This window comes from Camellia sinensis, chromosome 4, assembly GCF_055761805.1.
Source record: "Camellia sinensis isolate YWXY chromosome 4, ASM5576180v1, whole genome shotgun sequence".
NCBI classification, from domain to species: Eukaryota; Viridiplantae; Streptophyta; class Magnoliopsida; order Ericales; family Theaceae; genus Camellia; species Camellia sinensis.
Window position 1 is genome coordinate 144,607,909 of NC_138964.1, and position 60,948 is coordinate 144,668,856.

A 60,948-nucleotide genomic window follows, 5' to 3' on the forward strand; every position below is an offset into this window, starting at 1 on the left:
GTGATCTCAATGGCACCACATCGTATGGCACCAGCTGAATTGAGAGAGCTAAAGACACAGTTGCAAGAATTATTGGACAAGGAATTTATAAGGCCAAGCACGTTCCTGTGGAGAGCACCAGCCTTATTTGCTAAAAAGAAAGATGGGACACTTAGGTTGTGCATTGATTACCAACAACTCAATGGAATCACCATTAAGAATCGATATCCACTACCTAGGATTGATGACCTTTTCGATCAACTTAGAGAGGCAAAGTATTTCTCAAAGATAGACCTCAGGTTTGGGTATCACCAGTTGCGTGTTCGGGAAGAAGATATTCTTAAGACTGCATTGTGAACCCGTTACGGCCACTATGAATTCGTAGTGATGCCATTCGGCCTAACCAATGTACCAGGTGTGTTCATGAGCTTAATGAATAAAATATTCACACCTTACTTAGATCAATTTGTGGTAGTTTTCATAGATGATATTTTGGTATATTCCAAGTCTGAAGGAGACCATGAGCAACAATTGAGAGTAGTACGTCAAACTTTGAGAGAGGACTAACTGTATGCTAAGGCCAGTAAATGTGAGTTCTGGATGGAGGAAGTAAAGTTTTTGGGTCACGTGGTGTCTGAAAAGGGAATATCAGTAGACCCAACTAAAGTAGAAGCAGTGACAGAATGAAAGTAACCTAAGAATACATTTGAGATTCGTAGTTTCTTAGGATTGGCCGGTTACTATCGAAGATTCATTCAAGGCTTCTCAAAATTGGCCAAACCAATGACACATTTAACTCAAAAGGGGGTAAAGTTTGAATGGAACGAGTCTTGTGAAAATTCATTCCAAGAACTCAAGAAAAGATTGACGAGTGCCCCTATTCTCATAGTACCAGAACGTGACATTGGGTACAATGTGTATTGCGATGCTTCCAAAGAAGGTCTGGGGTGCGTATTGATGCAAAATGGCAAGGTGGTGGCATATGGATCAAGGCAATTAAAGAACCATGAGAAGAATTATCCCACTCATGACTTGGAGTTGGCAGCTATAGTTCACGCACTCAAGATTTGGAGACACTACTTGTATGGTGAAAAGTTTGAGATATTCACCGATCACAAATGCTTGAAGTATTTGTTCACCCAAAGGGACCTGAACATGCGCCAGAGACGTTGGATGGAGTATCTAAAGCATTATGAATTTACCCTTTCCTATCATCCCGACAAGGCTAACGTGGTGGCAGATGCGCTAAGCTACAAGAATAGAAGGATTGTTGCTAGTTTAGCACTTAGAGAATGGAATATGGTTGGAACACTCAATGAATTTGGGATACAAATGGAGGTTCAAGATGAAAAGGCTTACTTTGGTGCTCAGATTGTTACGCCTAAAATTTTGAGTGAGATATTAGAATCACAAAAGTACGATCAGGAGGTAGCATTCATCAAGGCACGAATGGAGTCTAGTGAAACCATGCCTAGTTGTGGAATTCACACAGGCGAAAGTTTGAAATATCAAGGTCGAATGTTCGTGCCAAGCGACAACTCACTAAGAGAAAAGGTACTTAAGAAATTCCACCATTCAGTATTCGCAGTACATCCAGGAGGTACTAAGATGTACCAAGACCTAAAATGCCAATATTGGTGGGGCAGAATGAAAAGGGATGTAGCAAAGTTTTTGTCACAGTGCTTGACATGTCAACAAGTAAAGGCTGAACACCAAAGACCGGCAGGGACACTTCAACCCTTACCAATCCCGGAGTGGAATTGGGAACACACAACCATGGATTTCGTGACAGGTTTTCCTCGATCACTACAGCATGATGGCGTATGGGTAGTGATAGATCGACTAACTAAGACAGCCCGATTCTTACCTGTCGGGTCATCAGATACGTTAGATTCACTTAGTAGATTGTTCATCAAAGAAGTGATCAGATTACACGGAGTACCAATTAGCATCGTGTCTGATCATGATTCTCGATTAACTTTTCAATTTTGGCAGAGCTTGCAGAAGGCAGTGGGAATGAACGTATGCTTTAGCACGGCATTTCACCCACAAATCGATGGGCAGTCTGAAAGAACAATACAAACCTTGGAGGATATGCTTCGAGCTTGCATTATGGATTTTAATAGAAGTTAGGAGAAACACTTACCTCTCGTTGAGATCGCTTATAACAATAGTTTCTAGGCCAGTATTGGAATGGCACCATATGAAGCACTTTATGGGCGACCTTTTCGATCACCAGCTTGTTGGACTGAAGTAGGAAAAGCAACCTTGTTAGGACCAGACTTGGTTCAGGAGACCACTGAGAAGATAAAATTGATCAGACAATGATTAATCACAGCCCAAATTCGACAAAAGAGCTATGCGGATCAAAGGAGACAACCCTTAACGTTTGAGGTAGGGGATCATGCCTTTCACAAAGTTCGACCTCATTGAGGTACTACATGATTCGGAAAGAAACAAAAACTTGCACCTCTTTATGTGGGACCCTTCGAAATTCTGAGCAAAGTAGGAGAAGTGACATACCGTTTAGCACTACCACCACAACTCGCAGTAGTGCACAATGTTTTTCACATCTCAATGTCATAGAAGTATGAGCCACACCCATCCCATGTTATCAATTTGGGAGATCTTGATCTCAATAAAGATGCAAACTTTGAGGAAATGCCTATAAAGATTATGGATCAACGAGAAAAGAACCTGAGAGGCAAAGTCAACCACTTGGTGCGAGTGTTGTGGAAGCACCGAGGAGTGGGGGAGTCTACCTGGGAAAGAGAGGATACAATACGAGCCAACTACCCTCAGTTGTTTGAAGATAAAGGCATGCGTTAAAATTTCGGGGACGAAATTATTTTAAGGGGGATAGGTTGTGAGAACCTGTATTTTTGCATATTAAATTATTTTGGTAATTATATTTAGCTACTTAAATTTTGTAATCAACATCCATAATCCAATTTCGTAATAACATTTTGTGACGAAATTCTATAATTAACTTTTAATTATTAGAATTATTATTGTTGTTGTTGTCGTCATCATCGTCGTCGTCGTCACTTTTATAACTACACAAATCTAATTCTTAATATATATTATTTTGTATAAAGTTTTGCATTAATAATTTGTGCACATGAAAATTAACCCATGGAGATTAATTGGTTCAATCTCATGTCTTTTAGTTACATAAAATAATATTATAATATTAAAGTGACTCAAAATCATATATATACACACACACAAAAAAAAGGAAATTGAGAGAATGGCTGGCCTCTTTCCAAGGTCTTTCCTTGGGCTTTGTTGTGCATGCATATGTAAGAGCATGCTTCTCCAACAACACACACAACCTCATCAAACGTGGACAAGCATGCCTTAACACTCTAAGCCTATGCATACCTTTACACTCTAAGCCTATGCTTGTAGATAATAATTAAGCCAAGAGGAAAAATAAAAAAATAAAATAAAAATAAAATAGGTCCTCAAACTCCTATAACTAAGAGCACTATTCAGCCGTTCCATTACATACACCTAGCTGAGCAAAAAAAAAAAAAAAAGACGAAAAAAAAAAAAAAAGGAGAAAAAGAAAGGAAAAAGAGAGGAAGATGGGAGGGTTGCTTGGCGGTTACCAATTCAAAACTAGTGTTGAGAATTGTTTATAAAAGCTCTTGAGATAAGAATACTCAACCTTTATCCTCCCTTATATTTTTTTGTTAGTAATGGGCGCCCATGTGGCATGACCATTTGAACATAATTTGGATCTTATCCAAATAGGTTTTGAATTAAATTCAAACCTATTTAGGATAACCACTCAGGATATAGATATTATCAGTTTTAACTGATATGAATAAATAATGATAATATAATATATATCTGATATATGGTTATGGGTAACCCAAGAGAGAAACAACGTAGGTTTTGTTTCAACCCATAAACTTACTCTCTCCCAAGAAACAACGATCAAGTCATTTTGCACTGTGGTTTGTGTGGGTGATATTCACCATTGTAATATCACCCCACTGCTGGGATTGATTGATTAGATTCTGGAAACACGTGATTTATCCATGAGGTTTTAGATCGAATCAGGTATGATCTAAACATTTTATTCCGCTGCAAGTTTTGTGAACTCTGATTTACATTGGTATCAGAGCCATTGATGGATATTTTCGTGCTTTCTTTTATCATGTGTATATTTATAAAAGATGTGGAGATCCAAAATATTTCATTTTTATGATCATTAATGTCTTTTTTAAGACCTTAAACGGTTTTATTTTGAAAAAAGGAGTCCGGCAGTATAAAAATCGGACCAGAAAACACCCGGGAAGGCGGCGCGTGTGATACACGCGTTGTATGACGCCTCCCAGCGGTGCCACGCGCCACCACGCGCAGCCACGCGCCACCACGCGCCGGATGCCCTGCTGACGCGCCTGCACGCGCCATCACGCGCGCGTCGGCGGCGTTGTCCACGCACGCGCGCCGTCCGCGCCTCGCACGCGCGCCGCGTGCTGGAGCCGAGCTCCGAGCCGCGCCGAGCTGCCCCTTAAGCCGACTCACGCCGAGTTGCGCTGAGCGGCGCCGAGCCGAGCCGAGCCATTTTTTCTGCCTGGCTTGGCTCTAAGGCTCTGTTTGTTTGTTTTTTAATTCTGAATTGCGTTAATTGGCCATAATTTATTCGTTATAGCTTTGTTTTAAGCATGGTTGGTACCCTGAGACTCAGAATTAATTTTTCTATATTCTGTAAAATTTTACGAAAATATTTAATATTTTTCCTGTGTTAATAATGTATTTTTTTTTTTTTGCTTTAAAATGATTCTGGTATTGCATAATTAATTTTCTGGGGTTGAAATTTTTATTGTGGACTTCTGAAATGTTTTACTATCTACTGGTAATATTGTTTCAGTTTATCAGTTTCTGGATTTTTTATTTCTAATTTTATGTGTGTTTATTAGTTATTTAAAATTCCAGAATATTTCAGAAAAATTCCAGAAAATTTTAAAATGATGTACACTTTAATTATGGCATAATCTGAATATTGAATACAGCATATTTTTTTTGGATTTGTAATATGTTGTAATTAGAAGAGCATGATTATTTATTTATTTATTAGAATTCCATTATTAAATAAATATAGCATGAGTTGTTTGTAGATTTGCATTAAAATGCTATTGTATGGAATTTATCATGCTTTGTATATGCCATAGTCAGTGGGAGGTTATTCGGTTGAGAGAAATCTTTGTAGATTAACTCCCGAAAACCAATATTTTGCGCATAAATTAAACTAAATTTTGGATAATTGTCACTTGTGGCGCAAGAGATAATTACGAGCATAGCGGATTTTCGATCTTGCGACTTGTGTAATATTGTCACTATTTAATTTAGATTTTTGCGGCAAAATTATGTTATGCTAATCAAATTAATCCCAATGCGAATTTCTCTCTAAATTGATTTAGCTTATGGAAGTTAATTTGGTTGACCTAGACTAGTAGAGATGTTCAAATGTGAACAAACTAATCCCATTCTTTAGATGAGCAAAAGTCTTGGAGACTTTAGGTCAAACCTTAATTGAACCAAAGTAAGGAAACATGACTCAAAGTCGCCGTGTTTTTGTTGCCTTGTTTGGCACAATAAAAACTAATGTGTGCGTTATAGTTAGCGGCACGCTACATAGTTTTGGTTGGCGAGTTTTGGAGTTATGAAATTAGTTAGCCCTCAATAGATCTGTATATGATCTTGACTAATGAGCTGCGCGGATTGACTTTGTAATTTGACTTGTAAATAATGTTACATCATTGGATGAAGTAACATTCAAGAGTCACGTCATCCAAGAAATGCGAGCTTAAATAAATTAGTCATTAAGTGTAAGACGAGTAGCCAGTACGAGCAGTGTTTTGCTCTCTACCCAATTATTGGGAGTGGATTGAGCGAAATTTCATGCACTATAATAGTGTGCGTTGAAATATCACGTGAAGTTAAAAGATTAGCGCTTAGAAGCTGCAAAATCTATTAACACTGAGTGAAAAGATTGGCGCTTAGTGGCTGCAAAATCTATTAGCATTGCCAACTTGTCTAAGTGTAGACACTTACTGTTTCCACACTTGAGTGTGAAACATGGATGAGGTGCTTCTTTGTGTGATTCCTTTACTAGGCTAACATTTTGAATAACATTTAGCACTAAGCGCAAACGTTGCAGCATAGTAATGAAAAGGTTAAGGCTGACAAGGTTGTTATGACTCTAAGAATTTAACGCATCGCTTGTAAGAGCATTGTGTTGAATTAGACTCTTTAGCCTAATTCGCGCTTAAGTTACTTCAGGAGCTATCATAGTTGATAGCTTATTCTCTCCTTCTTGTGGATAGTAGAATTAATTGCAAGTAACTATGAAGCGAGAAATAGAGATGGCAACAGGAGTATCGTCATCTTTCAACTAGATGTATTAAAGTGTATGGAAAATAAAATTGACTTGAAGGTGCAGGGGATTAGCACTTACTAGTTAAATTTGCGACTTAGGCGCAGTTGATATCTCCATGACATCCTTTTTATGATCTAGTGAATATGACTTAGTCGTGAGTCATTACCTAGTTGGGCCTAAACCTTTAAAACTTGTCTTCGAGAACTCACACATTAAGATGATTGGAATTAGTTTATGACATTGGTCATGAACCAGTGGCTTATTATACTTAATCACATTAATGAGATGATGACACGATGGTTTGAGTAGGCCTTCTCGGGCCCACTCGCTTATGACATCCTGCTCTCATGTGAATGTATAACTTTGTTCGCAATGGGTGCGCACAAGTAAGTAGGAAAGCCGCAGAAGGTCATTTGTTTTGGCGCATTTAGTCCACTATGATATTTTGTGACTAGATATGTGTGAGGGTATGATAGCTAAGCCTCAATCTCGACACATTTATAGATTACGATACGCATCTGAGTCAAGACTATTTGATCTCCCATAAGTCAAAAGTTTTGAGATGATTTTTGACATTGCACATATGAGGTCGAGATCAATTAGATAAGAGTTTTTTGTGCTTTTAGTTTTGACCAAGGTGGCGAGTATCTATTTGAGTTATTTTTTCAGAAAAACTCTGTGAAGAGAGATGGATGCTTAGAAAATTGATTATTCCTAGTACTCAACAACACACTGGTGTAGTAGAGATAAGGAATTAAATATTGTTAATGTTAGGTAGATAATGGCGCAAAATGTTTCCCAATTGGGAATTGCACTAGTTTTTTGCCTATATCCCTAACTAAGTGCCCTCCATATCAGATTTTACACTCCATTTTTGAGTAATGGGTTAGCAGAGAGCCATCTATGGACGATCTGTAACCATTAAGCAGCTTATCTTTATTCTACTTCTCATAAGATTGCGAAGTTAAGACCTAGGGTTCTATAGCGCATTATTGTATGCTGTCTTGTAAACACAAAGGGTCGTGTGGCGCATTATTGTATGCGGTCATGCAAACCCTCCGGGTCATGTGCATATAGGTAAGCAGCTTTGTGGTAGTGTAACTAAGTCACATAAAGTTTTATTAGTAAAGGTGACGTGAATAGAGTTTTCGGAACTCTATAAGATGGAGAATTCCAAGCATAGCGCTCTATGTAGCCTAGTTGAGAATGGAAAGAAATTTCCAATATCCTAGGGACAGTGGGAGCGATGTGTCTACTAATGGATTACTCCATTAGAGCAGAATACTCTACATTCTTAGTTGCGTGGTAGCAAATGTGAAAATTTTCCACGTCATCACTGGGTGATTGAGAGGGAAACATTCATGATTGCTCCGCAAGATGATAAAGAGCCTAGGATAATGCCAAAGGCTCTAGTCCCCTGTTTTTAGAAAGTGGATCAATGTTGCGCAGTTTAAGACAAAGTCTTTGAGGATTAACCATTTTTATAATTTGGTTGACTTTCCATTATGACGCAAAACTGTTATAAAGTTATGCATAATTTGGATAGTCATTGTTGAGGCATAAGGCTCGCTAGATACCGAATGGTCGCACCATTGAGGAAAGTGTAGACCATGAGAAGACTTCCTCCTGGGGAGTGAGGTTATTTTGACTTAGGCTATAATTGACATAAGTTCGGAACATTGATTTGTGGACATTGTGACCTGATTTCTCATTAGAGAATTGGATAAGTAGATCCGTAGGGATTTACCTTCTGCTTTTATGGTAAAAAGTTAGGAGCGCAAAAAGGTTGTTGGTTCCAATAAATCTTTTACAACCTAAAGCAGTTATCCAAACAGTGGTTCTTAGATTTCGTCAAGCCATGATAGGCCAACGATGATCAATGAAGACCACTGAGGCATGATCAATGGTCCAAAAGAAGTTTTTCCTTACTTAGTCATTATGAGCCAGGAATTTATAAGGTTGTCGCCACCTAGGGTGGGCAGTCCTCTATTTTAGATATGATGGACATGGGTGATGTAATTTATATGCTCGGATGTACGATCCTTAGGGATTGTTTTAGGAAAATTCTCGGTCTGTCTTCGATGACTTACATAGAGAATATCTTAGAATGATTCTAGATGCAAAATTGCAAATCCATTGACTTACTTATCGGTAAAAGCCAGAGCCTTAGCTATTGAGTGAATCCTCAGATTGTCTTTGGAAGAAACAGATGACCTATATTCCTTGATCTTTTCTTTGTTGTGGGAGCCTAAAGTACGCTATGTGGGCGTATTCGGCATGATAAGTGTTATCTTTGATAAATGGTTAACTGAGTTGTTCAGACTTTGACCTTGCTCATTAGACTGTGGATAAAATGCTTTATTAGAAGCATATTAATTTGCTCCTTGTAAAATTCAATGCGCTGGTTGGGCGCATCTGCGCTAGTTGGGCGCATTAAGAATGAACGCAAATTGGTCACCAAAAATATCTTTAGAGAGGTTATTGCGCAAGAGGTAGTGATCTTAAATCATTTCATGTGAGGCGCACATGGTGGATTCCGTTGTATATACTTATCGCAAGAGGTGCTGATAAGGCTTATGTTTGGAATCTATAATTGCGCAAGTTGTAGTCAATTTTTTTTTAAAATCGATCACTTATTTTGAGATGATGGGATGTTGACACTATTACGGTTTGTGTCATAATGATTAGCAAATGATGATGTCAGCAGGCAAGATTGGCTCACTCACACGAGCAATCGCCCTTGACGCTTGGGAGCGAGCAAGGATGAGACTGGTGGTTTATTTTATTTGGAGCCAAGAGAGGCTTAAATCATCCACTATGTATGTCGCCTTGGTTATAACCAAGATGAGGTCGTGTTAAGGACCAAACATGGATGTTAGTACCCACTTTCCATGTTGTGCCTGTTATGATTAGCCAGATACGAGATCTCATTTGGCGCCTAGAAGGCGAGCAAATAGAGAATTCAGGTTAGGCGCTAGAAAGCGACTAGACTAATATCTGTACGGTGTATCGAGTATGACATCACTCTTTATGGAAGAGTTACTCCACCGTAACATGTATTCATACTATATGTGCTTAGCGACCGAGTAATGAGGTGAGAGAATGGATCCCTGCTTCCTCACCGTGTGAGTCTTACGAGTCATTATTGATATGACTTTCATTTATGTACCCTTTTGTGACTTTTGACTATGTCATAAGGTAAGGGGTTGATGTTCTGCTACTTTGGTATGTTGCCTGCGGTCATGCATGATTCGGCCTTAAGGGACATCACTGGGAAAGCGGTCAATCCTAAACTAAATGGCATGAGTGCAAAGGGAAGATCATCTAGTATTACACCACTGTTGTATATTCACTGCCGGCAACTCACATCGCTCTGTATGAGAGGCGAATTGAGTGTGAATATATTGCAAGAATTGAGAGGGTTAAACATGCTCTTTTTGAGGGATTAGAGATGTTTTTTGGACCGGTGTAATTAGATGGGTCTGGGGTATATGAGACACTATTTCTGTTCTTTTTGGGTTGATGTCTCTATGCTGGCTCATTTTGAGTTTCTAGTATAGAGCTCCCACATGCAGGTGTTCTCAGCAGTCGCACGGTGCAGTGGCTAGTATGAGATTGTTTATTTTTTTGGGAGATTGAGACAGAGATGTGGCAGTGTCATGCCAACTCATGTGCGAGTGGGAAATGTTAGTAATGGGCGCCCATGTGGCATGACCATTTGAACATAATTTGGATCTTATCCAAATAGGTTTTGAATTAAATTCAAACCTATTTAGGATAACCACTCAGGATATAGATATTATCAGTTTTAACTGATATGAATAAATAATGATAATATAATATATATCTGATATATGGTTATGGGTAACCCAAGAGAGAAACAACGTAGGTTTTGTTTCAACCCATAAACTTACTCTCTCCCAAGAAACAACGATCAAGTCATTTTGCACTGTGGTTTGTGTGGGTGATATTCACCATTGTAATATCACCCCACTGCTGGGATTGATTGATTAGATTCTGGAAGCACGTGATTTATCCATGAGGTTTTAGATCGAATCAGGTATGATCTAAACATTTTATTCCGCTGCAAGTTTTGTGAACTCTGATTTACATTTTTTTTTACTGAATCTATATATTAAAAATATGCAAGAGTGTGCATTGTTAATACATATATGGCAAGAATAACTCAATGCATGTTTATATTTTGATAGAATGACAATCTTGTGATTATATGATTTCTATCCCTCTTGCAAGCATAGATTAAATGGTTTAGCTACTGATTTTATCTTCTTATGTGCTCAAATATTTTCTATTGTTTGAAATAATCTTGCATGGGGGTAAAATGAGATAGGGTTGGTTCATTTTTACTCAAAACATATATTTCCTTCACTGTTTCAGATTTTATCAGAGGAAAAATGCTTTAATAAATTGAAAATAACTTGTGTCAAAAATCTGTTGGTACTGGGAGTATATATAGGTGTTCTATACACGTGTAAATTTTTATAAAATCATTGGACACCATTTTCTTACCGAAATAAATATTTGTCCCAAGTGTTGTTCATAACACAGCAGAAACAGTGACTTCAAACTGGTCCCATTTTCTCTGCAAATGGTTTTTTTCTGTACGACCACTTGGGATAGTTAGATATAAGAGTTATCTTTCATTTGCGTCTGATTTCACAAAAAATGGATAAGTCTAAAAGGAGAAATTGTAGTTTTACTAAAATATGACAGAATCTGTCCAGTTTTCTTAGAAAAATTATTTGACCATCTTACATTGGTTTTCAGTCTTCAAACTCTTCTGGAAAAATGTTCTAAACTCAAATATCTAGAATTCCATTCTGACCATACCTCTTTTTGACACCGTTTAAGGCCCCTTTTTATTTTTCAAACACAAATCACCTGTGTTGGAAGTTATGTAACTCACTGTCCCAGAGAAACCAGTTTTCTTCCAAATTTTATTTCTCCATTTTAAAATCGTTTTTAGCCCTAGTATTCTTCTTGAAATATTTTCCTAACTTGATGAACTAGCACCAGTCAAAATATTGTAATGGTCGAACTTCGTTTTCTATGGGTTTCATATTTTTTTTTCTGACCATAGAGTGCTGAAAGAAGAAGCGTGTGAATTCCTAAGAAACTTGTGATGAGTCCTAAGACATTCTATCATATTTATTTTGGTTTCCATACATGATTGTGTTGTTCGTTCTATATAAACATTACGACACTGTGGTTTTCAAACTAAAACTCGCACATGCATCAAAATGTGAATTCGACGAAGTAAAGAAACACGAAATTGAATAGATGCATTAAAGTTTACAAGTGATGGGGTGAGCCCGGTTTAAAATCTTGTGCAAGTGAGTTGCAAACCCTAACATAGCACGGGAAGGTATTTGGGCTCTTATCGGTGTATGTGATATAAGGTTGGTAGTGTGGGTGTCACAACATAGACCGTTCCCTTGGGGCAGACCGTGATGTCACGACTCGGGTACGTAACCCTGGTGCGTGGGCATCATTGGTAGTTACAGTAACTAACATTTGAATATTTGACCAAGGGGGAGTCAGAATTTCCCATGGCCATTGCTTAGTAGTTGAGTGGAAATAGTGCTCCGCGAGAAGTTACTTAAATTTATCTGATAAACTAAATCTATGTGAATTTCAAAAGAAAAGTGGGCATTTTCCTTATGATGAAATACTGCTTCCATTTGCCATTTTATTTATTTATTTATCTATTGATATTATTTCAACTGTTGGCATTCCTATTATGCTTATTAAATGCTACTTGTTATTCTGTTACCATGCATTATTCATTTATTGTGAGTATTGTTATCAAGGTGGGTATTTTCGAGTTGTAGTATATTATTGAGCTCGTCGCTCATTGGCATTCTCGTTGCCCTGGTGTTTTATGCCAAGTACCGAAGAAACCGAAGGAAACACCGAGGTGTTGGAAGGCAACATTCAACCTTGGTTAGCTTGAAGCGTACCAAAATTCCATAAACCATTTTTTTTGAGTTTTCTAGTTTTTCTCTAGTTTTTTTTTTTTATATATATTTGTGTACTAAGACAAAGTTTTAAGTTTGATTGGAGTTATAATTTAAGAACTTTTAGTTTCCGTGTTGTTAATTAATGGATGATGGTAAATTTGGTGGCAACATTGACGAGGATTCTTAATTAAGAAAATTGATTTTAAGTTTTAAACCCTATCATGATGTCCTCAAATTTTGTGGCGTTACAATATGGTTTAATAACACCCATTTATAAAAGGCAATTTTCATGCACAACGAAACATTTTCATTCATTAAATGACTTGATTACATGGGTTGGTCAATTTACACATAAAAATGGCCCTAGTACAATATCTAACCAATAATAAAAATAAATAGATAAATCAAACAAAAAACAAACAAAACACAAAACTCAAAATAGTAGTGGACATCAAGATAGCAAGTCTGGCCCTCTATTCTCGGCCTTAGCATTATTCTAGGTTCGATTCCAAAGGCTCAATATTCTTCCGTTCAAATGGAATCAGCACATCCAATGACACTTGAGTAGCTATAATTGCCTTTAGCCAGCCATGTTTAAAGTCCCGATTTTCGAATTTCCACGCCTCGTCAGTGTATTTCTCGGTCTCCGCCTTCTCGCCCTTTTTGAAGGCTTTCGATGCAGTCGATTGCATCTCCTCTTTTTCCCTCTGGGCCTTCAGCGTCTCGGCCCTAAGTTTCTTCAGCTTCTCATCTTTCGTCTTAAAGGCTGCATCAGAAATGCTAGCCCTCTCTTCAACAGTGTGATGTAAGAGGTCGGGATGCTTGGTTTTTTTGCATTCGGCAGCAGCCTTCTATTGTTCTTCATCAGCTCTTTTTTTTCGGCCTCTGCCTTTCACGACGTAACCACAAGCTTAGCCATTGCCAATTTGGTCTTATTCTATTCGGTTGCCACTTCCACCTTGAGTTAGTTTATCAATTATACTGCATCATTGTGACGACAACCGATGTCCGCAATCCGTTCTACAACCTACAAAAACAGAAGCAGTTAGTAATGATACATTTTTATACCAATAAACACATTCAACAAAAAGCACCTACTAGAATGGCTAACCGAACGGTGAGAGTAATGGCCGAGGCATCCTCTTCGGCTCTAAATTTTGCTTTGTCTAGTAGAATTGTAATAGTCGTGGCCATGCTCAGGGCAACTTCTGGTTCTCTAAAGGCAGACGCAACGGTCGGAATCAACGCCCCCTTTATCTTAGGTTGAATAGGGAATGAAGTCATCAAGTCCAAAGTAGATAAGGTCCATGGTCTTTTATCAACGGGCTATTCGGCGGGTTGCTCAAACTTAGTGAGATGTTTGGAGCCCCATGGATCGGTTACATCAGTTTTCATTTTCGCAGGAACGGTCTCTATTTGTGCCAATTCTACCAAGATGGACCACTCGACAACCTCCATTTGGGTCGTCACTTCCCGAGGGGCCTCTCAGCTTGCACCGGTAGCTTCTGATTGCTTTCTTTTTGCAGCCAACCTCTCGGCATTCCTCTTCTTTGTAAATTGGACAAGTAAAAGGGTTTCACCAGCCATCTCTTCGGTTCTAAACCCAGGCAAATCGTCCAAGTCTAGAAATATATCAACGTCTTCTTGAGTGACCCCCAAATCCACTCGACTAGGAGACGGTTACTAGATCTAGATCTCGACGAGGGCTGTTTTCTTCGTCGATAATTTTGATAGCCAAATCAGAACCTATTTGTTCGGCGCCTTGGATGACAGTGCCTTTTTGAACTTGTTCAGTATCTTGATTATTGGCGCCTTGACTTATTTCTTTAGCGCTCCCTTCGTCGCTCTCTTCGTTGTTCTCATTATCTGTTACCTTAACCGTCCCTATATCTCTCAGGTTGACATAACTCTCAAACACTAAAGCAAGGAGCTATCGTTCTCCTTAAGGAATTGGAATATGATCGGTAGCAGCAAAAGTGGCATAAGATGGATCGTACTTTAGAAGAATGTGGCCAATACGGCCTTGTCCCTCAAGACTTCTTGGGCCAGTGTAATCAAGAGCAGTTTTGACTTGGGCTAGAATAGCTTCGTCTGCTGAGGTGATCGTCTTTTTAAGATCGTTACCTGCAAGGAAATATATTGTTAATACATCGGAAGATTTATGAATTACTCAGCCATCTGGTTTCCTGTTTTGCCTAGGAATTAGGTCTGAGCGGTCTTCCTCTGCATCAAATTCTCAATTTCCACTGACCAAGACCATGACATCATCAATCCTCTTTCTTAAGTTGGCAAATATGGTCACCAGTTGATGATTTGTGTCCTTGGCCCTAAGGAAGAATCGCCCTAGCCGACCAAATGTTTGACAAGGGCGTAGTAATGCCAAATAGTTAGGATGCCTAGGTTAACGTGCAATCAGCGGTTAAGTGCTACGATGTAATGACTATTTGGTAGAAATTCACATTCAGTTATGAGGGAATCAATCCCCAATAGCAAAGAACAGCTCGAAGAAACAGATGAAGAGGAAATCGTACTCCGCTTTCGGCAACAACTAATAGTAGAACCACTATGGTGCTAGTGTCTAATCTCTCCATGTCCATCACCGTATCTGTGATGAGCTCTATTTGAACGTCGTCGTGAATAGAATAATAGTGACAAAAAGCAGCGATCTTGCTCTCAGAGAGCAAAGCTTTCAGGTAATTTACCATGAAAGTGATAAAGGATAGGCAAACCAGAGGCAAAAGAGTGGACCAGAGGCGAAGCAAAGTTGAAAAAATAAAAAATAAAAACTCAACTAAAATGTAAAGAGAGATTCAGAAGACTTACAAGATAAAAACGAAAGATGTCTGAGCAAACGAAGGCTACGACAGTTGTAATGAAGTAGTAAAACTGAAGGGGTGTGGGGGCAAAGTCCTTTCAAAAGCGAAGGGAAAAAGGCAACAGGGTTTTTAAATCACAATAAATGAAAAGCTAAGAGAGAGTGAAGAGGCGGGACGCTTTACATATTTCCCATTGGATCCCATCCGTCATGTTAGGTGTGATAGCATGTCCATCACATGCCCGAATTTCTAGGCATGAAGTGTGATTAGTTTCAAACATCTGTATGAAGCCAGTCCGACAAGAGCCAAGCACGCAGCCCACTCGGCATATGAGTTAACCCGATGCTCGGGGGACAATTGTGGGAGCTGGGTAAAAATATACCTAAAACGGCAAACAAAGTACATCCAAACCCATCCAAGATGGGCCAAATGAGCCAACGCCTACTAGACTCAAAATCATTGTCGAATAGACACAAAAAAAAAAATAGAATGAGAAGTACACCAAGTTAAGGGTACCTGGGCCGCACGTCCAAGCTGAGTACATTGAATAAGTCGGCCAAACCACGTTAGGCGGATCCAGGTTGTCCCAACCCAAAGAGTACAGTAGGGAGATAGGCCCTGACAAAATAATGATGAGGACCTAAGCTACAAAAGAAAAGATCTAGAAGAATGACTCTATAAAAGGATGAGGAAGTCTGAGAAAAAGGTATGTTCTAAACAATTGGCACCTTAAGAAATCAAAAACTATTCTTTGAAGAGAAATTGACTTACTCGTCAGAGTGCTAATTCCAACACCACCGGCCGGAGCTTTTCTTCTGTTTCAAGTGACGATTGGAAGATTTTTCAAGTGTTTGTTTGGATTGAAGGAGTATTCTAAAACCACTTCCCCACATTTTTAATTCAAAATTAAAATTTATATTTTAAACGCACTCATTAGGTGAGCTCACATAATATATATATATATATATAAAAAACATCACTACTTCCTTATGACACCCATGGGGACATATTTTGTAATGACAGTACGTGGCCAAGGTGACGCCAAAATATCAGCCGAGATGCCACATGGCCTGGTTCTAACACTGAGGTAATTTCGACTAGGCCGAGGTTATCTGCGGAGATATCAGAATCCGGGATAAACGGATAAGGGATCAGAGTCCTAGAACAGGGGAGGATCTCAGTCAGGATAAAGATAAAGCTCTTAAGGAGTTTATCTCTATCTAGCTGGGAGTCCAAGATGAGCATTGAGCCAAAGTCCATTGAAGTTGGGCTTCTATAAGGATCAATTTAATGCTGGCTATAAAAGTAAGGCACCCTCGTGGGTCTAAAGTATGTTTTTTATGCTCTATCTAGTGAGTTAAGCACTATTGGCTATCTTTGAGAGATAAATACTAACTTGATCGTCGGAGTGCCCCCGAGTGGATGAACCACCGTCGAATTCTTATCTTTCTGTAACAGGTTGTTTGGGCTTAATCTATTCTGCTGGTGCTCCCCTGCTGAGTTTTCCTATTTGGTTGTGTGGTCAAAAATTAACACCCACAATTTGGCACCGTCTGTGGGAACGTAAGGAAAATAGATAGCCAACGACGGGCAGAAAGAAAAGGTCGGGGACAATATCCCTAGTGGGAGTGGAAAACACGTTGATCCTAATGTGGAGGAGTAGAACTATAATAAAGGACCTCGGGATCAAAATCCCGTGGAAAAGGATGTAAGCCAAAAGGGAGACACACCGAAGAAAGCATATCAAGGTGGATATTATAACGAAAGTGACCTCTAGGTATGGAATGATAGATGCCTGAGGAGGGACAGTGAGATAAAGGGAATGGCAAACAAGTTGGTAGACCTACAATCAGTTGTCAACTTCATGATGCAAAACAACATCATGCAGCCACCATTTCCATTGGAGAACACGCCGATTCCATCGGCCAAGAATGATGCCCAGAAAAAGGGCCAGAAAGCCATCCCAGCAGTCCCTCAACATAACAGGGTGAAGGAACGCTCACATCAACCTTCACGAGACGTCGGGCGAGTAGAGTTAATGAGGGGAGAGTCTTAGAGGACGCCTCGTACCAAAGGAACGTATGTCAAGGAACATCGGCATGTTTAAGGGAAAGAACTTTGTTTTGACACAATAAACGAAGAAAAGTCCAAAAGGACTCATAACAACACCGGGAGCAACGCATCGAAAAGGCTGAAGTCCATTGACAGTTGAGCTCCTAGCTGGACTAAGGAGGATTTGAGGGACTACCTCCAGAGAAAGTGGTAGAACGCCGAGGTATCCTCCCCGGTCAAGCCGCAAATGTCGTTCTCAGTAGAGTTGGATAAGTTTGAGGTCCCAAAAAGGTTCCATATGTCGAGGTTCCAGATATATGACGGTAAGTCCGATCCGAACTTTCACGTCGGCTTATATTTGAACTCAATGGCATTGTATACCGGGAACGAACCGTTGCTCTGCAAGGTGTTCCCTTCATCTTTTGGGGAAATCGCATTAGATTGGTTTCACAAGTTGCCAAAAGGAATTGTGAAAAGTTGGGAAGGCCTGGCTGAGATGTTTGTGGCTAGATTTGTTACAAACAAACTATAGCTGTTGAGGGTAGACTCCCTGATGGCTTTGAAAATCAACGAATGTGAGAGCCTTAGGGCTTATGCCAAAAGGTATTATGAGGTGTTCAACCGAATACCAGGGTGCAAGTAGGAGCTCGTGGTCGTATCTTTTAAGAACGGCCTAGAGGATAACTATATGCTTCGAAAATCACTAGCAAAGACTCTGTTGAAGAGCATGGAGGAGCTCATGGCCAGGATCGAAAAGTATGTGAGAGCAGAAAAGGATACACCAAGAACAAAGGCGTCAAAACAAGAGAAGATGAATGACTCGCCGAAGCGAGGCCGAGGTAATACAAATTTTAATAGACAAGAAATAAGACTGAGGGCTGCACAGGCAATCACCACAGTGTTCTGGATCCCGGTTTATAAAGTCCTGGAAAGGATCAGGAATCAGCCGTATTATAGAGCACTAGAGAAGATTCCTGGCAAATTTATGAGAAGAAGCCTTGGGAAGTGCTGTGCCTATCGCAATGAAGATGGACACCTAACGCAGGGTTGTCGAGCCCTGAATGCACATTTGGAAGATCTGGTCAGATAAGGTTACTTAAGGGACCTAGTAGATGAGGCCCGAACGAGGGAAGAACAGGCAAGGCTGCCCCAAGCACTAGCAGCACCACCTCTACCAGCACCACAACCAGATGGACCTCGAGTGATCAATGTGATTCACTCGAGGATCAATGAGAACAAGGTATGTGGGGAGACTCAGAGGGTGAAACACTTACAACATGTGTATCAGGTCCAGCAAAAGAGGCCTAGGACAGACGAGTACCAGGGACCAATGGAGTCCTTTACTGAAGCCGACCAAGACATGGTGCAACATCCACACAACGATGCTCTAGTAGTATCCCTCAAGATTGGAGAATGCCAGGTAAGGCGCATTCTGATTGACCAAGGTAGCTCTTGTGACATCATGTATGTCAGATGTTATAAGGAACTCGACCTTCACCGAGATAATTTGGAGCAGTCCAACAGCCCGATGGTCGGGTTTAATGGAACGCCGACATGGCCCCTGGGAGCAATAAATTTGGAGGTGCAGGTAGGCACCAAGAATATAAGCACAGAGTTCACAGTAATTGACACCCTCTCCCCTTACAATGTTATCTTGGAAAGGCCATGGTTGCACGCAGTGAAGGTTGTTCCCTCAATGTTGCACCAGTTATTGTGCTACCCAACGGAGCATGGAATTGAGGAGTCAGAGGGGATCAGGTGCAAGCGAAAAATTTCTCTATGAAAGTAATGAAATCCACCTGCAATGTACAAGAGGTAGAAACAGTAGAGATCGAGGATGAGGACATAGAGGTCCTTGGGGACGTCGGCAAAAAATTGGCCGACAAAAACGAGGAAGTCTTGAAGAAAATTTTGGTCCAGCAAGGGGATGAAGAGCGCTTCTTCCTTCTCAGCTCAGGCTTGGCCGAGGAGGAGGAAAGGGAGTTAGAAGCATTCTTGCTAGCAAACATAGAGGTGTTTGCCTGGACGCCCTATGAGATGCCTGGCATTGACCCCAAGGTCACATACCACAAACTAAATGTAGACAGGTTGGCTAAACCTGTCATTTAGAGAGTAAGGAGGCCAATGTTGGCTCATGTGGAGGCAGTAGAGAAGGAAATGGACAAATTACTGGAAGCCAAGGCCATTCGGGAAGTAAACTATCCAACTTGGCTGTCAAACGCAGTTGTTATGAAAAAGAAGAATAGGAAGTGGAGGGTATGCGTGGATTCAGGGCATGGAAGGATGAGCTTCCTGGACGCTTGCAGGGGGTACCATCAGATAGCAATGTACCCTCTTGATGAGGAGAAGACTGTATTTATCACCCTAAAAGGGCTGTATTGCTATAGAATGATGCTCTTCGGGTTGAAAAATGCATGAGCAACCTACCAGAGGTTAGTGGCCAAGATGTTTAGACATCTGATTGGCAAAATGGTGAAAGTATACATTGATGACATGGTTGTGAAGACCAAAGAACCTGAGAATCACCTGGCCGACTTAAAAGCAGTTTTTGATATCTTGAGGACATATCGGCTCCGACTCAATGCTTCGAAGTGCGCATTTGGAGTTGGGTCTGGTAAGTTGCTAGGATACTTGGTTACTAGAAGGGGCATTGAGGCAAGTCCAGATCAAATCAAGGCCGTCCTTGACTTAGAGAGCCCAACATCGGCAAAACAAGTACAGATGCTGACAGAAAGGGCCATAGCCCTAAATAGGTTTATAAGCAAAAGTTCAGATGAGTGTAAACCATTTTTCAGTTTATTGAAGAAGGTCATAGATTTTTTGTGGACAGAGGAGTACGAAGTCGCCTTAGCCAACTTAAAGAAATACTTGACTACAACTCTAGCTCTGTCAAATCCAGTACCTAGAGAGGAGCTATTTTTATACTTAGCCGTTTCAGAGTACGCAGTAAGTGCACTGATAATCAAAGAAGAGAAAGGAGAACAAAGGGCAGTGTACTATGTGAGTAAAACCTTAGCAAATACAGAGACCAGGTACTTACCCCTGGAAAAGTTAACACTAGCCTTGGTGATGGTTTCAAAAAAACTGAATCATTACTTCTAAGCTCATAAGATTGTGGTGTTGACTGAGCACCCATTGAAGTCCCTGCTCCAACAAGGAGATCTGACAGGCAGGGTAGCCATATGGGCAGTAGTGTTGGGCCAATATGACTTAGAGTTTAGGACCAGAACGACAATCAAAGACCAGGTTCTAGCCGACTTTGTGGCCAAGTTCACACCCCAGTTCCCTCTAATCCCAGCCCTGCACCGGGAAAAGATCAGAAAGCCAAGGCAGCACCTACCGATCCTTTTTCGAGTACATCCAGTACAGGTCCACAGACTTTGAAGTATCTGCCCCGAGGGCGCAGGGCTTTTCATGCCCTCTACGTGCCTTTGTCCAAGGCCCTTCAAGTCCTCACGAAAAAAGGTCATCTCAAACCTCTTGAGCCTCGGCCTCTCTTCAGTCATCTTCCAGCGGGCCATGATGCTACTCAATACTGCGCGTATCATCAGCAGACCGGTCACAGCACCGACAACTGTTTTCGTCTCCGCCACGAAGTGCAAGATTTGATTGACAATGAAGTCATCCTTCTGCCAAGCTCGACAAAGTCTGTCACTGCCGGGTTGTTGGATTTCGAGGATAGCACGAGTATGTGATCAGGGGTTGGACCACCTGCGGGCGGCGCTCGGCTTATTTCAAATATGGCGTTTGGCACGCACTGTTTTAAGCGTTTTGCAAATGATGACTGTTGTACACTCTGACTTGGGTATTGAGTCAGTTCTGTGGTTTTGTTTTGAATCTGTCTCTTTGTTTTGAGTCAGTCTTTTTGCTTAAAGGTCTGTCTTGTTGTATCGAGTCAGTCCCATTGTATAGAATGTCAGGTGATTCCGGGGTTGTGGCCTCGAACACCGTTTTTTGTTTTGTAATTATCTTTTTTGTTTTCTTTTGAGTCTGTCTCTGCTGTGAAGCCAGTTGCAACCAGGAAATCTGAATGAAACAGCTGTGGCTGTCATGTTTTTTGTGCTTATTGCTACTTCAAGCCTGTTGTGCCAGCAAGTTTAGATTGAAACAGCAGTACATCTCACCTGCTCTTCTGCACCTTGAAGTCGTTGTAATGACCTAAGTTTTTCTGCACCTTGAAGTCATTCTGCACCTTGAAGTCACTGTGACTTAGGCGCACTAATGCACATGCAATGCAAAGAAACACAAAAGTGTAGTCAAAACAAGATATCATGAGTTCGAGTCAAGTTCTCTAACTCCCCAGCAGAGTCGCCAGAAACTATGGACGCGCCCTCGGGCCCTGTGCTCTTCCACAATTTGGACTCGTTTTGTGTCGGTTCTTAATCTGATCTTGCAAAGTGCAATGTAAGACTGATAAATCACCAAAGAGTCTAAATCCGACAAATCGTTTTGGAAAACTGATTTTTAGAAAGAAATGCCAAACATGGACTGCTTTGCCAGATATAGAGTCGCCACCTAAATATTTTTTATGGGAAAATTTAGGAAACTCTGACTCGTTTGCCTAAGGCCACATGTCCATCATCACCGGAGTTGCCTCGGCTCGGGAACTTAGGTATGATTGGGGAAGGTCAGCTATGAGCACCCCCGCTCGCCCGATCAAAGATCGGCCTCTACTAACCATGATATCAAGTTTTGAAAATTTTATGTGTTCTTATTCCGGTTATTAGCCTAGAATTACTATGTGACGCGCACAACACAAAAGTATAGACTAGATTGCCTAATTTGAAACAAAGCATCGCATATCCATTGTTTGAAAATGATTTGAGGTTTGCTACTCGCAAGTAGGCTAAAATACAGATTTCGATGAATTATTCCAATTCAAACGATCCAACCTTCACCCACAAGCATTCAGACAGTAAATCAACTAAGCGGTTAGCCTCATGGCAAGCATACTTTCATGTTAATATTTACATTCATGCGAGATGCTAAAGCATAAATACCCACCTAGTACTCCAAGCCAAATCAAAGAACATGTTAGTAATCAAATGTATGATCCAAGTCCATGTTAAGATGGCTAATGCATCGCAGGCAAAATGCAGCTAGAATAGGCTTGGCTAATCTATGGATGGCATGTGAAATGCAACAGATAACATGTATTCAAGTTAGATTTGAAATACTATGCATTTAGTATGATACGCCGAGCCCGGTGCATGCAGTACTGATGAGTGAATGCACACATGCATAGCATAAGGATGCTAATTAAAATATGCCTTAACACAAACCATCAAAGCAGGTAAGTAAAAAGGAGAAAGAAGTGGGGGTTGGAAGACATGCATCACACACACGCACGCTTATTACACAATTCGCCCTCTCTCGAAGAGACCAAAAGAATAATACAAATTTAACTAACTAACAAGCTAATTAAATAGTTACAGACCACTTAACCAGTTAAGCAAATTAACTAAGCTAATAAAGCGGTAAAATAGCCTCGGGAAGAGGGTCCAATGCATGCGTGCTTGGCTTCGCTCGGAAATCCACCACTATGCACAAGCTGCCTCTGTTTACCCTGTTCTGCTCCTCTGAAAATTGTGCAAGTCTCAATGATCACTGTGGAAGGTCACCGACCAAGAGGAAACACCACCGGCCAGGGGAAACTGGTCATCGACCATTGGTATGGCTCTCGGCCAAATATGTTTAGTCGGCCGACACTCAATATGGTCGGTCGACCATATATTCCTGCAGAATCCTGTTTTGACAGCAACAAAGGGCAAACTAGGCATGGCAATGCATTTTCAAGCAAATGTTTGCACTACCACCCTTCCTATCATGTTATGAACTCAAGGGAGTTTGGTCCTCGACTCTCGGACTACCAATCGCGCATTTCAATGCATGATGGTCCGAGGTGTCAAGTTTGCATTTTGATGTCAAATGAAATGCACACAAACACCTAAGGGGCCCAACCTCTATCATGGTGATTCAAGAGGCAAGGCATGCATGCCAAATGTAACCTAAGCATGCAAGCTAAGCATGCAATATGAACATGAGGGCAAACATGCACACATGCAAGCATGTAACAACATATCAATGGCAAAACATGCAACAACATGTTGGGCAACTAAAAGAAAGAATGCATGCCAAATGCATTACAACCTAAGCATGCAACAACATGCCATATAGCTCAAGCAATGTAACAAAATGCAATATAGCTAAGCATGTATCAATAATGCAAGCAATGAGCATAAAAAACACTATGCAACCAAAACATGCAAGCATGAAGCAATGTAACAATATTTGAACAACATGCAAGTGGTGGACTTAAACTAATATGGACAAGCTTCAGTCATGTCTAAATAAGTAGCCAAAATGCTATGGAAATGAAGGCAAATTTACATACAAACATGCATGCAAACATGGTCCAACACTTAAGCACAAAGATGGGACTTTTAAGCACACTTAAAAGGGATGAACATGGACATATGGCAAGCATAGCAAGCTCTGAAATCATGTTAGAAAATGTGTCAAACCAATTAAACAAGGCAAGCATAGCATGCAACCAAGCCCAAGGCCTAAGGCTAATCTAAGGAATCAAACCATGGCTATGCAAGGCGAGTCCCAAAGGGTCGAGGGGACTCAAAACAGTCTCAATGTAGGTTGAGACAAGGCCCAAAACACACTTAGATGACATCTAAATGGCCTAAGTCTAAAAGCATGCATAAAGGTCCAAACATGAAGCATAAAACATAAACCTTTTGAAGCATCAAAGGAGCCATAAATGCAAGTATACAAGCATGCTATATGGACTGAAATGACATGATAAGTGGTTCCAAACCACTGAAATAGTGCAAGTAAAACATGCTAGAGGATCCAATACTCAAAGCCTACAAGCTAGGTTGCATGGTAGCTATACAGAGCAAGTCGTGGACGACCCAAATAACCAAAATCAGACCTCAAGCACATCAAAGCATGCATAAAAGCTTCACAAAGCTAAGCCAAAATCATGCTAGAAACAAGGCTCAAAGCACAAAGCATGTTAGGGCAATTTCATGGCATTACAAGACAAGTATGCCAAGCATGCATGGTGTGTCTAAACCAACTTGAAACAGTGCTATATCATGACAAAATAAGCACAAATACCAACTAAGACATGGCCAACATGAACTTAAGAAAGGTGCTCACACATGAGGCTAAAATGACAAGTTTTGAAGACAACAAGGAGAGGGGATGGCCCTCTCCTTCTTAGGACCTCAAAACACCATCCTCACCACTGAAATTCAGGATTTCAGTGGTGAGGAGGCCAATACAAGGTGGTCCCGGAGCACACCAAAAATAGCACAAAAAGGAGGCCAAACAAGGCCTAAGGGCAGGTAAACAACCCCAAACACCAAAGCAACCTTAAACAACTATTTTAAGCGAGTAAAATCAGAAATTTTATCAGTTATAGACTAAGCTCAAAAACAGATGAAAGATAGGCAGAAGGCTTATGCAAAAATGGGGAATAAAGAGCAAGAATCTCACCCTTGTAAACCACCTTCAAGAACAAGGGTCCAGCAGCCTTTCCAAGCTTAAATCCACTCAAAACTTCAAGAACAACCCTTTGGCACCTCAGCAACCAAGGTAAGGTGTGATACAAGGTGTCCTAGTGCAAAACTAAGAACAAATACACCTTATACACACACAAGAGTGAAATAGAGGGAGATATAGAGATAGAGAGATACAAATCCTAAACCCTAATCTCAGACCCTCTCTGGAACTTTTTTGGAACCCTTGAGGAGGGAGGAAAAGCCCTCCCTTTATAGAGATTCACTCTTGCAAAGCTTACAAAACAAGCTAAGCAAGAGGGAAATCCCTCCATACACGTGTATGGAGGGGGTACATTGTGGATGTCAGCTATCACAACTAGCATAAAATATCTGCCAAAAGGAGATGAACAGTGATCGGCCAGCCAAAAATGACAAATTGACCAAAACAATGGTCGGCCGACCATAAAGAGTGCCGGTCGGCCATTACCAATGGCCGGTGGAAACAAAACAAGGCCGGTGGCCTCAAGCCATGGCCGGTGAGGTGTGGGGATGGCCAATAAGCCATTCCCTGCCCTCAAAAGCAAAACAACAAGTGTTTGGTGCAAAACCAAACACAAAACAGGCAAGTCGAGAGGTCTTGAGGCAAGGCGCGTGGCCGAGACCTCCGAGAACTCAGGACGAACACAAACATGGATGATCACCGAGTGTTCAAACGGTGACGTCCAAGTCTTGAGGACGGTCAAAAATGGGGTGTCTACAGGTGCCATCGCACGTCGAGCTCCGGTGAGCAGCGGCTTAGGGTGTTTAGGGAAACAAGAAGAGACCCAGCTGGGAATGAAAAACCCCACAGTAGAGCAGAAGAAAGAAGAGAAACCCAAGCCCTGCGATATTTATATCAGCGGCTCCTTCTGCCTGTTTGTTGATAGAAGTTCAAACCGTCAAGGAGCAGGGGCAGGAGTGGTGTTGGTATCACCAAATGGGTGAATGTTAGAGTAGTCTATTTGTTTGAGGTTCAAAGCCTCAAACAATGAAGCAAAATATGACAGTAATCACAAGGTTAAAGTTAGCAGCAGCAATGGAAGCTGACAAGGTGGTAGTCTTTTGTGACTCCCAACTTATTGTAAACCAGGCAACAAGCGAGTATGCAGCCCAAGATGAAAGAATGATAGTCTATGTCAAAGAGGTTATTAGACTGCTAGCCTTGTTTCAGGATTGCCGACTACAATAGGTCAACGGAGATGACAACAGCTATGCCGACGCCTTGGCTAACCTAGCTAGTGCAATGAAATCAGGAGAGGCAAAAACAATAATGGTTAATTATTTATCAGGCCCAAGTGTGGAACCACTAATCACAGAGTATGAAGCAATGTGTGTGGAGATGGATCACAGTTGGATGGATGCAATAGTGATGTTTCTTAGGGACGAAAAACTGCCAGATGATCGCAAAGATACGCATAAAACTAGAATGAAGTCAGCAAGGTTTAGCCTAACAGCAGAAGGACATCTCTACATAAGGTCTTTTACTGGTCTCCTTTTGAGGTGTGTGCATCCCTCCCAGGTTGAAGACTTCTTATATGAAATACATGAAGAGGTACATGAAAGTCATGCTGGGGGTAGATCACTTGCTCATAGGGCCATTACTCAAGGGTACTGGTGGCCCTACATGTAGAAGGATGCTAAAGCCTACGTCAGAAAGTGCGAGAAGTGTTGGTTTGCACCCTTAATACATCAACCAGCAGCAGATTTGAACCCAGTATCTAGCCCTTGGCCATTTGCCCAGTGAGGCATGGATCTTGTTGGACAACTACCCCAAGCAACTGGGCAAAGAAAGTTTCTGCTGGTAGCAACTGATTACTTCACAAAGTGGGTAGAAGCTAAACCCCTTGCAAAGATTCGAGATATTGATGTGAAGAACTTCATATGGAACAACATCATCACCAGGTTTGGGATTCCAAGAGCAATAATAGCAGACAATAGCACTTAGTTTGACAATAAGTTAATCAAAAGCTTCTGTGCAAAGTACAAAATCAAGAACTATTACTCTACTCCAAGTTTCCCCCAGAGTAATGGTCAGCCAGAAGTATCCAGTAAGACTATCTTGGATGGGATCAAAAATAGGCTGGAAGCAGCAAAGGGAAAGTGGGTGGAGGAGTTACCCAATGTACTCTGGGCATATCAGACTACGGGAAGAAGATCAACTGGGGAGTCTCTATTTGCCATGTCTTATGGCACTGAAGCAGTTATCCCACTGGAAGTCGACATTCCACGGATTGGAACCCAGGGAGTAGAAAATGGTACTAATGAGGCATTTATAGCCCGAGATCTAGACCTACTGGAGAGAAAAAAAAAAGAAGAGAGCAGCAATTCGACTACGGCATACAAGCAACAACTTGCTAGAGCTTACAACAAGAAAGTTAACCCAAGAGAGTTCAAAGTGGGGGACCTTGTGCTGAGGAAAGTGGTCGATAACAAGAAGGATCCTAGGGAGGGCAGGCTAGGCCCAAATTGGGAGGGGCCTTATAGAATCATCTCGGTCGCCGGCAATGGGACATATCGGCTTGAGGACAATGATGGCAAAGAGTTGCCAAGACCTTGAAATGCTTGCAACTTGAAGTTTTTCTATCATTAGATTTTTTGTTTTTTTGAAGTTTATGTCATAATTTTATTAGCCGAGGTAATAATAAAATTTTAGTTTGATGAATCTAAAATTTGTGTGATAGGACTGACCAGTCTTGTAGAGATGTTTCTGAATGAAACATGACAAATAAATTAGGCTTATTATATGGCAGAGTTGAATTATACTTGCATATAATAGAATTGAACTAAGTTGGCAATGTTTCTAAATAAAACATAACGAATAACTTAGACTTATTATATGGCAGAGTTGAATTATATTTGCATATAATAGAGTTGAACTAAGTTGGCAATGTTTTTGAGTGAAACATGATGAATAACTTAGATTCATTATATGGCAGCGTTGAATTATACTTGCATGTAATGGAGTTGAGCTAACCTGGATGTGCCATGTCGGCAGAGTCAAACTCAGAATAGAACTTAGTGCATTTCACTTAGATTAACAGAAAAACTAAGGTTGATAACCTTGGCTAATCTTTGTTTGAATATGACTTCGGCGAAAGACAATAGACACGTGCTTAATGTGAACTTAAGTGAAAGTTAGGTTCACATTAGAAGGCAGAGAGCTGGAGAATGATGAATAAACTTAAAAGTTTAAAGTGCTTGGGACTTGTTGAAATTTTATAAACAAAATTTACAAGTTAGAATAGGCTTAACACTTGTTGAAATTTCGGAGAAATTTACAAGTTGAAGTTAGCCGAGGTAATTATGAAAAAAGTATCCAAGATACATATTACCCAAGTTAACCAACCAGGTTGTCCAAACTTGGAAAGGGTGAAGTCTTAGAAGATATGAAGGTAAAAAGTGATACTGAATAACACTTGTAAAAATATTTTGATATTTTTAAAGTGTTAGTCGAGGTATGCCGATGTTTGACCAAGGAAAACATTCAAGGTTTATATCCGAGGTATTATATCCCGGAGTTATTATACAATTAAGGTATACTTTCAAAGAAATACAAAAATATTTTAAGTATGGAAGCATGAAAGGCATGAAAGAAAACAGCAAGCATGCATAGAAGAAAGAAAGGCATATATTCAAACACTTGGAAGAAAATATAAGACTTGCATTCAGGAAAAGACAACTTGTTCAAGTACATAAGCAAGCATATCGGCCCGAGAAAAACAAACATTGTTCAAAACAAAAGAAAAAGTACAAAGAAAAGATTCTAAACAGACTGCTCTGCATCGATGGTTGGCTGTTTTTCGACCTTAGCAGACAGCCGAGACAGCTTATCAGCAGCTTTCTCAGCCTCGATTTCGACGTCAATCTCTAGAAGAATCATGTTAAGGCTCTTCTCGGCGCTATCAACCTCGGCTTCAAGCATGCTCTTGGGGACCTCGTCCTCGTCGTCCTGAGTTAAATTCAGGACTTGCTCATTCAGAGTTGGAGACTTGGCCCCAGTAGCTTCAGTCTTCTCACCCTCATCCTTATTGGCCTCAACTTCTTTATCCCCCTCTACCTCATCCTCAGACTGGCTTGGAGCAAGAGGGAATAGCAAAACAAGTCGACTTTCGTCCCTAAGGGACGAGTCATCAGGAATAGCAAGCTCCTTCAAAGCAGCCATCCAACCAAGGGTGTAATCCATGTTGCATGCTTGTTTGACTTGTTTCTTGTATTCATCACGAACATCGGCTGCCCCCTCAGTGTAGGCCTTCTCGTCTGCCTCCTTGATTTCGGCTGCCTTTGTAGACAATATTGTTTGGAGCTCAGTTTGGGCCTAGGCCTCTTTCTCCTTGGCCTCTTTTGCCTCGGCCTGAGTAACCTCGGCATCATATTCTGCAGCCTCGGCGCTGTCCTCGGCACTTTTTAGGGCTAACTCAGTAGCCTTGGCCTGATCCAGAAGACCTCGGATGCGGGCCTTGGCTTTGTTTAGTGAAGTGAGGAGTTTGGCTATCTCTTTGGTTTTTTGGGTTAGTTCTTTCTTGAATTCATCGATCCTGACTACAAGGGAGTGACCCTGCTGGATAGCCTACAAGAGTGCAAAAGAAATTAGTTAAGTATGAAAACCAGAGTTAAAGTTAGATAAAAAATTACAAGTATTGAGACTTACCAAGACACAATATTGCATCATCATCGCATAATTTTCATACTCTAAAAGCTCGGCCATCCGATTGATGTCGGCTGGGAGTATAACGGCGGTGGAGATGGCGGCACCAACTTCCAAATTGTCGAGAGCACTATCCCCCACTAGAAGAGGTCGGTCTCCGATGTTGACAGACGGGGTCTAGAGAGCGTCGGTACGAAATCCAGAGGTCACAGAAGACCCACTGGACCTCGGCTTTTTTTATTGCAGTTGGTGGGGTGCCTCGGCCTCGGCAGGCATCTTCTCAGTAGACTTTTCCATTTCAGCCAATTTTGAAATTGGCATCGTGTCTTCTGATTCCACCTCGGTGGTGCTAGGTTTGGCCTTAGCCCTTTTAACCCTTTTTGCCTTGGGTTTCTGCTGAGATTCGAAAGGACTGGAGGAGTGAACTGACACTACGCCTAGGATGTCGTCAAGTAGGTCGTCCGGGATGATTTTTGCACAGCCCATTTCATCGGCAGTGGAAGCGACTGTTACTCTAGCACCGAAATGTATTGCTAGAAGTGTGATTGGAGGATTGGCTGGGTCGTAAGCCGATGCCTCAAAATCTTAGCGTTTGCAACTACGAGTTCTGCCGGCAGGAGCAGAAACTGGAGCTCATCGTGAGTGTTGGCGTTGGGATGGAGGAATGAGTTGAGGGACAAAAGTTATTGGCTGCTTAACTGGGTCAGAGGTGGAAGCCTAGTCTAGCCTTGGAGATGAAGCTGTTGGAGGAGTTGAAACAAATGGAGAAGTGTTGTTGCGCTAGGAACGTCGGGCAAAACTGACTTGTATGTGGGGATGTAATTAAGTAGCAAGGGCACTTTGTGGAGGTCAATGGGCAGGCCCAGCAACCTCTTCAAGTCTTTACTGGGGAAGAAGGATTGGCGGAAGTCCTTTGATGGTTGGGGAAGAGCTGTAAAAGGTAAAAAACAGACATTAGAACAAATAAAGGAAATAAAAGTGGTAAAGTCTTAAACAGAGAAGTTGACACTTAGTTCTTACCCTCATCCTCTTTAAACACCGATCGGCGTAGAGGGAAGAAATGAAGATCATCATCTAGAGCAAATTCCCAGTTACCCGAGACAATCAAGTAATTGTCTCCAGCACCCTTGTTGGAGTCTGGGAGGTTAGCTATGATTTTGTAGGCCGTGGATCTTGGTTTGAGGTAGTAAATGTATCATTTTTCAGACTTTAGGCCACACATGGTATAATAAAATTGGATGTCGGCTAGTGTTATCCTAGCATTTTCTTAGCGAGCTAGGGCAATTATACCATTAATGACCCTATAGGAGTTAATGGCTAGCTGCATAGGGTTAAGTTTGTAATAGTGGAGGATTTCCCTAAACAAGATGTCTAAAGGAAGCCGAAGTCCACACTCAATAAATACTACCACATGAAAGGGCATGGAGTCCCCAATTGGTATGATAGAGTCTTTTTCTCCAGCCAACCTAATCTGAACGTCGGCTGGAATAGAAAACTCTTGTCTAAAGTACTCCAGCTTGGCAGGGGTGTCAACTCTCCACCTAAACATTCCCATGATGTCGCCTTATGGTGGATTGGTGCAAAATTTCAAAAAAGAATATCCGGTATGGATTTGGAAACCTCAGCTAAACCCTAGACTAGCACTAGGGCAAGGGTTTTTCAAGATCTAGGAGAAATTTGTTTCAATTTTCCTAGAGATTGTGATTTCTACCAAATCCCAAAACCTAAATCTATACTGAATTAGGAGTCAAATGCAAGAATCTGAAGACAAAGCAAAAAGGAGTGCGAATCAGAATCAAGAAAGCAACATCCAAGAAGCATGGGCAGTACAAATTCATGAGCACTGAGTAAGTATGTAAGAGACAGTGTGCAAAAGTCACGACAAGAAAACATGATTGGTATCTTCAAAAGATTACACAGATTCAAGATTCAAGAGCAGGAAATTAATTCATAATCAAAGAAAAAAGCAGAGTGCAACCGTTCAATAGCAACAGAATAGGCAAATGGTAAAGAAAAAACATATTCAAAATCATGGAGAGCTGAAACTGAAAATTGAAAGAAACTAAGAACTTACCAGTTGGGTCTGATGTGGAGGACACCGGTTTGAGGTTCACCGAAGTCAGATGGAGACAATGAGTGGAGCAGAACAGTAAATGCCTTGCCGGAAGAAATGAATGGAGCATAGTTGCAGAGAGCTCGAAGACACAGTAATGGGGGTTGAGGAATTGTTAGAGAGAGAAAATCTTAAGCACGGAGAGCATGCGAGAATACGAAGTGAGAAGACGAAAAGAGAGAGAGGGAGTTTTGTTAAAACTCGAAAAGGCTGCAAAAGGAAATGAATATGCCTTGGACGACGTGTCTGTCAAGTGGCATGCACAAAAATGACGCGACCTGATGGCACATGTCAGGTACAAACAAATAAGAGAATGACACATGGCGAAAACGGTTGAGAAAATCGTGCGTGACAGCTCATGAGCAGATTAAACTCTTGGAGTTCTTGATATAATGAAACAAAAACCTTGGCTACAAGAACGATCTCAGTAAAGATACGTAAAGAATTTGGTTCTTGATCCCTGATAAAAATGGACAGTTAAGTACTAGGTACTTGAAGCCGACGAGTCATGATCTCGGTCGAAGGAAAGAATGAATTTCAGTCGACGTAGTAAATGAACTAGTGATGTAGGTTCCATCACCTCAAGTTGTCGAGGTAATAGAACCTAGGGGACAATTGTGGGGATATATTTTGTAATGACAACACGTGGCCAAGATGACCCCGAAATATCAGTCGAGGTGCCACGTGGCCTAGTTTTGACACCGAGGTAATCTCAACTAGACCGAGGTTATCTACAGAGATATCGGAATCCGGGATAAATAGATAAGGGACAAGAGTCCTAGAACAGGGGAGGATCTCAGTCAGGATAAAGATAAAGCTCTTATGGAGTTTATCTCTATCTAGTTGGGAGTCTAAGATGAGCATTGAGCCAAAATCCATTGAAGTTGGGCTTCTACAGGGATCAGGTTAATACTGGCTATAAAAGTAAGACACCCTCGTGGGTGGTCTAAGGTATGTTTTTTATACTCTATCTAGTGAATTAAGCACTATTGGCTATCTTTGAGAGATAAATACTGACTTGATCGTCGGAGTGCCCCTGAGTGGATGAACCACTACCAGATTCTTATCTTTCTGTAACAGGTTGTTCGGGCTTAATCTATTCTGCCAGTGCTCCTTGTAGCTTGGCTTTTCGTGCTCCCTTTTGGAAGAATGAATAGCTCGTATTGTTCGGACTCCACTTGTGGGTTCTGAATCTGATTCACAAGTGCAATGTGAAACAGTGGAAACACAAAAAGAGTCCAAATCCGGCAATTTCTTTTGAAAAATCGATGTTTTGAATCAAATGCCAAAAATGGATTGCTTTGCAAGATATTAGAGTCGCCACCTAAATATTTATTTTGGAAAATTTAGGAAACCCGTGACTCCTGCCAAAGGCCATTAGTCCGTCGTTACCAAAGTGTCTTGGTTCAGGAACTTAGGTATGAGAGGGGAAGGTCATTAATTGAGCACCCCACTCACCCGATCAAAGATCGGCCTCTACTAATCATGATGTGATTATTATGTATAGTATATGTTTTTATTTTTTTTTTAACATACAAGTATAGACTAATTTCACTAGAAGTTAGAACGTTTGATTTCATGTTTGTTTTGAAAAAGTGTTTTGAATATGTACCACTTGAAAAAGTGATCTCATATATATACATTAATCAAAGTATCCCAATTTCAATGAATAGCCTTCATCCACAAGCATTCAACCAGGTATATCAGTAAGTATTTAGCCTCATGGTAGTATGTTTGATATGGCAGCAATCGCACTCATGCAATATGCTAAAGCAAAAATGCGTACCTTATGTCCGAAGGCGAGTCAAAAGAAAGAAAATAGTTAGAAAAAATGCATGATCCTAATTAATGTAATATGACTAATGCAACACATACAACGTGCAAGTAATAAGCTCGGCTACTAGCATGGCATGCGAGTTAATTCAAGGCATGTGATAGCGCATGTATTCAAGTAAAGAGTTTGAATTTGACATTTAAATAATATGATGAGCCGAACTTTTATACATGCAAAACGAATGGATGCAAGTCATGGAAATGCTAATTTAAAAATATGATGTCCCTATACTAACCATCATAAGCAAATAAATAAAATGGGAGAAAAAATGGAGATTGGAAAACATACAACTTATTACATATTTGTCCTCACGAAAGTGGGTCCGAATGTCTAAGTGTCCGAATAAATAATTATTACAAATCCAAATGAATAATAACTAAAAAGGGCTGTCTAATTTATTACAACAAATATGCAATGATTGCGCGATGCTCCTCAGGAATTACTCTGTCAACCTTGTTGGGAACTGTTTTGTTTCACTCTATCATTGCTTTCAACCAAAAGTGTATTGTTTGCAATTTATTGGAGCCTTGCCGACCAGAATGCGACTCAGTCGAGCCCCAAATAAATCCAATCATACCTTGTTTTCTTGCAGAAATCTGTTTTTTGTGCCTGAGGTGAAACAGTGCAGACAGGTTATTTCTAGCCATGTTTGTCTCTTCTATCCTTCTCTATCATAGAAAATACTCAAGAGATGAGCGAACTCGGTTCCCAAACCATCTATGTTACAAGTTGATTTGCAAGATGATTTCAGACACGATAGGACAAAGATCAATAAATGTAATGCATAACAACCACCCCTCCCTCCTATCATGAAGTGAATTCAAGAAGGAAAGTAGAGACGTTTCAAGGTTCATCAAAATATCATGAATTGATGTAAGACAAGCCTTGACACAATAAACTCCAACATAACATCCGGCCGTAAAGACACTTCAAGATTCATCAAAACATCATGAATTGATGTAAGACAAGCCTTGACACAATAGACTCGGTGTAACGTCCAACCGAATCTAATATTAGTTCTTTATGTCAGTTGTAATCCAATTAATCAATTTTATTAGCCTTTTTTTATTACCTTTCCATTTCTTTATCTTTTCTCCTTTTTGTTCAAAAGTAATATTTACGTCCACTAAGTCCAAAACATAATAAAGAGAAACAAGCATCAATTTAACCCAAGAAAATAAACCTTATTTTCTTTGGGGGAAATTGCAAAGGAAGAGTCAGACTCATTTACAAGTGATAAAGGATTTCAAGTCAAACCCAAGATGTGTAACAAGGATTAGTCAAATTCAAAAGAGCGATAATGACTTAGGAAAAACCCAAAGTGAGCGATAATGACTTGAAATCCAAATTTGATAATAAGCTATAATGACACTTTCCTTAGTGATTTCCAAGGGTTTAACTAGAAAGTTAGTCCCTTAAAAGTAAATACATCGATGATAAAAAGAAATAAAAAATAAAAGATTGGCTTTAGTATAAGAAATATGTATGCCTTTGGTAATGAACCTCCAAAAAGATTAAACCATTAAGCATGAAAAAAAAAATTATGCCGTTAGTAATGAACCTCTGAAAAAGATTAAACCATTAAGCATAGAAAAATTTCTTTTTTATACTTGAATAACAATCTCAATTTTTCGCAACTTTTTAATCGAAATAAGCAAAGAATGGAGGGAGGTTGCAAAGATGATTATGTGAAGTTGATTAATTGGTAAATACAACACAAACCTAATATTAAAATAATAATTATTGATATAAATTAAACAGCCCCTAATAGCATAATTTAAGCTAGAAAAGGTCAATAAATTCAAACTAGTAAACAAGTTCAAGGAAGGGTGGCCAACCCCCCCCCCCCCCCCCCGCCCCCCTCCCCCACTTTTATAACTTCAAATCATATATTTTAGATATTGAAAAACAGTCCCAAATCAGCCCCAAAATAGTGGCAAAAATTAGAGAAAACGAGTGGGAAATACAAGGATAAAAGCTTGGAATAAGGTTCAAGCAAGTGTGATTAATCCCCCACCTTTGGATAGCTTTTAATCACAGGTTTCAGCCCGTAAAATAGTTCCAAAATAGCATGAAAACACAAGAAAAAGATGACCAAGGATTGAAATAAAACAAATGAAGTGTTACCTCTGTAGGGAAGGTGTTCTTGTTGTAAATCAAACTTGATTCCAAAGCGCCCTCAAGTTTGAGTTATGATCTTCAAGTCTCAAATCAAGTTCCAAGTTCAAGCTCTTGTATGGTATGTATGGATGATATGAGAGCTTCAAGGCTATGGGAGAACAAAGATGAACTCAACTTTTGTATAATTCTCACAACTCTTTGATATTTCTCTTGGATATTTCTATACTTGATATTATTTCTTCCTCTCTAACCAAATTCTATGTTGTTTTTCAACCCCTCCCATAGCAGTCTGAACCCTGCTATTTATAGGCCTCAAGCAAGTCTGATCAAAATATCAGTAAAATTGGGCAAATAGCAGAACACTGCTGAAACTGCCTGAAAAGTCAAGAGGTCCGGCCGGACCTTGGTGTCTCTGGCCGGATTTCACTGAGGTCCAGCCGGACTTCAGTGTGTTTCCACTATTTCTTACTTTCAAGTTCAATACAAGTTGGTACAAGGTGCAATATTGAAATTCTGGGGTAGAAATACAGTGGGTATGGCAGGTTGGAATTGTTTAGAGCTCGAACTCGTATTCCTTTATTGAGAATTCAAACCACTGACTCAAAGTAATCGTCATCATCGAGTGCTCGGAATAAAGTGCCTAAGTCTTACGAGCGGTCAAAATTAGGATGTCTACACTCCCCTGCTGAGTTTCCCTGTTTGGTTGTGTGGTCAAAAATCAACACCCACAACACCGTAACACTTTTCTAGCTGATTTTTTTTGTTTTGTTTATGTTATATATATTTTTTGTTTATGATCGTAAAATTGTAAGTGAAACGAAAAATAAGATTATTTATGAGAATAGAGATTCCGTCTAACTCTCTTATAGTCAATTTGGTAATAATTTGACAATGGCTCTTCAAATCAGCAATGTTCATATGCTCCTTGAGAAGCCAAACACAGATTCTCTATCTTTTTTTTCTTTTTTCCTTTTAACTTTTCAGGGAAAAAATAATTCTCCTCAAAGACAAAAAAGGCAAAAGAAACCTTAGTGTATATGCACTTTATAACCAAACCACCCCCCACCCCATTAATATTTGCATATTCATTATTGCAACTTTTGAATGTGGCATAATCTTCAATCTTTGTTGTCATATCTTCAAAAACATTCCCTCTTGGCACAAATGGTTTGCTAGTTTTAGAATATAAATAGAGACTTTTCATAACACTATTTCATAGTGCTATTCAAAAGCTAAAACCCTCTTTTCTTCCACCCCCAACCCCATTAAATTTGCATATTCATTATTGCAACTTTTGAATGTGGCATGATCTTCAATCTTTGTTGTCATATGCATGGATCCAAGGCTGCTTTTTGTATGCCAATCCATAGGCTTCTAAGAGCATTTTTTTTATGGTACTCTCAGAGACTTCTAGAACATGTGGCTTCTCAGAGATTGTTATAGGGCATAGAACTTTGATGGCATGAGAGCAAACGGGTCATCTTGCTATCTATTTTTTCTAGAAAGAAGAAAAACCAAATTTTTATTTTTGGTTTGTTTGGAATTTGGCTTGTTTAATGGTTTTATAGATTCTTTTTTTTAAAAAAAAGACATACAAAAAAATAAAAAATAAAATAAGTTAACTTTTTCTATTAACTTTTTGATTAAAACCTTAAATTTCCAAAGGGTGTTAAAAATATTATTCTTTTGCGACAACAATATTTACCATTGAAACAAAAATTTAGATGTTGAATTATTATTAACACTAGTTAAAAGCCATCGTTAATAAATAACTTTTTTTGTGACAACAAATTATTCCGTCACAAACAATACACGTTCTTAAGATTATTTCTACCAGCAAACTCCCGCCGTAGGGTATTTGTCTCCCTCGTTTTCACCCCACTCCTTTGTCATTGCCACACCATTACCAATACATTCAACGATAACTTTTTACCTTTTGTGATATTGCCAAAAGCTCGATTTTCTGTAGAGCCTCTCATCTTTTTAAATGTAATTTCTTTCATGATGTTTCTTAAACATAACAACAAAAAATAGTTTTGATAGCATGACATCCTTCAACGATTCCACTCAATGTCCTATTCTTTATATTGTGAATACCATTTTCACCCCACCTCCTTTCCATTGCCATACCGCTAAGGGATGATTTTTTACCTTGTGATGTCACAAAAAACTCTATTTTTTTTGTAAAGCCTCTCATCTTTTTAAGTGTAATTTCTTTGCGATGTTTCTTTAATACATAAAAACAAAAAAATAGTTTTGATAGCATGATATCCTTAAACAATTCCACTCTAAGTTCTACTCTTTATATGTTGCATCGCCATTAACTCTTTCTCTTGGCTTCCCTGAAACGAGTAAATATTTAGTATAACATAGTTACATAATTAAGTTAATGGTGACATCAAATAAGATGAATTATCATTGCACCCAATATTTATTATCTTTTAAATGAAGACGTTTCCAACCAAACCAACTATACAGTCCTTATTGTAAAATTTCTCATTAGTTACTATACCACCATATACTATCATTATTACAATCGATATTTTTTCACTTGAACGGAAAATTGAAATTGCTTATCCGAACTCACTTTGATGTGTCCAAAATCTGGATTTATAAAGGATAAACGAGATTCAATCACACCCATGAAAATGATAAAATAGGTAGGAACCACATACCTATAGAAAATTCTGATATTGATCTGAGGACATACCAACTAAAAAGAGCAGAACTAGCACAAAGAATGTTGATATGAACAAGTAGTTCAGTGCTGTATATATACAATAACATTAAAAATCCACATCAAACAAGGGGTTTGACAATCACATCCATGAACAGTATGTGGATACTGTATATGTATTAGATGTTTAAAATCCCGATGTGTGTCAGCCGATATTAAAACCCTCACATCACCTGCCACTCCAACCTTTGTGAGGTTGTCCGTCCCCATCGTTGTTCATCAGCTTATCCAGCACCGCATTAAGGTCAACAGTCTGCCCATTCTCCGTCAGTTTCCTCACAGTTGCTCTCGCTACGTCCCTCCGAAATCCCATTGCTGTAACCTTGTCAACAACATCATCAACCGAAACCTTGTTTCCAGTCCTTCCTGAACTTGATCCAGCATCCACAGTAGAAGCAGTTGGCAGTGCATGTGGCAATATCTGGGCTTTCGGGAGTTGCGTATAATTATTTCCACCATCCCTCACCGGAGGAGAGGAAGGCGAGAATTGTGAAGGCTTCATTGTCGACCTGCTGTAGTGAGATGGAGATTCACTATAAGGACGCATATCGCTGAAATCAGCAGGAAACTCTGAGTAAGGCCTTCTCAAGGGTTGTTCAGGCATTCTCTGGGAAGAATCCATATAAAACTGCTGCATAGAAGGCCCACCAGGAGGCTGGTAGTTATGAGATGGCATAGAAGGTGATTCTTCAGGATGATGAGCCATCCATGGAGGTTGGGTTTGAGGTGATTGTGAAACTGGGGGAAGATTTGAAGGGGGTTGACAAAGTTGAGATGGTACTGGAGGTGGTGGGGTCCATGGACGCGGATGCAATTGAGGCAGTTCAGGTGATTGAGACACTTGAGGAAGATTAGAAGTGGGTTGATAAAGTTGAGACGGTACTGGAGGTGGTGGGTTCCATGGAGGTGGATGCAATTGAGGCAGTTCAGGTGATTGAGGGACTTGAGGAAGACTAGAAGTGGGTTGATAAAGTTGAGACGGTACTGGAGGTGGTGGGGTCCACAGAGGTGGATGCAATTGAGCCTGTTCGGGTGATTTTGACACTTGAGGAAGATTAGAAGCGGGTTGATAAAGTTGAGATGGTACTGGAGGTGGTGGCTGCTCGTGCTGAGCGGGAGGCACATTGTATTGCTGATAAGTGGATTCTAAAATGTTTCCGGTTGGTAAATAGTAAGATTGAGGCTGTGGAGTGGAAGGAATTGGGTTCGGTGCTATTTGGGTATGAAGATCCATTGCAAGAGGTGCCCCAGCTGGTTTTGCATTTTGATGAAGTATGGTTGAAGGAGCATTGGGACAGGGTTGGGAAGATTGCTCAGAAACAGATGGCAATGCTTTCAGCGATGAGTCAGCTTGAACGGGTGCGGTCTTTTGGTCTTCTGATTGTCGGTTACTCTTTGAAACTTGAAGCTTGGCGAGTTGAAGCTGAGTTTCTGCTATTTCCTGTCTGTCCCTTAGAAAATGTATATCATCTTGAACCTGCGTACACTTGAACATATTAACAAACTACTGCCAAATTCAAAAACTCCATTATCCTTCTCTGCCTGAAATTATTAAGTTCTGCTTTTTGTTATGTTCAAACCATTCAGAGTATGTTCTAACCATTCAGAATGGTGCATATTGCTAACTTTTCAAAATGCCAGAAGAGACATTGAAAAAAATGTATCACATAATGGATCATCAACATGTCTTACATTAAAAGATCAAACAAAGAAAAGCCATATGTAAACAAATAGCAAAAAGCTTCCTTCCTCAAGTAAACTGGTACTCTTTTGTCACAAGTTCCACCTTCCTTCCTCAAGCTAGCTATGTTTGCAGATGCTAGAGGAATCAAATTTCTAAATATTATTTGGTACTCCTTAATTTCCTTTACCTCAGAGAGACAGAGAGACAGAGAGATCAGATACTTCAAAACCATAAAGAGAACATCCAAGTTAAAATAAACTTGAACACAAAAAGGCAATTGCTAAGTGTTGGGTGTGGTGGACTACGTATATACTTAATCTTTTTGGTACTATTTGTACGAAGTGGCTGCCTTGGACTCTAACCAACATTTTAATGCTTGCTAGCCTTAGATTTTACTATCGAATTAAGCACTGGCCTTAAACTCCAACAATGCTTGAAATAAACAAAATCTACAAAGTTAACCTTGCTAGCCTTAGATTTTACTATCGAATTAAGCACTGGCCTTAAACTCCAACAATGCTTGAAATAAACAAAATCTACAAAGTTAACCTTAACCGAGCACTTTTGGAAGCCAAAAAATAAAAAGTTTGGTTTAGTTGTACACTAGATAAATCAGTTTATAGTAAGTAGTCTAATCCAAAATTGGGTGGAATCGTTGCAGGTTCTTTTAGCAATTAAAATTCAGGTTCAGGTTAGAGCAATTCTCTGCCTCTTCCCTACCGAATATATTCTCTGCTCCAACATTGACCATAACAAGTCAAAACCACTAGTTCAGACCCTATGGACTTGGCGTGCTACTACGTGTTTCGCATGTCATCAACATTACTAGTGGTAGCTAACTACAGGTTAAAAACTGAGTTCATTTCAGATTTGCATATTTGACCATGTTAATCACCAAATTTTGACCAGATTCCACTGAAAACTGGCCGATCTGCAAGTTACAGGATGGGCTGTCCAGCTAGGTAAGCAGGTTAAAGCTACTTATTACTCTAAGGTCTCAACATGCAAAAGTGGAGCATCTTATCAGAAAGTAGAGAGGGATGATTAATAACAACATAACATAAAAGGGATTGTAGGAGAGAAAGATACCTCTCTCAGAATATTCTCTAGCTGCCTTAGTTTTCCATCTGTTCTCCCACTATTGTACTCAGCAGAGACCTTCAGATCGTCAACAGCATTCTCAAGCTGGTGTGTTTTACTCTCTAGTTGAGAGAGTCTTGCACTGAGACCATCCACCACATGTAACAGGTTCTCAAAATGCTCTTTTATTGTCTGGTTGATCTCAGAAACAAATTTCATCCCAACTTTCTCACGAGTGACTTTTACAGAATCAATGTAGTCCATAGAACTGGAATTCTGAATGTGTTGCAAAACAAAATCTTTTTAAAAATGTAGAATTCTGTGATGTATACAAAATCATGCAACAATTTAAAAAGAGAACATAAAATTCGCTGTTACTATCTGATCAATTTCAGATAGTAAAGCGCAACAACTCGTTTATAGCCAGAATGCCAGTGTTGTCCAACCAAGTTTCAAAATTAATGCCACTCCAACTTTTTCACAAGTGACTTGTACACCATCAACATGGTTCATAAAACTCTCATTTAGTATGTATTTCAATGCAAATATTAGTATGTATTTCGATGCAAATATGAAAGTGTTTAGTTTATGAATACAATACACAACAATGCATAAACATAACACAATTTACAGAGCAAAAGAAATACTTTTGTTCAATAAGAAACAATTTGAAGAGATAAAACATAAGTATACCAAGCGCATGCAGGTCATCATCTCAAACAAGGTAAATTTCCTCCTTGGAACCCTGTTACAAGTTCCACCAATTGGATTCAGCCCTATATGTCATTACATATTTAAAATTGGGATCTTCCACTTTTGCCAATAGAGTTAACGCCCAGCTATTTTATGAGTTTTGACTTGCATAACTAGCACAAGCAAGCAGCAGAGAGCTGTACAAGGTGAGGCAGTTATAAATAATATCAAGCAGCATTTGGAGGATTGCCAAAGTTCAAAATTGTGCAAAGATCCAAAAATAGTCAAATAAAAGTCAGATGACCACAGATGCTAAAGTTTTCATGTGATCATGCACTCTTTCAACCATACAGATCATCAAAACTACTCATGGTATGTGTATGGGTATATAGTTGTAGTTTCTTTAATCCACAACACAATAATCACTTTAGAACTGCAATTATAAAGTGACTCTTCTGTAAGTTCACAAAGCTCCACAAACTCATTTCATACTCGAATAACAAAAATAAATGTTCGCTACAAAATATATAGAATTATTTTAACAAATTACTAATATCAATAAATAAGTTCTTCAACAATCAAATGGAAGATTCTCATAATTCCTCAGGAAGCATATACACCATGCCAAAAGATGCTCAACTTAACTCAAAAATGCTTTTATTTCCAACTATTTCAGTTTCATCTAAAACATTTCTTCTACAACTACCTCTGTCAAACCATGTTTTTGCAGCAATGTTAACTTATGGGTAGACCTTATTTGCTGCCTTGAAGCTGTTGACCCAAGTTGGTTTCCATTGCACATGACCATAATCTCTTCATTGGATTCATGATCTTATCTTAAATGATGTTACCTCTTACTTCAATTATTTGTTTTCTAGAGTAAAAGAAATCAACCTCAGCTTAATTATTTCAGCTACACTCATTTTCTATCCATGTGAAATCCACTTGGCATAATAGGCATCTTAAACAAAATCACATCTTCTATTCAATCCCCGTGCAATAATTCAATGCACTTTCCAACTTCAACAAGTATCCTGCTATAATTCCATCCTCTTTGGTGTCATTCTTTTTGTTAATGATCAGTTCATATTTGCAAACAAAATCCTTTTGGCACCAATTAATTTCTTTCATAATACAATCCATTCTTGTTTAAGTTTGTTTTTTCCTTGAGAATACAATAACGGCTTGTTTGATTGAGTAGATCATAGTAGGATTGGGATTATTAATCCATGGGATTAACATTCCATTGTTTGATTGCAAATTTTATTATTTGAACTAGATTCCACTGACTATTCTATCCAACAAAATTGACCCATTTTTTAATCATGCAACTAATAATGCAAAACATACATATGATTATATATATTTTCATATCTATTGCAAAACAAATGTGGACAAGAGGGAATTACGTCTCCCTAATCTAGCTAGATAACCAATCCTACACTAATCTCATGGATTGTTAATCCCCTCACAATTAATCAAACAAGCCCTAAGTTCTCAACGCCAAACCTCGACTCAGAATTCATTTCTCTCCTCATCAGGTCACATTTCCCACAGCCCCCACCCACTCCCCGGAACACCACAAGCGCCACCTAGTGTGTGTGTGTCAGCCCCTAGAACCCCTATGTCTATCAGCCCCTTTACCCACATCAAATTTAAATTAAAGTAAAAAAAATCACCCACACCCTCTCCACTCCTTTACTGCAACTCAAATCAAAATGAATTTTACTAATATTATTTCACATTTACCAATCTGGCATTAATGAAGCTTTTACTCAAATTTTATGCTTAAATATGAGTTTGTCTATTGAAGTGCTTCATATCAAATAAGGCTTACTCAATTTTTAACTTAAATTTCAGTCATATACACAGAATCCACCAGCTTCAAACATATTCATTTCATTCAAAAGAGAGAAATTATAAAAACTAATTGAATTTCACCTCCCAAATGAGATTGCATTAGCACACAAATGCGTATATTGAGAGAGAGAGAGAGAGAGAGAGACTCTGACAAGGGAAGGGCGAGAGTGAGAAGCAGCCAGGGGAGGAACAGGACGAAAACCATAGCTGGGATGGGGATCAAATTCTTCATCGCTTTCTTCGTCGGGGTTAAAGAAGTTGAAGGAGGCTTTGTCTTTGGATCCAGAAAGTTCCATGATTTGCTTGTCCCTGCACTCCGATGACTTCATCGATCCAAATTCAATGTATCTGAACAACAATCCAAATCACAACTACAACAACATATACGAATGGACGATTGTCGATTCATGTTCATACACCTAACCTAGAGACAGAGAGAGAGAGAGAGCGAGAGAGAGAGAGAGAGAGAGATGGTTTGTTTGGTTTTGGGGGGATAGCGATGAGGCGTGAGTGAGTTGGAAGCATGAGTTGTAGTTGCTGATTGCCGAATCTACTGCTCCGCAATTTCCTCCTGCACTTTCCTAACAAATACTCACACGTGTCATCTGGCCCTTATACCATGTTCGGTTGTACAGAAAATACTACGCCGAAATTTATTTAAAATACTGTGTTTGGTTTGAGTTTTCTAGATTAAATTTTTTTAAAATTGGTTTTTTTGGTTTTCGTATTTTTATGTTTTTAGTGAATATTTTTTTAATTTTAAACACTTTTTTTGCTTTTTTAGATGTACATTACTTAGATGTATCTAAAAAGTAAAAAATTTGTGAAAAAATATTTTAAAAAATTAATAAATACATAAAAATACAAAAAATATACTGAATTCTTGTATTTTTTTATATTTTTGGTATTTAGTGAATTTTTAAAAGATTTTTTTTACAATTTTTTTACTTTTTAGGTGTATTTATGTTAGGTGTGTCTAAAAAGTAAAAAATTACTTAAAATATTAAAAAAATTCAGTAAAAACAAAAAACTATGAAAAATAAAAAAGTAGAATTTTCTGAAAAGTGTTTTTTAAAAGTAAAAACAAACGAGGTGTAACATTTTTTATAATTTTAAAAATTATAAATAATCTTGTGTTAAAATTTTTTATTTAACATAATTAATAATAAAAATAAATATTCTAATTACTTAATCGTTAATTAAAATATTTATAATATTATTAAAAAATATTAATTGACTTGATGATTTATTAATAAAATAAGTCATTTGTTATACAATTAAAATTTTGAAATGGCAGGATGTAATTTTTAAAATTACATTTACCAATTCATATTTTAAGTAAAATTTAAACAGTGTATTTATAATTTACCTAAAATATTATAGTTAAATTATGCTTTTCATCCTACTTTCACATTGAGGGCTTTTTTGAAAATTAATTATTTTAGTGACTTTTTATTAAAAATGTATTTAAAAAAAAAGTAGGGAGATATTGTGAATAATTTATAAAATAAATTAAAAAAATACGAAATCATCAAAAAGTTTACAACTTCAATTAATGTTGGTAAGTGATGACAATATTAAATTAGGGATACACAAAAATAATATACACGATTTATATAATGACGAAAACTCTCCTCATCCTCTGATAACAAGATCTGAAATAATGACCCATCCGCCAAATCTCCCTCTACCTCGAAGAACCCTCAAAAACAGGAAAAATCGCATGGGCCAAAAGTCTCGGACGACATAATTACTTCTCCGGCATAATAAGTTTCAAGGACTACGATCAAGATGCTGTCTACAACATCATAAACGACATCAAATACTCAACAGTCCCTTCCGAACTAATGAAAAATTTAGTAGGTTGCCAAAGTGACTTCCATGTATTTGTTAAATTCCAACCAGATCTTACTATTAGAGGAGGAATTGTTTGTATTATATTAACTAATGGGGACAGTAGTTGGTTAGATACAATGTCCCCAAAAATGAGAGAACGATTTGATGTAAACGTAACCATTGTCATGATTAATAAAAAAATTTATTAATTTTATTTAGGAAATCACTCAAACTTTTATTTATTTATTACATTTCCCTTATCATCAACTATTACATCTTGAGTCTCATCACTATTTTTTACACTCATTATTACATTTCGTAAAATATCAGAAAATTCTATGGGATCCATAACAACTAATCCTCTCTGATCAACTTCTTCTTTTCTAATACTAACCTCCCAAAATTGGCAGACTAGGATTAGCATCACTAGTTCCATCACCACCTCTACGTACATCAATCTCAAACGACCTCTGTGTTCATGAATAACTGAACCACTTTCTCCAAAACCTCCTAACAACAAATCTATTTGCCCCTCCGGTAAACCCACAAACATTGTTCAGGTCAGAATCGGAATGGCCTTGGTTGGAGCACAGTGCCAAACATAAACATTATCATGAGTATATTATTTAGATAACACAACAATAGATGGGGCCCTCATCTGCGAATCTCCTAGCATGTCACTCATAGAATACTTCAAATACCCATTCATTTTACAATACGTAATCCTCTTTTAATATTCGAATTTTCAAGTTGATACTTCACCATCTATGACACCTGTTTGTCGTTAATTGAACATTAACTATTCCCATAATACACTAACTCGCATTGACAATCCACAGTGAAAATAAAATACAACTGCAGACTGTCATTACCATCTAACCTCTTATCGTACACATTTACTCTGACCAACCCACTGGCATAGGATGCACAAATGGGGAATATTTGATCAATATTTTATCAACCCTAATACTTTTTTGTTTGTATCTCAACCTCAACTAAGAAAATAAATTAAGTAAAGCAAGTTCAATACAACTAAAATCACTTGTTGAAACACCTTCAACAACACTAGTTTTTATATCGTCCACCTCCATTCACCTAAACATTACAAATAAAAACACATAAAATTAAAATTCTAAACAGTTTTAAAATACATTTGACTTCTTAATGTAATTTTGCATTCTTTCCCACTAACAGTAGTAGCCACTAAATATATGACACCCTTCTGAATACCTCCAACATTTCCCAACAGTGTATCTTTGTAGTCCGTCCAAACATCACTTGGGAAAAATCGGTTTACAAACTTCTATTCCGTGACGAACATGCTCTTTGTCCTTGCCACCAATGAGCTTGAATCTCATTTTCTTTGACATTCGAAACCTATCGGACTGGTCAGGATCAACAATCCAAGTTTTAAGATTACCCTCGCCAACTCCAATAAATATCTTGTCAGGTGTGGAGACGGAATCGACGGACTATTATTACTTATGACGAAAAACAATACGTAGTGGACCACAGTTTATTCTTTAGCATCTTGTCCCAACTGAACATTCTCAATTACTTTTATACCCTTAACCACGATCTTGTCTGATTGACGGTCACATCTTTTATTACCAAACTCAATACCATTAAGTAATCTCGTCACACCTTTATTATCAAATTTAACGTCTCTTAATTGTTCATCGTACAGTTGCAACTTCCTTACTCCCCTCTTAATCTTCTTAATATATCAGGAAATATTCTGAACATACCGTCTGCGTACATATGCCGCCTTAAAAGGTGCACGACTATGGTAACTACACTTATATCCAATGGCCATCGAAGTCCTTGACCTCCGGTACGCAAGACGAGTCCGATACTGGCTTCTTAGTACTCATTCCATTTTTGATAAAACACTTAAAATCTTTTATCTTACAAATTTTACAGATTCTCTTACCCCTGCTAACCCTTCTGTTCAGACATCTTAACTTTGACATTTTTTTTCTCTACTCCTCGTACACCGGAACAAACTTCACCGGAGCTGACTGACGGCTCTCTTCCCAAAGTCTTATTTGCTACGTCAAAAAACGATCTACACACATTTGAGTAAGCTGCCCGTAATTATTGGGATACTCTTTTAAGGAGTACAACATTGTATAACAATAAAATTAACCAAAAAAAAAAAGACAAAAAAGGAGGGATGAAACAAAGTACCAGAAACAATGTCACTGTAATAGCTATCCCACTGCAAAAGCATATTCCTCTCTCCCATTAAATGTTTTTTGGTACCAAATAAATAGCAAAACTGGCCCATATGTAAGGACGAAGATTCTCCATTCAAAATAATTCAAAAGCATAATTATTTTCCCGCCTTTACTTTATGTCAATCATTCTAAAAATATCTTTACTTTATTACCACGCAAACCACCAGAAACGCAACACGCGTATCGCACTATCCAGTAAAGAAATTAAAAGTACTCACGCCACTCATACCTGAGCCCGAGCCTGACTTCCTTTTAATCCCATCTATACACGTATCCACAAGTATAACAATGGACGACCTAGATCAACGACTTCAAATTTATTTTAAAAACTTTAACTCAATTGTAATTTTCTTAAAAAATAAAAAAAATAATAATGTGTTAATTTATTATAATTTTTAATTAAAACAATATATTAATAAGCGAGCCCTGATGTTTACTTTGGCCTTTCACCTTGAATGATGAAACTTTTAATTTTAATTTTTTTAAATTTTATTAGAGTGATCATGTGAGCCATTACATAAGTACTTTTTTTTATCTACTTTTTAATCGAAAATGAAATCATACTTTTTAATCGAAAATGAAATTATAAAAATCATATGAATTATGTCTAAAGTTGGGAGATTATATTATGTTGATTGTAACAAAGATCCCATTCAAGTACAGAAAAATGATTCATATAGTCGATCTTATTTGATTGGGCAAATTACATAAATAGTCCCTATAATATGGGGCTTGTGTCACTTTGGTCCCTGACTTTTCAATTATGACACATTTAATCATAAATTTTGAATCTTGTTCTAAATAAGGACAATTGAAGATATTATTAGATTTTTCAAGGGTAAAATTGTCAATTTGATAAAATATAAACTAATTTGACAAAAATAAATGTCAAACAAATATTTTTGAATTTTTAAAAATTATTTATACCCACTAAAAATAAAATTATATAAAATTGATAAATCTTTTAGACATTTATTTATTTTTGTTACCAAATTAATTTTTATTATGTGTTTGGATGATGATCATGTAAAATTAATTTTAAAAAATTAATCATGCAATTTTTATTATTTTTTATTAATTTTACATAATTTTATCATTGGTGGATAAAAATAATTTTTGACATTTATTTTTGTCAAATTAATTTATATTTTATCAAATTGACAACTTACCCTTAAAAAATCTAATGATATTTTCAATTGTCCTTATTTGGAACAAGATTCAAAATTCAGGGTCAAATGTATCACAATTGAAAAGTCAGGGACCAAAGTGACACAAGTCCCAAACTATAGGGCATATAGTGTAATTAACCCTATTTGAGAAGACTTAAGATATGGTTTGATTTTGTTTGATTTGATATTGTAATAGAGATTTTAATAATTTTCCATCTCTAAGAATGATTTTTTTTTTTTTTTTTAACTCAACTTCAAGGGGTTGGACTATCAGCTGCAATTTAAAACTTAAGAATGTGCTTTATGTACGTCTCAGGTTCAACTTTCATTAGAAACAATCCATTCCTTAGGCCATGCTTATAGGCTATGCTCGAGATTTGTCAGATTCACATGAATGAGCGCTTTGTGTGGATCCTGAAATTAGTCGAAGTGTGCATAAACTGATCCAAATGCCTAATTATAAATAAAAAATTTAAAATTTAAAATTTCTTCTTCTCCATGAGAAGACATTGACGTTAATATGAAGAAGACATTTTTTTTTTAGAACAAAACGAAGTAGACACATTGCTCGTTTGGGAACAGGCTAATTTAGTAAATTTTTGGCTATTTGGCTAAAAAGGTAGGTAAAAAAAACTTATATGTTTGGGATGACTTTTTGACTAATTACGAAAAGATGTGCAAAAAGTAGAGAGAAAAGAGAATCTTTGACTTTTTGGTGTGAGTTGTTGGCTTTTTGGCTAAAATGGTAACTTTTTGGCTTTTTGGCTAAAAAGGTTAGTCCCCAAACGGGGATGTTGAATTCTTCGCCAAAAAAAAAATGTTTAGAGACACAAGATAATTATTAAAAAATTATCAAATATTTTTTTGGTAAATTATCTGGTAACTTTAGCATTGCTCAACTTCTTATAGTGTAATTGTATTAAATTAATGTAATTGTAAAGATACACTGATAAAATAATAATAATTTCATTTATAATTGTAACAAAAAAAATTAAAATATTTAAATTGCAACTATTTGCATATAAATGTGTGTATGCTTTGAAATATAAATAAGCTTAATCAAATTTAATATGTTTTTTAATTTTGTTTTATTTTATATAGCAAAAATGTATCTACCTATATTTAACATAATTTTTTTTTTCTTTCAATTTTTTCCTTCAAAAATGGAAATTTTATAATGATAGATGACCAAGGTTTAAAGTAATGACATATCACTTCTTTTTTTTTTTTTTTTTTGAAGGAGTCTATTGGCACAACAAATAGTGTAGCGTGGCTTTCGAAGGGCCTCACTCTGAAGACTCTATCATGGTCTCAATTGTTCATTTTGTAAAATCCGTTAAAAATATTATCAATATAAAAAATAAAAATTATCAAGAAATTCAACGATTGAGATGAACTGAGAAACAGGATACATAGTTTTCTTTTTTGTGTTTAGGTAAAATACACTTCACTACATGCTTTACCAGTTTCACCAAGATTGGTTACATATCTTGGATGAGAGGAAACACTTCTTTAAACTTCAAAACAAGTACTTAATTACCGATAATCTTGAAGAGTTTTTTTTTTGGATAAGTATCTTGAAGAGTTAAAACAAGTACTTAATTACCGATAATCCTGAAGAATTAGGCCACAGAACTTGAACCGTGACTAAATGATCATCGTAACTAAAATCAACATCGACACCATTGATGTGGCACGATAACGGTTTTTCGGATGCAAAGGCTTTCATTTCCCCAGAACCCTTTATTCCAACTCTTGTTGAATTAGCCAAATCATCGTAGACCAGTAAATCAATTGCACCACTAGAGTTGAGCATGTTCACCAATCCAATCGGAGCAAATTGAATCGATTTACTTGGTAAAAACTTTATTGGAGAGATTGTGAGAAGCTCGTAGTCGAATGGCTTAAGGGAGATTTCTAGGACTTCGGACGGTTTCATCAGCTTGAGTTTCTTTTGTTGAAACATGTAGACAACATATGTGTCCACTCCTTTAATGGGGATTGGGTTTTTTCCAGTGCCCCATTCGACATCTTTAGGGCCGGTCAAGCAGGTCACAGTGTGGGAACATTCGCTTGCGCTCTTGTTTTTTCTGGATTCTGGGCACCATCCTCCTCCTTGGCAGTTGAAAACTCCTAAAACTCCTGTGAACTATTGTAGATTCAAATTAGAGAAAATTAGATTGGAAGATTGGCTCAAATGAACTATAAAAAATGGTACGAAATCCTCTATTCTTACAATTTTTGTTACCCTATTTCAATACACTTCTAGTCATACAATTAGGCCTCAAGATTTTAATATCTTGTGGGTAAAAAGTGCATTGGAGACAGAGGAACATAAATTTTGAAGAAAAAAAATCCATTGTCGTAAAAAATAAACCTTATCAACAGTAGTTCACGCCCCAGTGATTACTCCAAGAGTTTTGTTCCTCGGAGTCATTTATTTATTTATTTCATAAGTTAAATTACATTTAACCAATTAAACTAACAGTGCATCAGGGACAGAGGAACATAAATTTTGAAGAAAAAGAATCTATTATGGTAAAAAATAAACCTTATCAAAACAATCTGTTTTGTTCCACGGGGTCATTTATTTATTTATTTCACAAGTTAAATTACATTAAACCAATTAAACCAACATTCACTAAATGATATTATTCATAAAATATTTGTCTGAATTTAATGAATGCCCAATTACACCATCAAAGTACTTAAAAAGCAAGACCCAAAAAATCTAAAACTTAAATTGCAAAACTAGAACCCTAATTTCAACTATTTCAGCTCAATTTCATCTTAACTTTATAAAGAATCCTTCTATTAAGAAACAAGACATAAATAAATAAATGCTACTCAATTCATATGCTTCAATGATGCTAGAGATGTACAAGTATATTACCTTGTTGAGGTTCCAAATCTTGAGCATGGTTTTACTGTCATGTAATGGATCTTCAAATAGGCAATCTCTAGTGGGAAGTGCATAATATTGGCAGCGTAAGATTGACCCGTCAGGCAACACCAGGCTCTTGAGCAGCCGGAAGTCGTGCTTCCCGACCGAGTCACTTATGTAAATGGGCCCACCAGAAATGGCTCGAGACGCGGCATGAAACTCGGCACAAGGATGAGTAGATTGGAACATGTCCCAATCAGGGTGTATGAAATTTCCCATCCACAAGCTATTGTAGGCACAATGCACCATGTGACAACCTTGCAGCCAAAATGTCCCGTTCGGATCACCGGATGGATCAATGCACCAAAAATCATCACCTATATGCATTGACAGAGAACAATTCAGTGCCAATAAGAGAAGTAACAAGTAAGAAATAGTAGCTTATGCTCAACTAGATGGTACCATACAGAGATCCTAATGCTCCTTTTGCTAGTCAAGGTAAGGGTGCAATTGGGTGGACCAGATTCAAGTTCATCCCGCAAAATTTTAGGGCTGAGTAGCGTAATTTCAAATTTGTTCAGGACTCGTGACTAAAAGTTTATCAATCTGAATTCAATTCAGTCAAAGTCTGAGGGAATCTCACAATCCGAGCTGTTAATGTACACCTCCTACACCACTAAAACCTACCACTACCACTACACACCTCCACTACTCCTCACCCACTCCACCTACCACCTCCACTTTACCTACTACCACCACCCACTCTACACCTACTACTCCCAAAACCTCTCTATATATAGGACTTGTAATATACAGATACATATAACAACAAATCAATCTTGTAAGATCAATCAATAATAATACATCAGTTGTTTTACATGGTATCAGAGCAGGTTTAGAAACTAATATTTTTCGCTTCACCGGCGGGCGGCAACCTCACCTTAGCCGTCCGCCGGACCTCCACCTATTCCGCTTATTTTCTACACATACCTTTCCCATTTCCAATGTAGTTCGTTCCTCAGGCAACTGAATCCATAGTTGACTGTACTACACAGTCTCTCCGTCGGTGTTTCATTCCGGCCCTTCGTACCACAGCAGCCGCCGCAACCTGATCTACTGACCTTCACTGCGCCTTTGTTCGTTGGCTTCGTCAGCTCCGGACACACCAACACCGCGACCCGAGCAGTCGCTTGCTCATGCCGTCGCCCGACCAGTTCGCCAACGTCAAACATTTGCCCACTCTTCTTTCCTCTCTCTCTCTCTCTCTGAGCAAAAAAAAAGTCCAACCCACCCAAACACTGCCGAGACGGAAACCAAGAGCGAGTTCATTCTCACCCTCTTTCTGATTGCTGCAAATCCTGTGGAGCTTGCTGTTGGTAATATTGTGAGGCGTGTTTTACATATCATTAGGGAGGAGGACCTTTCTCTTGCGACAGCCGTTATTGGTGGGTTGAGTTTATCTGCTGGAAGTAATGATGATGATGATGTTGATCAAGATCATTACCCAGTTTTGTCTGCTGCTGCTAGAAGCACTCTAAGGCCACCTTCATTGCAGGTCCTTCTTGAAGATGTGCCTCACTTAACAGCTGTTCCTCACACTTCTTCTCTCTCTCTCGGACTGAACAAACAATGATGGCAGTCAAACCAAATGGGGTTTCAACCACAATCCCACTACCCAATGCCCTTTACTCTCTCTCTGAACCCATCCACCGCCCCACTCCATCCTTTGCTTTCCATTACGATTTCTTTATTTTTCTCTCTCTCGCCCTTTTCTCTCCATCCGCCCACTTTAATCATATCCATCATATTTTATTAAATCAACATCCACTCAATTTGTTTTTTTTTTTTGTTTAACAATATATATATCTCACATAAAAAAAATAAAATAAAATAAAATAAAATAAAAATAAAAAAAAAAAAAAAAAATAATGAACCAAAACAATTTCTAAATTTGCACAACACTCATATTTTATTCATCTCAGGGATCCACCCCGATCACAATTTTACAAAAAAAAAAAAAAAAAAAAAAAAAAAAAAAAAAAAAAAAACAACCAAACACAAACACCCAAAGATTTGTTTTCTTTTCTGCAGACAGCCACCCACCGACCTACTCTGCCGCCGGTCTCTTCTTTTTGCCTCCGTCCTGGGCGGTCCTTGACGGTGTTGCCTCCGTGTTTCCCCCTCCACTGGGCACGATCACTCCACCCTGCTCCTCCACTGCAGCATATGGCGGCCCTCCAAATCGGAACATCACGGTGGCCTTCCGCTTCAGCTCCTTGTTTTCTGCCCTTAGCACGCTCATCTCTGCTCGCGCATCCTTATACATGCGTTGGAGCAGAGCCAGCTGAGAGTTTAACTGCTGCACCTCATTTGTCCTACTCTGTAGCCGGTGCGACAGATTTGTGACCGCCGTCATGGACTCCACACATGCCTTCAACGTATACTGATTGGCCTCCACATCCGACTGCACCGCCATTTTTTGCTCCACAGACCGCATCGGAAAGTTCAGCGGAGCAAACCCAGCAGTGTTTGGTTGAGGTTCACTGGCCACCGCACCAGTTCTCTCTCCTGTAGACTCGTTGAGGTCGGGAAAGAGGGTAAGCAGCCCGCGGGAAGACGAAGCCATTTTTTCTGGGCAACAGAGTGTTATAGAAAGTGTTACAGAGTATCTTCTCAGCAAAACCTTCTCAGCAAAACGAAGAGTTTTTCAGAGGATTTTCGCCAATTGTTTGTCTTCGCCTCTGCCTCAGCTCTGTCTTGGTTAAATAACAGAGGCAGCCACGCGCATCGCGCGCCTCTTCTCGCCGACAAACTGGCACGCCTTTTGATGCATTCGGGCACGCCTTTTGATGGCACGCCTTTTGAGGGTGCGGGCACACCTTTTGAGGGCACGACTTTTGCGGGCTCGATATCTACATCCATTTTTGGGCAGCCTATATACACACTCATACAGTGTCTTTTACACCGGTCAGCTTTATCAATCCCTTTGTTTCAACCTCAAATAGGTTTCTATCTTCACACCTATTTGAGTTTGAGGGGGGGTTATACCAGTATCATGTATAAGTCGCTCATGGCGCACTCCCTAAGTCGCCTCCTCGGTGCACCACCACAGCTGCTCCATCGGTCCGACATGACCCCATAAACTGTCTTCTACAACGGTCTGACACGACCACACAGTGTCTGCTACATCGGTCCGACATGACCCCGTAAACTGTCTGCTACATCGGTCCGACATGACCCCGTAAACTGTCCTACTACATCGGTCCGACATGACCCCGTAAACTGTCTTCTACAACGGTCCGACATGACCCCGTAAACTGTCTTTTACAACGGTCCGACATGACCCCGTAAACTGTCTGCTACATCGGTCCGACATGACCCCGTAAACTGTCCTGCTACATCGGTCCGACATGACCCCGTAAACTGTCCTGCTACAACGGTCCGACATGACCACGTAAACTGTCTTCTACATCGGTCTGACACGACCACACAGTGTCTGCTACAACGGTCCGACATGACCCCATAAACTGTCTGCTACATCGGTCTGACACGACCATACCGTGTCTCCTATCCTGTTTTATTTATCAGTTTATTTTTCTGTTTTGTTACTCTCTTCAAACTCAAGTTGGTTAGTTCCTATCCTCCTTGAGTTTGAGGGGGGCTGTTAATGTACACCTCCTACACCACTAAAACCTACCACTACCACTACACTCCTCCACTACTCCTCACCCACTCCACCTACCACCTCCACTTTACCTACTACCACCACCCACTCTACACCTACTACTCCCAAAACCTCTCTATATATAGGACTTGTAATATACAGATACATATAACAACAAATCAATCTTGTAAGATCAATCAATAATAATACATCAGTTGTTTTACACGAGCAACTTGAATTTTTATTATATACTATATATAATACTAATTATTTTTTCCATTGTTTTATAAATCAATTTTACCACTTGGTATGCATAATTCAAAATTTTTATCATGTTATGTGTTTTTTATTTTTGAGGTATTTTTCTTTTTTATTTTTAAAAATTCAATACAGTGGTTTTCCATAACTCAATGCTCAAATCCAAGACAAATATTTATTTATTTATTTTTTGTGTTGAATTCGGACAACTTAGGCCTAACCCAAACTCTTTGAAATAAACTCAAGATGGGCTTGAGCAAACTGCTCCACACTTCGGGTTGAGTTTCGATAGACCCTCACCAAATTGACCCTAAATTACAGGAGACTAGAAAAACAAATGCTACAAACACAAAAAATTAAAAAAATAATAAATAATAAATAATAAAAAAAATCATAGAATGAATGCAGTTACTGTTTGTGCACTAGTAGAGTGTGAATCCCATTTAAAATGAATATAATATAATTCGTATACTTTTCTGTGAATAATTTTAGGTTTCCTATCATTGTTGAACTATAACTAATTAAATCCCTCGATAACACAGAAATCAAATTTTCATTCATTTCCATCATTTTCCCATCAACCAAACACCAATCTCAGTAAAATTTCTCAAGATAATGATACATGAAATTTGAATCATACAGACCTACACGTCCGAGAGAGATGGCCTCGGTGCCGAGATACATAAAGTCATTGCAATGTTCCATGCTAGCAATGACACCATTCCCTTTGAAATGTTTCCTCACTGATTCAGTTAAGGCCTTGTAATAAGCTTTTGCTAGCTCCACCCTACCACCATATTCCTCTGCTACCATTTCCAGGATCTGCACATTATTCCCAAATTGATATTAGTCTCTAATTTTTATGCATCATTGTTGAAGGTGATAATATATTCCACTAGACTAAAGCATCTAATATTTGGAAACATGGGTAAATAATTTATAATTTTAGTTCAAAATTTATCTCGATTAGATGATATTGAAATTCGTAAAGACAAAAATGAATAAATTTTTGTCCAAAAAACCTTTAAAAAGTTGGCTTATTTGGTCTGTAATGAACATTTCTTTATAAAAAAAAAAAAAAAAATTAAATTTTATTTTAAAGTTCAAGGTCACGAGACAGATCAAAAAAATAAAATTGACATGATTTAAAAATGTTACTAAAAAAAATAATCTAGAAAAGAAAATCAACTTATAAAGAAAACCTAAAAAATAAGTGAATATAATTTTTTCATTTTTTCCTTTTATTTATATGTTACTTGATGAGAGCATCTTGGGTAGGTTTGTCATTTTGGCAATGTCAAATATGATTTTTAAAATAATTTGTATATTTTTTTCAAAGGTAAATATGATTCGATCACATAGTTATAATTTATTGATCAATTTAATTTTTTTGCATATACTAGTTAGCTTCCATATATGGACTATAGGTTGTTGTTAGGCCCATGGGATCTATACCGTCCCGTTTAAATTATTCAAATGTTCATTTGGTAGGTTATTCGTGTATATCATTTATCAAAAAAACTAAATCTATTTGCTAATCATAAACTATTTAATTTAAATGTTTGTTACTAAAAAATAAATAAATGATTTATTTTTAAAATCACACTTATTGTACATTTTTTTTATATAACAAACTCTATAAATTTAATAGGTTATAATTATCGAATTAATTTAATTTTTTCTATAATATATACACGAAGTAACTAATAAAATGAATGATTTTAATTATCGAAACAAGATCTGTGGTCAAATGTACGAACCCAACAGCACCAAAAAGCCAACTCTTTTTGCATAAATAATCATCTCAAAACAATTTATAAAATAAATGATTTAGATTATCAAAATAAATAGTAATCACTGTGTTTGGTTTGAGTTTTTTAGATTAAGTATTTTGAAAATTGAGTTTTTTAATTTTCGTGTTTTTTTATTTTTAGTGAATATTTTTAAAATTTTAAACATTTCTTTTACTTTTTTAGATACACCTTACTTAGATGTGTCTAAAAAGTAAAAAAATTGTGAAAAAATATTTTAAAAAATTAAGAAATACATATATAAAAATACAAAAAAATGTACTAAATTCTTGTATTTTTTTTATATTTTTGGTATTTAGTGAATTTTAAAAAAAAAATTATAATTTTTTTACTTTTTAGGTGTATTTATGTTAGGTGTGTTTAAAAAGTAAAAAAAAATACATAAAATATTTTAAAAATTCAGTAAAAATAAAAAAAAAACACGGAAAATAAGAGTATAAAATTTTCTGAAAACTGTTTTTAAAAAATAAAAACCAAGCAAAGTGAATTATTTTTAAAAAATAAAATGTCATAAATATCCTTATGCATGAACAGGCAAACGGCCAAATGCACAACAAGCAAACACGTGTCCAAACAATGTCCAAAAAAGTAACAAAACACTTCTCCAAGAGAGAGCAATACTCACATGTATGACATCTACCTTAACACCATCAATCCCGGCAGACTCAAGATGCGAGTGAAGCCCCTCGTACATGCGATCAACAATCTCCGGCGGGACGAACCCAACCCCATTATTGACAATCTTATCCACCGCTAGATCGTCCATCGTCATCTCCAACCCTTCGGATAACTTGGGCTCCACTACCGTACACGCAGGCATATTTAGGACACCTGGCCTAACCCCTCCCCAATACCCACAAAGTGCATGCCACACATACACATATTCCACACTCCCAAACACCCCTTTAAGATCCTTCACAAAGGCACCCATCCCCTTATTGGACCCCACTCTAGGACTCACATAGTCCCTAAACTTGTAATTCTCTTCAAATTTGATCAACCTACATGGCATTTGTTCACCAGCAGCCGTCCGATTCATCCCTTCTTGATCACTGATGGGGTCCTCATCGTGTGCGATGGACTGCCAACCATCGTCGATTAGGACTAGACCTGGAGGACACCCGCCCTCTACTAGGCCTTTCACACCTTCCCAAATGCCTTGAGGGTGTACCTTAAGGTAAAATGCGTCCCATGTGCACCAACCGAACTTGTCTACTATGCCTGGGAGGGACTTTTCTTCGAGGAGTTTGAAGGTGCCTAAATGAACCCTTAGGACCTTCATGGCGTCCTTGATTAATTGGTATGGGTCTTGTCCTACGTGCATGTACATGCAGCTGCGGAAGCTGGCGCCAAGGACTTTGGTGGACCCACTCTCCACGCACATGTCCATGTCATCATCATCCCCTGTTGTTTTTTTTTTGAAAAAATTTATTATTTATTCAAGAAAAGAAATTATATCAATATAAAAAAATAATTTTTTAAATAAAAATTTAAAGAAAAGTAAAAAATTTAATAAATTATCAAAAAGTAAATAATAATAATAATACAAATTTAATTTTTTATTACAGATAAAATAAAATCAGACATATTGTGGTTTTTTAAAAAATCAAGTTAAAAATTACATTTTTTTTCCAACTGTCATCTAAATATAAGGTCACAAACAAATTATGGCTCCGTTTGGTAGAGCTGTGAAAAAGTGATTATAACTTATAACCTAACAGTTTATAACTTATATATAACTGTGAACATAAGCTGATTTTTGACTTATAAATTAAGCTTCTCATCCCCCACTCAAAGAATAAGTTGATTTGTGACTTACAAAAAATTATAAGCTGTATTGTTAAGCTGAACCAAACACATCAAAATAGCTTAAATTAAGATAAAAACTGAAATAAGCTAGAAATAAGTCCTACCAAACAGGGCCTATGTAATAAATTACTTAAACTTAACTTAATAACCTAACGAATTTTAAAATATATTCTAATTTAACTTATTTACTTTTTAAATTGATCTAAAACAAGTTTTAAGTTACCGAACTCAATAATGCATATTGTTGACACTGAGTGAAGTTAGTCAGTTGTTTAGATTTATTTTGTAAACTTAATGAATTTTAAAGTACATTTAAATTTAATTTATTTACTTAACAAATTAATCTTGAATTTTTAACAAACTAAACAGAAGCGGATCTCATTCGTTTAACAGCTAAATAAAACTTAAAGGGAAAAGTTAGGGATCATGAAAATTTTGTCATGAAAATGATCATGAAAAATTTATGATCTTTGGATTACCTTGATTAGTGTGTGGTGCTTTATTGTAAGTGTAATCCAAGGGTCACGAAACTTTCATGATTATTTTCATGAAAGGTTTTTCATGATACCTAGCATTGCTGAAACTTAAAACGAACGGCCAAATTTTTTTGACTTAAATAGTAGAAAGTGGCTAAAAAAAACAGTAACCAAACAGATCCTTAAGAATCAAGTTTCATAGGTAAGGGGACATGCCTGGTTGGAGTGAAGCCCTGAAAGGTCCTTCAACGATTGGAAGTAGCAAAACATAGGGTCGGGTTCGACCCGAGGTGGTGGTGGAGCTGGACTTATCAAGCAGGACCATCTGGGTCTCATATTCCAGGTCTTTGCCGCTTCGCCCGACCCAGAGGGTGGTCCACCAGACCTTGAACCGGAATATGCTCATGAACCGGATGTCCCTGAGCTTGCCGATGGCCGCCACGTGGCGACTCTGCGGCTTGGCCGCGTTGAACCCGACGAAGCAACCGACCATGTTTTGAGTCGGGTCTTTGGAGATGAATGGAGAGGGTGTGGCTACAATGTTGGGAGGGACTTGAGTGAGAATTGGATGGCCATTAGCAAAAAAATTTGATCCTTCCAGGGTGATTGATAAGGGTACTTCACCATCCTCAACCTCCATTGGTTCTACTAGGGCAACTTTGCTCAAGCTTGGAGCCATGAGAGAGAGAGAGTATAGGTTTGTGATGGTGTGATCAATGGGAGGAAGAAAGGGTGGTATATATAGAAAAAAGCTTTAGAGAGAGAGAAATGTAGAGAGAGAAGGTGGAATGTGAATGTAGGTGATAATTTGAAGTTCAGAGAAGGATGGTTGTGGTTTGATGATTGGAAAAAGTTAGGGATGATCAAAATTTTGTCATGAAAATGATCATGAAAAATTTATGATCTTTGGATTATCTTGATTAGTGTGTGGTGTTTTATTCTAAGTGTAATTCAAGGGTCATCAATCTTTCATGATTATTTTCATGAAAAGTTTTTCATGATACCTAGCATTGCTGTTGATGATTTATGGGAACAAGCAACACGGTGGAGTTAGTTTTGCTTTCGTTGGTCATTCTGGTAGCAACAAATGTGCAAGGGTATAAGTGTCAATTTGCCTTTTTTTTTGGGGGGGGGGTTTGAGGGTTGATTCGGTACAAAATTAGTGATTTTGGTATCCTATCCCAAAAATAAAAGAGTTATGCTAGGGATCCCAAACAAATTACTAAATAAATTACCAAACCTCTCACATGGGT

At 38.3% G+C, this 60,948-nt stretch overlaps 2 protein-coding genes and 1 long non-coding RNA gene across 5 annotated transcripts; all 3 read right to left on the bottom strand.

Moving 5' to 3' along the window:
• Positions 1–33,648: 33,648 nt before the first annotated feature.
• LOC145823454 (uncharacterized) lies at positions 33,649–35,766 on the bottom strand. The gene is made up of 2 exons (XR_014365743.1): positions 35,501–35,766; positions 33,649–33,982 (listed from the first exon to the last, which is right to left on the bottom strand). It is a non-coding gene; the product is annotated as an uncharacterized LOC145823454 (long non-coding RNA).
• A 2,377-nt stretch (positions 35,767–38,143) lies between these two features.
• Positions 38,144–44,177, bottom strand: LOC114259773 (uncharacterized). Of its 3 annotated transcripts, none has more exons than XM_082866366.1 (3): positions 43,695–44,177; positions 41,005–41,271; positions 38,144–39,708 (listed from the first exon to the last, which is right to left on the bottom strand). In XM_082866366.1, the coding sequence occupies exons 1-3, from the start codon at positions 43,875–43,877 to the stop codon at positions 38,401–38,403; spliced, it is 1,758 nt and encodes a 585-aa protein (XP_082722492.1). In that variant the 5' UTR covers positions 43,878–44,177; the 3' UTR covers positions 38,144–38,400. The 3 variants fall into 3 exon arrangements, with proteins under 3 accessions (XP_082722492.1, XP_082722493.1, XP_082722494.1); XM_082866367.1 differs by having other exon boundaries at positions 43,701–44,135; XM_082866368.1 differs by having other exon boundaries at positions 43,630–44,098.
• A 5,938-nt stretch (positions 44,178–50,115) lies between these two features.
• On the bottom strand, positions 50,116–60,480 carry LOC114277466 (galactinol--sucrose galactosyltransferase). The gene is made up of 5 exons (XM_028219358.2): positions 59,912–60,480; positions 58,036–58,814; positions 56,244–56,421; positions 51,687–52,054; positions 50,116–50,942 (listed from the first exon to the last, which is right to left on the bottom strand). The coding sequence occupies exons 1-5, from the start codon at positions 60,372–60,374 to the stop codon at positions 50,379–50,381; spliced, it is 2,352 nt and encodes a 783-aa protein (XP_028075159.2). The 5' UTR covers positions 60,375–60,480; the 3' UTR covers positions 50,116–50,378.
• Between the last annotated feature and the right edge of the window lie 468 nt (positions 60,481–60,948).

Bases quoted from the DNA above. Each gene is read 5' to 3' on its own strand.
- LOC114259773 (XM_082866366.1), bottom strand. From the start codon at position 43,877: ATGAAGTCATCGGAGTGCAGGGACAAGCAAATCATGGAACTTTCTGGA. The intron at 41,272-43,694 runs GTCTCTCTCTCT...CAACACATTCAG, and splicing joins CTCGCCCTTCCCTTGTCAGA to AATTCCAGTTCTATGGACTA. The intron at 39,709-41,004 runs GTATCTTTCTCT...AAGTGTACGCAG, and splicing joins TAGAGAATATTCTGAGAGAG to GTTCAAGATGATATACATTT.
- LOC114277466 (XM_028219358.2), bottom strand. From the start codon at position 60,374: ATGGCTCCAAGCTTGAGCAAAGTTGCCCTAGTAGAACCAATGGAGGTT. The intron at 56,422-58,035 runs GTGAGTATTGCT...AATAATGTGCAG, and splicing joins TTAAGGTAGATGTCATACAT to ATCCTGGAAATGGTAGCAGA. The intron at 50,943-51,686 runs GTAATATACTTG...AATCTACAATAG, and splicing joins AGATTTGGAACCTCAACAAG to TTCACAGGAGTTTTAGGAGT.